The sequence below is a fragment of the Stegodyphus dumicola genome, chromosome 1 (assembly GCF_044657685.1).
Source record: "Stegodyphus dumicola isolate Sdum_Otavi_A_Nest chromosome 1, ASM4465768v1".
NCBI classification, from domain to species: Eukaryota; Metazoa; Arthropoda; class Arachnida; order Araneae; family Eresidae; genus Stegodyphus; species Stegodyphus dumicola.
Genome location: NC_140768.1, coordinates 194,868,876 through 194,940,964, shown reverse-complemented (window position 1 = coordinate 194,940,964; position 72,089 = coordinate 194,868,876). Strand labels below are relative to the sequence as shown.

Here is a 72,089-nt window from a genome sequence, read left to right as displayed (position 1 = left end):
ACATGTGTGGGGAGGGGACTGATTGGCATAAAATACAAGTTTACATAATGTACAAGTAAGCCTTATTAAAGGTGCAAACCAGATATGTAAAGCTAGTTAGTATTAAAAAAAAATTAAGGTTTCTATTATTTAATGTTATTAATAATTAAAACCCCAAAATAAAAATTTAGCAGCATGTGGCAATTCACAAAACTGTTATGAGTTTGTTACCATGTTCAATTAGTTTTAAACAATTCTACACATAATAAAATGGCCAGTGCACAACATGTGAATGTACATGGGGTTGAATAATTAGAAAATTAAAAACTTGACAAATATTAAATAGCAAGTATTGAATAGTAGAAAATATTCCTTACCGTTCAAATTTGGGATTGACTCAGTTTCACCAAAATATATTTATCTACATTAAAAATGTTTGGTAATAATCTATTGACTGAACACTTTAAAAGTCAATGAATGATTGATTGTATGGACAATATTTGGTATTGTTGGACTTGGGGGGGGAAGAAAGACAGTAATGCAAGGAGGATGAACAAAAATAGACTTACTCATTAATCACAGAATATATCAGCCTATCACGAGGACCTGAGATAAAGGTTCAAAACCCTATACTGACCTTCTACATCTGTTCCTGATCATTTTAAGGATTAGAGTTGGAATTATCTTATTATTAAAGAGAAGTTCTAAAGAAAGAGATAGTATTATATAAATAAGAAAAAAATATCATCTGACACATATAAAACACAGGCAGTTGAAAGATGTTTTAGATGATAAAAATGAACAAAAGGAATTGTGAATAGGTACTAATGACTATTGTTAAAATATATATTTTTCACTAGATGTGTTAAGTTTCTTCATTGGAATTATGTGTAAAATTTTTGTGATCCAAAATAATTTTTAGAATTGTATTATTGTCTTCATTCTGTGAAGTTATTGTAGAAGTTTTTGTCAGTTTCCTTTTTGTTTTGTATTTGAGAATCTTTTGGGTATTATATTTTTATTAGGTGGAATATCTTTATTAGCAGTTGGGAAATGTAAATGTATTTCGGGTAGAGTAGACTTTAAGGTACCCCTTGTATTTTGGCGAAGTTGTTGTTTGATTTATCGCCAAGTTGTTGTTTCATTTATGGTAGCCTGAATAGTTGAATGTTGTGGAAACCCTATTGTGACGTAATCGGGTGCATGCATGATTCTGGGAAATTTTTAATCATGGGATGTTTTGTAAGCATTTTTGTGGTGTGTGTTTAGACGGTAGAATGGCCAAATGTGGTAAGATTAATTTGAAGTTTCTGTACGATTTGGAGCAAAAGAGGAAAAGAGCTTTAATTGACTGGTGTGTAAATGAAGGTTTACTTAGTAGCCATTATAAGTGTCCTGTATGTACAGGGTGATCAGCGAATAAGCACTGATTTCAAAATTAAATATCTCTACAACAAAAATCGATAGAATTATGCGGTAAACTGTACATTTATTAGCAAAACTGTAAAAATAGTGTACAAAAGTTTAGAAAATTTAGTTACGAAAATCGTTAACAGATGGCGCTCTGCATTGAAAATTATTTCTGAAAGGAGTCAAAAAATAATTAAAAAAATAAAGCAGCCCTTGCAATCAAAATACAATTTTTTCAAAATGTTCACCATTCGAAACAATGAGGTGGCGTAAATGAACAATGAAATTTGACATCATGTCTTGCAATGTCTCGACGGAAATGGAATAACATGCAACACTAATGAACGATTCAAGCTCATCTAGAGTAGCAGGATTGTTTCGATAGACAGCGTCTTTCAATGCGCTGCACAGAAAGAAGTCACATGGACTCAGATCGAGAGAATATGGAGGCCAAGCTATTCCTGTGTCAGTAAATTGAGGATAATCTAACGCAATTACTCTATTCTCATAGTATTCATGAAGAAAGTGAAAAACTTTATTTGTTCGATGTGGTCGAGCCCCATCTTGCGGGAACCAGTCGATACCTGGTCGACACTCCAACACTAGTTGAGTGCTGATAAATTGTTCTAAAATTGTAACGTAACGTTCAGTAGTTATCGTTTCTCATATGAAAAGGGTCCGATAATGCCTCTGGTGCATACTACAGCCCATGTTATAACTTTAGGCGAATGCAGTGCTTTTCCTTCACACAAATGAGGATTTTCAGTACACCAAAAGCTCCAGTTTTGTTTATTAACGATTCCATTCAAATGAAAATGTGCTTCATCTGTGATCCAGATGCAGCTCCCATCAAATCTGTCGTTGTTGATCATTGTTAGAATCTGATTCGCAAAGTCAACCTTTTGTTGCACAGCTTTCATGGGTATGGAATGATGACTTTAGATTTTGTATGGAAACAGCCGTAGGCTATTTTTAAATATATTTTTTGTGTGCCCGTTCAAACCTGTCTCTGATGCTTTTCCTAGGATTTTGCTGAACAAATCCAGAAGCTTTGGTTGCATTTTCAGGAGTGACTATAGTTTGCTTAGGCCCAACATTTCCCTTTCAATCATCAGCCATGCTGCCAGTCCATTCGAATTTCGTGAAGAGCATGAGAATGGTTTTCGCATCGGGTCCAACTGGAACATTGAATCGGTTTTGAAATCTGCAACGTGTTGCCATAGGACTGTGTTCTAATGGGCGAAATTCCAGAACCAAAATACACATTGTTCAATGAAATACATTATTTCACTTTCTATGCTAGCCTCTTTTCACTAGCCAACAGTTGTACTGATCACTTTCGACTTCGAAACACATTTTAAAGGCTATTGTTAGGTCATTGCGATTACAGCACCATCTGTTAGCGATTTTCTTAACTAAATTTTATAAACTTTTGTACACCATTTTTACAGTTTTTCTAATAAACGTACAGTTTACCGCATAATTCTATCGATCCTTGTTGTAGAGTTATTTAATTTTGAAATCAGGGCTTATTCGCTGATCACTCTGTAGGAAGGATATGCGTCTAGTCGAACGTAAACACCGCTTAGATGGCTGTGAATGAGTTTATAGGAAGAAAGGTTCAGATGGTCACTATGTGAAGCGTTCGATCAGAAAGAGTACTTGGTTTGAAAAAAGTCATTTGAGTATGATTGATATTTTGATTTTTACGTGGCTCTGGGTGTACGAAGCGAATTCGAAAATCATGGTAAGCGAATATTTGCTTTTGGTAGTGCTTAAATGTATAACATATTTTTCCTTTTTTATGTTATTTTATTGTTTGGTTTGAAATGTATTTTATTGAGATTATGTCTTTTTTGTTTGCCTATATTGTAGAATTTGGTACTCCTTTGACTTTCTAAGTGAAAATATATCGATGTGTACATGGACAAAGTAAAGGGAGAGCGCAATGCAAGTTTGTGCAATTCTGGGATTTTTTATCAAGTGAAAATAGGTGGATGTGTACATGGATAAAGTTAAAAGAGTGCGCAATGCCATTTTTGAGCAATTCAAGGAATTATTTTTAAGTGAAAATAGGTCAACGTGTATATGGATAAAGTCAAAGGAGTGGAGTGTGCAATGCCATTTTTATGCAATTCAAGGATTTTTTTTAAAGTGAAAATAAGTCGATGTGTACATAGATACCGAGTTTCTGCAATTGTTTGTCTTGTTATTTTCGGCAAAAATCGCCGCTTCGCAAGCCAAAATTAACGAGTCAAAGAATTGCACAAAATCGGTATCCATGTACCAGCAAAAATCGCCGAGGGGCACCCTAAAATATACTTTTACCTGTATTTCTTGTGCATTTAACATATCATATATTATCTAGTTGTAGTGGTGCTGATTTTAGAATCCTGTCTAACACATCACATTGTTTGTCAGATTTTAATGAATCTACTTATTCTAAACATGTTTGATTTAGTTCATTCTTTGTGTTCCAATGAGAGGGTCTGTGATTTTTTTTTTTTTTTTTTTTGGCTCCTTAATTCAAAATTCATTTTTATCATCTATAATAAGTGGATAATTCATTATGTATTGTAGTTGTAGTATAAGTAGCAGTATTTCTAGTGTGCTTGCACATACTCTACATAACTTATAAGGTATTTCTCCCGCCTTCTTGGAGTGGTGATCTGCACACTAGGCGCATATTCCAGAGGTCCGCAGTTCGATTCCCGGCGAAGGCATTGCTAATTTTTCATTCTCTCTTGCTTCCAATGTAAAATTCTAATGTCTGTACAGTGGCGCTTGAACTAAAAGGGTGTTAGATGATTGTTCTCCACACCCAGGATTTGGCGATTAAGTCCCCTAAAAACCTCAGTCGCCCTTTAAAAGGAGGAGTATATAAAGTACAGTCAAAAGTCGTTAATTCGGACACCCATAATCTGGACCTCAAAGCTAAAAACTTTCTGCGCATGCGCCGTGTTGGCACATGCGCACAGGCATTTTACGCGTGCGCCTATGACCTTGACTACTGCGCAAGTGCAGAATACGTTTTCGCCTGCGCGCTTAATGTATAACGGACGGTATAAGCTAAGCTAAAATTATCTAATTCAGTTAATGTTGCAGATTGCGTTGTTCCTTAATCTTCGAATTGGATCCCGCTTATTATTTTTTGCAGACTGTAAGAGCAATTTTATAAAAGTAAACTTGAACTTTCGATTATGTCAAATAGAATTTCCGATGCTGGAACTTCCAAAGGATCTACAAAACGAAAGTATGTTTCGATGTCCAACAAACAAAAAGTGGAATTGCTGCAAAAAATGGATAAAGACATGAAGAAGGTGACAGAGAGGCTAGTGAAAACGAAAAAATTTTGATTGACAAGTTAGTCGGTATTCTCGGCACAGCAATTACGGGACTTGAAAAGCGGAACTTTGTAACTGAACAAGAAATTATGTCTGTTTATAGAATTAAAGAGAAAGTATTATCACATAAAACGAAGCAACTTAAACAACTTACATTGAAAGAAATGTTTAATAGAGTAAACAAATAAATATTAAGCTTTTTTTTTTTTTTTTTTTTTTTTTTTTTTTGTAAATTTTGATACCCTTTAGATCATAATTGTTCTTTATTTCATAAATTATGATTTCATTATTTTAATTTTAGAATTTCTGCATGCCATCTCACGAGATTTAAACTGATGATCTATAATCCGGAAAAATCGTTAATCCGGAATCGCCGAAGTCCCGACGAGTCCGGATTAACGACTTTTGACTGTATTTCGCCCACCTTCTCGGCATGTCTTCATGGTGTGATGTGTATCCAGAGGTCCCTGGTTTGATTCCTGGCAAAGGCATTGCATATTTTTCATCTTACCTGCTTCCAAAAAAAAAATACCTAATGCCTCTACAAACTGATGAATCAATACAGCTGCATATATATCAATGAATGCATATCAGTGCACTGTATGTGACATGTACAAGTTTTGTTACTTTCATGTATAGTGTATATTTCTGTATTATGTGTTGATGAAACAGACCACCCATTCTCAACTATATATAAACAGTGTTTCATTTGTTTTATGTTTGATTCTTAAATTCCAAATCTTACTTGTTAATTTACCTTTATTTGCTGTAATTAAGCGATGAATCATTTTATCTCTTGCAAATCTCATAATACCATGTATAGTGTTATCCAATCTCTTAACATTTTTTCCATGAAGGTAAATATATTTTAATGTTCGGTGCATTCGTTCATGTGCATGTTTGTGTTAACACCACTGTGAAGTCTATAACAGTATGCCCAGCTAGATCTATTTTGTAAATAATATGTTTCAAAGTAATTTGCAAATTCAATAATGTCCGGATCTTCTTTAAGTAATTTTATTGCTGCTTCTTTCAGTGTATGAAAAGTATGAATGTCTTGTTCTTCTAAGTGAGACCTACAGTATTTGATGGCGTATAAAATGCACTTTTTTTCCTAAATTTGGTCTCTAAAAAGTTACCTGTGTCTTATACATGAAGGACACAGTCTTATACGTGAAGGTAATTGCATTCAATAATTGTTTATTTGGCTTTTATGAAACGTGAGAACTAAAAGAAACCACGCTATTGAAACTTTTTTTCCTTGTGTGTGGCCATGTAAATAAGGGTGCGTCTTATATGCCATCAAATACAGTAATAATTTTATATGTTTTTGCCTGTTTTTCAATACCATTGATTTTTTTTTTTAAATTGTTTCTCCGGGTTTTATCAATATGCCATGCACAAAAAGGATGTTTCTGTAGTAAACCCATTTCAGACTTCCAAGCATTAAAAAAGGATTCAGCCATATCAGACATAAATATTTGTGGTTGTATTTGCCCAACTTTTTCTTTAATGCATGAAAAAAAAATTGATAGCACAGGTTGGTCACATCGATTAGAAATTAAAAATGCACACAGGAATCCTTGGTGCAAATCATTTATTGTAAGTAAAGTTATGAGTTCAAATCTGTATGCATTAACCCCATGTGTACCATCAATACATATACAAGTCAGAACTAAATTTTTTCACTTTCTCTCTTTGTGCTTCTGTCATCATTATCAAAACAAAATCATTTCCTTTTAGAAATTAATATTGTGTACAATATTCATTCATGCTATGTTGATCCCTGGGTTTTATAAAATGAAATGCATTGATGTTCAGAATTTTGAATTTCAGGTACCCGTGTATCTACACATACCCAATCATTTTCATGTTTAACAGAATTAGAAGACAAATTGAAAGATTTTTTGATGTTATGTAAATCTTGTTTTGTAAGAAAAGGAAACCTCTCAAGCCGGGCATCTCATAGAGAATTTCTAATTTCATCTAAAATATTATCCAGAGAAATTTTTGCTGCTATCTTTGATGCAATATTTTTTTTTCATCTGTTGTTAAAAATAAGTGACCTAAATCATTCCGATGCCCAGTATGTATTTTCTGATATGACACTACACATTTGTCATCTGTATGTTCTGTTACTTTTAATGCAGCTGCACAATATGTATTTATTTTATTGCTACCAAGGGTTTTTAAGTGACACAAACCTTTACTTTCTGATATAAAATTTCCTGAACAGTGGCATTACACCATGTATATTAAATATGCTTACTCCATAAGAAATTTTGACTTCGTATTATTTTCAATTTCTGCCTTCCATGCCAAAAAATCATTAAATGAATTAAATTCTAGTTCAGTATGATTCAAATCAACATCATGAACATTATTGAAATGAAATATTATTTCTCGCTTTTAAAAATTAGCATAACATACAGGACACACATAATTACCTGTTAGAAGTATGAATTTTATTTTGATGATATTTCCAATTTTTTAGGTCACTAAATTTCAGATGGCAGTCCTCACATTTGTAGCTTGGTGATTGACCACTTTTTAAAGAATCATTAATGTAGTATTATTAGAGTGTAATGTGTTGGTATGGCGTTTCAAACTGCATTTATTATGGTACGTTTTTAAGCAATCAGAACATACAAAATTACTCTCAGCCACACTAAAATTATTTGCACAATCAACCATACTATTAGAACTTAGTTTTCAGAGACTTAATTAATGTAGTATTATTGTACAGAAATTTATATGCATGGCGTTTCAAATTGTATCTATAGTTGAAAGTTTTAAACAATCACGGCAAACAAAATCACTCTCAGCTATACTAAAATCATTTGCACAATGAACCATATCACTCACAACACAATCAGAATTATCACACAGGATTACACCTTCCTGATTTTGATTCGATTCAGAATCAAAAATACCTTCTGGGGAAACAGAAGTACTTGCCCATGAAATGGGCAGTTTTTCTTGATTTTATGCGGAAGATATAATAATCGAAGCAAAATAAAAAAAGAGAACTGTATCATCAATGGGACACGTTATTAACCGGACCTCTTCTCGCTTCTCCCACTAAATGGAACCCTCTCATTGGTTATAATTAAAGTCAATCAGGCATGACCTTGAGATGAAGAGTTTGGGCTCCGGGTTACTAGAAGAAGTACTTTATGTATGTCATTGTAATCAAGATTCTTTAATATACTAAGGTTAGGACAGGAACGGAAAAAGCGTGCCATTGGTTGCTGGTAGTGACGTCACCCGGGAGACAAGACGCATCGGCCGACGCGTCTGCTACATGATTTTGGTAATGGAAAAAATGTAAACTAAAGCAAAATGATCATTTTATATGTGGTAGATACACCAGAAATACCGGGTATATACTTTCCGATTAAGTATTTTGTTAAAGAAAATGTTTATTTTATGCACAGAATTCGTACGAATGCTGAAAATAATTGTAAACATTAAATTCTTTTCGTAAAGGAAAGCATTAGAAAATGAAAAACGATATTTAAGTTAATTAAGGGAAATAAATATTGTAAAACAAGGTATTTTTCAATATTTTTTCGTAGTATTGTTTGCACTAAATAAATCTTGTTGAACAGAACACATGATGGCATAACTGCTAAGACCATGGTAAAAACATAATCAAAAAGTATTATTCTATTTATTTTCATTGCTCATGCACTTTTTTTAACACAAATGAACTTTGACATTCCATGAGAAATATATGATCGTGATTTTAAGTTTACATATCTAAAGCAAAAATATATATAAAAAGATTTGACTTAACAAATTCATATTTAAATACCATAAAATTCTACAAATTTCTTAATATCCGTCATTATACTTTTAAATAGTATACTTATCACATTCTTTTTAAAGCGAAAAGTCACTTCATACTGATTCACTTCAGATTTTAGCAGAAGTGCATATATTTTCAGTATAATCTAAAAGTACTCTTATAATCCCTTACACTCCCAAGATTTCTATATAACATTTATCCTGACGTGATTATTTGCTATAGTAAATAATCTTCGATATTGGCATCCTATTCTTCCTTCCATACATTAAAAATGGAACAATTAAAATACATTTTCTTACACATATACGCACAATAATAATAATAATAAACTTGCCCTACATCTTAGTTTCGGCCCACCAGCGGCCGAGCAGTAAAGTCGCTGAACACTGGTAGTTCGGTTCGAATCCCGCGAACGGACTGGCTGCATGGGCGTTTTCGTGGTTTTCCTCATGTGTAACGTGTATACGAGCCAGTTTCCCTGAGAAAGTCCTCCACGAAGGCATCACACCTATTGCGCAGATAGCCCTAGTGTGCTTTGCCATAATTAAATACACCACCACATCTTAATTTCAATTCAGCCTGTACACAAATTAAATATTTTTAATTACTAATGTATTTTTATCAGGTTGTTTCTTAAAATACTTTTGTTATGCTCGAAGTATGTGTTCAATATTGAATTATTTTTCTTTCTCTTATAATTAAAAACAAGTTATATGAAATCAAAATTAAAACATATGCAGCAGTTAAATAACACTGAACAGAATATCTTACTTACACTTTCGCTATTTTTTCGCTAGCATTATACACAGATTTGTTTTCCTTCAGATTCAAGCATGTGTAAGTTATATCAATTAAATTACATCACACATACCTGTATGCATCAGTTAAATAACACTGAAGGAAATATGTCACTCACTCATTCGATGTTTGCATCATAGTGTGGTCGAGAAATTGTTCTTTCCTCACGGTGAGGCATGTATCAGTTTACTTAGTTCGCAAAGCTTAACCCAGACGCTGCTTCAATACATAGAATTACGTTTGGGATGTAAAGAAAGTAACCAAAACATGTGAATGAAGTTGGATACTCGAATTTATTAACTAATCATTCAAGTACTCAGTATTGGTAAACATGACACTGAGTTTAAATATCTCACTACGATGTCTCATACACAAAATGAAGATTATGATAAAAAATTATTTAAAATGAGAAATTTTTCAATTTAAAGGTAAAATAGCAGTAAAATGAAAAATAAATGTAAAATTACATCACAGTTATGCATGAAAACTACATAAATTCATTAAAAAAATAGTTATTTTATCTGGTTGTAAAGAGTGTTTTCCGCCAAGAAACGTATTAACGTGTATAATTCTGACACAACGCTATAGCACAATTTGACACTTCCGCCTAGGTATAATAGCAAATTAACAACACAAATCATATCAAACTGTTGATGCAACGAAAGTAAACAAACGCCAAGAACTAACGCTGTCACCCACATGACGTCATGCGTATGTGGCATAACTTTCTCCCTGCACTGCGCATCGCTCTTGGGCCCCCCCCCCTGATTGCAATGAAGAGCAACTCAAATATCGCCAATTTGTCATGATTTTGGGATCTTCGAGCATTTTCTTTGTTCTTTACTGAAATTTTTTGTTCGTATGCAGACAGAAATTTTCCATAAGCTAATCACTAATTTTAATGCTTTAACGTATTAAACGCTATTTTATAAGGAGAAGCATTTACGATATACTCTGAAATATTTTTAATCACTTAATACTATAACAATAATTCGTATCACTGAAATATTTTTCAGTGTTTCCTGAATTAAGTTTTTATCAGGATCATCAAAAGTCTTTCGATATGAAGCATGGTTTATTAATCTTTGAACAAATGTAGTTTCAAAATATTAGTCGTAATTTTATTTTCTAACATCTCATAGTTAGATCTTTTATAATTTTGAACTTACGTTATCTTTTCTCAAATAAAATTCGTAAATTGTGAATGATCAGAATAGCTATTACTCTACACCGATTTCAGGAGGTTTTTATAACACAAAACAAGTATAATAATAAATGTTTAATAATTTTAATTTATCTTAATTTAATTTGATCTGTTTTTATATTGTAACAGATTTGCAACAACAAAATATCCTTGATTCAACTTACTTATGTAAACTTGTCATTGTGATATATAAATTATACTTTATAATTGAGATTTTCATCAAATTTCTATGCACCTCATACAACTAGTTAATAATAAGTAAGTGGTGTATCATGTTGTATATGGTTAAACTTTGTAAAAAATTAAATCATATTGCATGGTTTCAAATTATAAATAAACTGTTTAAATCTCCTTTAATTAGCAAATTAAAATGGTTTGGATAAATTTATGTTACTTTTGTTTTGGATAAGTAATTATCGTTTCTCTTAGAATTTTCTGTTCAATAGCTCATTTTAATAACTAAACATATGTTTGATTTGGATCCCATCAGTGGCCAAGCAGTAAAGTTACTGAATACTAATAGTTTGACCTGAGTTGGATTCCAATCGAAAGGGTTGGCTACATGAGCATTTTTGCAAATTTCCAATCTGTAACTTGGATACCACTCTAGCAAGTCCTCCACAAATTCACTCCTCCCTTTTGACAAATAGCACTCACATGCTGAAGAATTTTCTGTTGAATAGCTAGCTTCATTTATAAAGCAAACTGAACTATGTTTGATTTGAGATTAATTAAAAAATGAAAGGCAACTGAAAGCTAATTATCATTTTTTTTAATTTTTCTCTTCAAGTTAAACAGCAAAATACAACTAATAAGTTAATATAGTATAGAAACTAATACATAATGATCATACTGGGTATTTTCTGGGCACTTGATATAAGAAATACAAAAATAAACTGTTGATTGACTCTATAAAAATAAACAGATTTAAAGATTTTATTCCAGTTATTGGAAAATTAGTATATATATTGATTAAATGTGTGCAAATTAAAGATTAAAACTTTAACGTGCAACTGATTTAATAGCAGAGTAGGTAACACTGATTTCTTGAATTTATGGGTTCCTGTGCTAGGCGAGAAAATGCTGACATCCTTAGCTATTTATAATTCATTCTAAGGAAGCATTAGATCTTTGTATAGTTAATTTTCTTTTTAAAAAAATGTACATTAAGATGGTAAATAATGATTTTATGTTTCTACTGGGTTACTAGAACTTGTATTTTAAGGTTGTTTTAGTAATGAAGATCAACTCAAATATTACCAGTTTGTCCTGATATATTCTTTGTAGATGTATTCTGTTCCTTTCAAAATGTTTGTTGATCATTTACTTGTAAGATAGTTATAAAATAAAGTATTTTCTCCTGTCCTTCCACATGTCTTCATGGTGTAATTGAAAACAGACTCGATGCATATTCTAGAGTTTCAGGGTTCCTGTGAGAACATTGCACATTTTTCACACCTCCTGCTTCAAAATAATCTAATGATGTCACATAGTACTTAATTGTTCAAAAGCTAGTCAATAATTTTAATGCTTTTTGCCATTTTGTAGGGAGAAACATTTATATTATAATGTGAAATATTTTTATAATCACTTTAAATTATTGAAAAATTAGTAATTATATTTGCTATTTAATAGCTGATTTAATAACAGAATTGTTAATGCTGTGGTTTCGTTAATTTTGGTTCCATTTCCAGCTGAGGAGATGCTGATGTCCTTAATTATTTATAATTCATTCTAAAAAAGCATTAGATCTGTGTACAATCAAGTTTCTTTTTCAAAAATGTACATTAAAATGCTAAATAATGATTTAATGTGTCTGAGTTAAATTATAAAAATAATCCAATTTCTTTGTGATGATCTTGCATTTCATTATTAGCTTAAAATGTATTATGACATGGATATGTATTAGTTTACTACTCACACATTTAAAAAATAAATACCTTAAATCTTCCAAAGACTGATATAATTAAAAGTTCAAGATAGTGTGGTATCTTGATATTGTGCTTACATCAAAATTTTAACTAAGCTTTACACATTTGAGCAATATAATCACAAATTAAATAACTGACCTAAATTTCTGTAACATAACATTTAATGATTATGAAAAAGCACACAGTGACTTAACTATCTAAAGATAAAAATTACCTTTATGGCTGGTATTCTATTTAGGATCCAGAAAAACCACAAAGCCACCTTTATGGCTAGCCCATTTCTAATGATTTTAATGTGCTTTGAACTATTAATGTGTGGATGGAGAACCCCAACATACTGATTTTTTTTTTGCTCAAAAGACTTCTCCTTATCTAAGCAATTAAAATTTTTCTAAAAGACATATATTTCATACATAAAATATCAGTAAATGACACATTTAAGTTTTTTTATATATATATATATTAGATTTATTTAAAACATTTTAATGAACACTATATATTATACTTAGGTTCAAGTCATAGAATATCTAAATATTAATTCTGATTATTCATTTAGTCCCACACGTAGCTGAGTTAAGACTGCTGAATGCTGGAAGTTTGATCATAGGTGAAAGTACTGGCTGTATGGTTTTTTTCTGTGTGTAACGTAAATGTGAGCCGTTTTTCCTTAGGGGAGGCAGATAGCCCTCGTGTTCTTTGCTGTATTCAAATATCCTAATCTAAACTTTTATTCATTTTTTTCCATTTAGTGAATATGGCAGAGATAGTTATAATTCTTATGTATTACAGTGCAAGGATAAATTGTTGTTAATAAAAATAAACAAATAAATTTCATCTTTACCCTCCCCCCTGTGTGTGTGTATGCATGCATAAAATTTTGATTATTCCATCTAAATTTGTTTTTGCATTTAATTATTAAACTTGAAATGTCAATTTAATGCCGCATATGTAACTCAAGTGCATTTTTATCCAACGACAACTTTTTTTTTTTTTTTAACTGCAGTGTGTGTACAAAACTTATTTCATTTTACTTTGGATTCACTAAAATTTTTAATTCGATACTGCCATTTTACCTCTGCAAGATGATTGTTTTCAGAGATAATCAAATCTTGAGCTTATGAGAAAACAAATCACTCGTGGTAGTTCTAAATTTTTTTTAGCTTAAGGAACAATGTAATAAAAAACATGAGAATTTCTTAATCTTTTTCTTGAATCTTCATTGGGCTACATTTTGTTATTCTATTGAAGTATTTATCATCCTTGCTGCATAATACAGTCAAAAGTCGTTAATCCGGACTCGTCGGGACTTCGGCGATTCCGGATTATCGATTTTTCCGGATTATAGATCACCAGTTTAAATCCGGTAAGATGGCATGCAGAAATTATAAAATTAAAAATATGAAACCGTAATTTATGAAATAAAGAGCAATTATGATCTAAAGGGTATCAAAATTTACAAAAAGAAAAAGCTAAATATTTATTTGTTAACTTTATTAAACATTTCTTTCAATGTAAGTTGTTTAATATGCTTCGTTTCATGTGATAATACTTTCTCTTTAATGCTATTAAACAGACATAATTTCTTGTTTAATTACAAAGTTCCGCTGTTCAAGTCCTATAATTGCTGTGTCGAGAATACCGACTAATTTGTCAATCGAAATTTTTTCGTTTTCTATAACCTCTGAGTCACTTTCTTCACTATCGGAAGCGAATTATAATGACGAGGAACTTGATTTAAATCATATCAAAGACCGAGTACATCGAGATGAAATACTACATTTAGTAAAGAATTATAAGCCAAATAAAATAAAAACATCTGCCCTGAAGATAAGGATAGTGCTGACAGATCAACTTCCAATTCATTACGCGCCGTGTCGTTTCCTTTCGCACGCAGAGCAGCGTGAAATTGATAAACATATTTCGGAATGATTAGGTAATCAAAGGATATGTCTTTATCCAGTTTTTGCAGCAATTCCACTTTCTGTTTAATGGACTTCGAAACATACTTTTGCTTTGTAGATCCTTTACATATTAGTAAATATATATCGGAAATTTTATTTGACATAATCGGAAGTTCAAGCTTACTTTTATAAAATTGCTCTAACAGTCTGCAAAAAATAATAAGCAGGATCCAATTCGAAGATTAAAGAACAACGCAATCTGCAACATTAACTGAAATAGATAATTAGATAATTTTAGCTTATACCGTCCGTTATACATTAAACGCGCATGCGTAAACGTATTATACCCATGCGCACATGTATATTCGCAGCCGTAAAGGTCTTACGCGCACGCGTAAACGCCTATGCGCATGCGTGAACGCGACGCATACGAAGAAAGTTTTTAGCTTTGAGGTTCGGATTATAAATCATTCCGGATTATGGGTGTCCGAATTAACGACTTTTGACTGTAATTGCCAGTTTTCAGAAGTTATAATTCAGTGTAGTGTAATATTTAATTTATCTTTCACATTAAAACTTCAAAAATAATGAGCATCCTTTTTTATATCTTTATTTCATTTTGATTTTTATAATAATTAAGAGATAGAAGTCTTCAAAGGAATATAACTGCAATTTGTTTTAAAATTTATTAAGATCTATAAAGAAGGCAATACAAGAACATGTCATATATGCATAAGAATTTTGGTCCTTGTTCAGTAGCAAGAGGCTTAAGAAAGGAAGAGAACGTTCTGACTGGCTTCCCAATGTAATCTATATATCTTCAAGATTTTGCCATCAAGTAACTTCCTGAATTCTAAAAATTATGTCACCTGTACTTCACCAGGTGACTAGTCCTGTGTTTTAGACACCATACACTGACAATACTGAAAGAGAATTGTCATTTCATTAAGCTCCAGAGTTTGAATGCTGTTTTCAACTTTGAATTAACAATTTATTTTATTAATTTGATCTGAAGTGTATGAAATCGGGAAAATTTATCTTATATTAAAATAAAAAAAGAAAAACAATATTTTTATTTGCATGCATAAAAGACCTGGGCAGTTTGGAAACATATACTAAAGTTTTAGCATTTTCCTAAAATATGATTAAGTAAAAATAACCTCGACTACAATATCCTGATTTAATGAAAAATTTCATGAATTATGTCACACTTTGATTACTATTAATTGTTTGAAATGATATTTTTGCATCCTTAATTGACAAACTTAATGACTATAGCACAGGAAATTAAAAAAAAAAAATTACCGAATTTAATTCAATGAACTTTTCATTAAGTCACTCGTGGGCAAAATTAAGAGAATTTGCAAATTATGTTTATTTTTAAGAAAAGTTTTGAATCTAAGGTACTAATTATGCCGCCAAAGAATTATTCAAATATTCAGAGTCGAATACGTAACCGTACATGTGCGTATCTGCGGAGCTATGATCGTGAAAAGAATGTCAGCGCACGAGGGGTTATCAACAATACTGGATATTAATCTGCACTGTGATTGCACCTGTATGTATTTGTGTATATTTGATATCTCTTTTTTTAATATCTAAATTGTATTACACTTCATTTGTATTCTTATTTCATTGCCCCTTTGCTGTGTATATCAGAGACTTCGAGGATTTTTTCATCCCTCCATTTCATGTGTTCTATAACCACAAGTTGGCACCACATTACAGTAAATCACCTATCTGCATGTTGGAAAATTTTTTATCACCAGTTCGGACTAGCATCCACTTTTGCGATGGAATCAAAGAGTTAAATGCAATGGTAGCCACAGTAATTTGCTATAGAGTTTCGTCGATTACGGTGTGTATGTATAAAGCCAATGGCCTAGAAGAGTTCTCCCAGATTCGGGTAAAAGCCAGTTAGTTACATGCCTGTTTCAAAGCCACGCTCGGCGATTAACGGTAAATTGTCGCCAGATCAATCAGAAGCGCAGGTAGTTAAAGAGCTCAATGTGACACCCAGTGTCGTCAGCAATTTATGGAAACAGTTTCAGCACTTTGAAAAGTTCAACCAAGATCCACAACCAAGGTCCAAGGCCGACCAAAATCCACAACGACGATTGAAGTTCACTATTTGCCTCTTTCAGCGCTGCGACACAGAACTGCTACAGATTCACAACTCTCACCTGAGCTCTATGCTGCCGCTGAAATCCGAATTTCACGGTTTACAGTTGTCTGAAGGCTTCATGAGATAGGGCTGTATGCCAAAAGACCTGCTATTTGCGTTCCGCTCACTTCAATACACAGACTTCAGTGCGTGCTTTTTACACGAGCCGAGATATGCCTGGCCATTGATTCTTATTGTGCCTGCATCTGGAAAGAGCCTGGAAAACGATACCATCCCTCCCTCATCATGAGAAAGGATCATTACGGTGGTGGAGGTGTAATAATTGGGTAGGTATTATGCTGAACGGCCCCACACCCCCCTTCATGTGTTTGACAAAGGCTTTCTGATTTCTATGAGGTATAGAGAGGCAATCTTAGATCGTATGTTTCAGGAGCGCAGTTGGTCCGGTGTTCCTGTTAATGGATGACAAAGCTCGTCCACATAGGGCTCAGCTGGTCAACAGTAACCTGGAAAGTGAGGATATTCGCCACCTGGCTAAACAACGCAACACCTAACTGAAATATTATATCCCTATAAAGCATGTCTGGGACGCTCTTAGAAGGGCAATTTTCCCCCTTCCAAGAACCATCCTGGAGTTGAAAACTGTCTTGTTGCAGGAATGAGACCGACTGCCATAGGGGCTCTTCATCTGCGTCCTGTCTAGTATGCCGTCACGCTACACGACCTGTCTGGCTATAGAAAAGACCATACCTCATATTAGATCTTAGAGAGATGTTAATTTATTTTACCGATGTTTATTTAGAGCTTTATTGATAATCATGAGACATAAAATGACTTGGAATGTCACATTCCTTTCTCTGTTATAAATGTATATTCATAGCGTAATTTTAAAATAATTCATATTCAGCGATTTTAAGTGATTTACAATAAATTTGACAGATGAACTCCTGTGTAAATAGAAAGTTTAAGAAACATTAATGAAGTTCTCCTGTATTTATGTCTTTATTCTAAACAACGCAACACCTAACTGAAATAATATATCGTTAGTTTCGCTTTCAGTTTCAGGATAGTTCTAAAAAATTATTTCAACTTTTTAAAAAATTAACAGTATTCAGGATCTTACCTGTTTTTGAGGTGATCCTCTCTACTTCTCAAGGTTCCATATGATTTCGATCTTGTGCGAAAGTGATTTTCAGTACCGATATTAGACTTAGAAATATTTTGTTCTTTTCAGAGATGGACGCAACTAGAGAGTTTACTGCATTTTGTTTTATTCCGTCACAAATAAGGTGATGAACGATTTCATCACGTTCGAAAATTTGTGAATGATTTTATGTTATGCCCTGTTAATTATAATTAAATAAAGGGAAACTTTTTAAAAATTATTTCGTGTGATATTTGAATATGATGCAAATGTTATGCCATTTTTTAACCATATTTAAAGACAATATCCACAGCTAACTTTTAACAGTTACCGTTATTGAATCTAAGAATCTCTAGAAACTACGCATTTTCGTCTCAAAAATATAATAAATAATGTAACTGTTCAATAACAGACTGACAATACTTTTTATAAATTTTAAATAACTTTGAATAATTCGTACATTTATCAGTTAACCAGATTTTTAAATCGCTATAATTTAAACACTTTTTTTTAATATGCTTGGCACTTTTTTCATTTTTGGCATTGCGAGCTTGGTATATAACATTATTCGAATTAAGACACAATAACACGCCGAATAAATACTAATTCAGAATTCAAACAACAAAAATCAGCGTTAATTTACAAAATTTTCACAGGACTAGTTTCGATGGTTTTACCGAACCAACATCTTCAGCTGCAAAACCGCAAAATTTTGCGGTTTTGCAGCTGAAGATGTTGGTTCGGTAAAACCATCGAAACTAGTCCTGTGAAAATTTTGTAAATTAACGCTGATTTTTGTTGTTTGAATTCTGAATTATTATTCGAATTATCGAAAACAGTTTTAAAAAATTATATTTGAGAATGCAGGTCATGATATAAAGAATTATCGCATTTGGCCTTTGCCTGTTCTCATGACTAGCACGTCCAGCTGTCATGAAGACCAAACATTAGCTTAGTCTTGCTGATTTTTTATGGCAGTTTATGTAGCACCAATGTGCGTAATAAAAAAACTGCCCATTAAATTATTCATAAGTCAAATGAAACAGTTTACACCGTTCTTTTTAAGCTGTACAGATATTAAACTATGCACGATTAGCTAAAAAATTATTTTATTTTAGTAATTGAGTTTGTACATGCACTTTAACACATTGACTGCCATGTACATCATCGATGATTCATAGAGGCCTTACTTTTCGGAGCCATGCTCATCGAATGTGACTCAAATTTTGTGTTGTTTGAAGCTGTGTGAGTCATCGGTGCTTCACAAATGGATCAATTTATATGGTTAAAATTATTTCTACATTCAGAAAGTTCTTCGTATTCTTGGTTTCGGCTTCTGGAAGCTTTTTTTTCATAGATTATTATCTGATTTTAATATAGATTTTGCTGCAATAAGTAATCATTATTTATGAAGTAAAACAACGAAGTTATAATTAAATGGGATTGTGTTGTTTATTGAAAGAATACAAGACTAGCGATATTTTTAAGATGTTTACACATTCACTAAGTTATTTATTTTTGGTTATGTATTATGTTTTAATATTTATATTGTAATACAGTATTTGTCTAATTTTACCAATTTTTCCTATTGAGACATAGAACTCTTGTGTTAATTTACAATGAACTGAAATGTAATAAATTTATTGTTTAAAATATAAATAGGATTTATATTTTAAACCTGTTATTTGTTTATCTATTTATTAAATATTCATAAAAATATATTCAGATTAGGTGCTGAACTGATTTTTAGGATTAAAAAAGACACGAAACCACTAGAATTAAAAAAAATGATCCAACAGACTATTTTACCAGATTTTGCTGTGGCACTGTGTTAAATAAAGATTACACACCCACGTGTTAAATAAAGATTCTTTTCAAGTACCCTAAAAAACTTTGATTTTAGAAAACATCAATTATGTCCGTGAAGTATTTTATTTGTTATATTTATAATACCGCTGCCATAGCTTCAGCCATGGCATGCGAGTCCCCAAGAGCGAAATAATGATATATTTCATTATTTCGCTCTTTATTATCCATTAATATGGGGGTATCCCCTCAACCAGAGGTTCATTGTAGCCCAAATAAGTCTGTAGAGTTCAAAAAAAAAAAAAAAAAAAAATGTCCTTATTCTTCAGAAACACAATTTGGGTACAGTAAAATTAAGTAATCATGCTAGAAAATTAATTTCTTTAAAGTTGCACAGTAAACACCATGTGATGCGAGGTGGCCAATAGCGAGTGAAGGAGTCATAAGACCGCGAACTAAAATTTTCACTGAAAGCAAAGTCTTTGCTTTAAAACACTACACAGTACTAAATAAATTCTTGGTTAAATAAAAATAAAAGGTAAGAAATATAAGTTGCAATCAAAGTCCATAAGCTTTGTCAGAGCATAGTCCATAACGTAAACTGATCTTGAGTAATGAAGAGTAATAAGATACGTTAAATAAGTAGAAATAAAAGATATACACTGTACACTACCACCCATAATGCATTATGATGTATAGTTCGCGGTCTTTTATCTGTGGGTTCTTTAATGGCTAGGTATTGTGAGTTTTTCAAAGAAGTTGTGTGCTGTAGTTAGTATTTGCTCATGAATCGGGAGAATTTTTAAACCCTTATGGATTTGCGCGTTCCGCACAAACCAAGGTGCATTTGTTACGGAGAATCTTATTAGGTAAGACGTTTTTTTTCTAGAGTTCAATTTATCCGGCAGCTGCCCATGCAGGAACTCCATAGAGTAGAATTGGTCTGATGAGGGTGATATAAAGATTTCTCTTAGTATTCAGATTTAATTTAGATTTCCTTCCAAGCAGGGAGTAAAGAGACATAAACGCTGCATTAGCTTTATTGATGGTATACTGGATAAGGTCCTTGAAATTTAAAGCTTTGTCGACGTACACTCCTAGGTATTTATATGAGCTTGCTACTGGAACAGGTGAATTATCTATTTTAATATTGGAATTAACTGGAAATTTTTTTCTGTATCTGCGATATAAAACAACACAACATTTTTCTGCGTTAAGTTTAATTTTCCAAATTTCACAATATTTGTTGATTAGATTAGCTTGCATTTGGAGTTTGTCAAGACCATTTTGTGGATTTCTAGAGTTGGTTAAGATAACTGTATTGTCCGCATATTTATAAATACTTGAGTGTAGTGGGAAAGGCATGTCATTTATAAAAATATTAAAATATTTCGGTCCTAAAACAGACCCTTGAGGGACGCCTCGGAAAATCTCTTTCTTGATGAGAGAATTTCTCCACATCTTTACTTGAAACGTGCGACACTAGAGATAAGAGTAGGTAGGTTTAATGAAGCTATTAGGCAGAAGGAAATTTGACAATTTGTGGAGTAAGCCAAGCATGCCAGACTCGGTCAAATGCCTTCTCAAAATCGAGAAAGCATGCTGCTACTCCATTCTTTTTTCTAAATTCTTGGGCGATAAATTCTACCCGGTGGAGTATCTGATGAGTAGTACAGTGTCCCTTTCGGAAACCAAATTGGTTCCTATCAATGCCAATTTGGTAAGTCTTGTACTGATGACACGTTCAAAAACTTTGCAGAGAGCCGGTAACAGGCTGACGGGTCTATAATTTTTGGCATATTTAAGGTCTTTTCCAGGTTTCAAGATGTTAATAATTATTGAATGCTTCCACTGAGAGGGAAAATAGCAGTGACGAATGCATGCGTTGAAAATATTAGTGATAAGTACTATACATCTGTTAGGCAGTGCTTGTAGCCCTTCATTTGAGATATTATCAAAGCCTTGGCTTTACGTTGTTGATAATTTAGTGGCTTTATTATGGCTTTTAATTATGATAGCATTTTCGCCTCCTCTGTTGTGGGGGTCTATCCTCTCTGATAGCCATGAATTCTGAATCTGTCACAAGCTCGAAGATGTGTTTCATTGACTAACATGACATCAATGTCATGTTTTTGGAAGTCGGAGATCGGAGATCATCATTCGTTAAGTGATGTTCAACCCGATAGCCTTTACCACTACATGTTTATCCATACCCTAATAAGAGATGAGCTGAGGTTGTTGCTTACGGATACCGTTAGCATTGAAGAAATTAATTTTTATAAAGCTTTTGGTAGCTGAAATAAGATTAGGAATATTATGAATCGGCTTAAAATTCATAATCAATATTTGACAGATAATCAAAAACGGCCATGCCGACCTCTAATTTTTCAAATATTCCTTTAGCATTTTAAAATTTTTAGAAGAAATCTTTAATTTGTAACTTTAACCTCTCATAAAATCCTAATTGGCTAGTTTTTGATCCTTTCGGTTGGCTTTCATCTCTGGATGCTGTTGCCAGGCAGGACTACGTTTAGGGATCTCCTTCGGATTGAGGCCGGGAATTCATTTTTGTCGTAATGGAATTGATTCTTCGTCGCTTCTATTTTGGCTTTAATTTCTTCAATCTGTTTCTGTATATTAAGTGGGTGCTTAGGGCAACCTTTAAAAGAAGAAATGTGATCTGCTCCGCAGAGGACACAGACTGGAGGTTTATCTTCATCATTTTTTGTTTGGGAGCAAGTATAGGTCTCGTGAGGTTTTGTACATTTTAAACAGCATGCTTTGTATTTGCGGCGATCCCGCGTATGTCCGTACCGCTGGCACTTATGGCATTGCATGGGGCCAGGGCGAGATTTGTAAGGTTTCCACGAACACGTCGAGTCCTCTTAATTTCTTTATGTCATATATAGCTTTACCTTCTTTATTGCGGGTGCATTCAGCTAAGTATACAGGTAAATAGATAATTTTCCCCTCAATAACATGAGCGATTTGACGGTTTTTTAGGATGGGTATTTCCATTTCTTTTATTTCAGATTTGATACGTTCAATATTAGCAGTCTTTGGCAGTTTCTCGATTATAGCTTTAATCGGTTTCTCGATGTTCATTTTAAAAGTATAGTAGGGGAGTTCAAGTTTATCTAAAAATTATCAGTGAGCATTCTGTAATGTTCAGAGTCGTAAACTCTGATGGTAAGAGTTCCACCGGATAAATTTCCGCAGAATTTTTTGATTCGTAACTTTTCTTCAATAGCATCTTTTAATTTGTCCCAGTCGCCTGAAATCGGCTAGGACAGTGGGAGGGGGATATGCCCTGTCGTTTTTGTTGGGGCTATAAAATCACCTGCTCGTTAGTAGAATACATATTGTCTTCGAGATTTAATTTCTGGAATTTGTTTTTCTGTGCTGGTTCATTAATCTCTGCTTTTGAAAGAGTGCGTTTATGTGTTATGCGAGGTGTAGTAAAACCTTCTTTATCCGTTATGTTTTTCTTACGCTTAATTTTAGCGTTAGTAGATTCGGTAGATTTATTGATGAGATTCGGTAGATTGAGTTTCCATAGTAGCTGGGAGTAATTAGTGGGTTCATCCTCAGTTTGAGTTCAATAACGTACTGGCTTAGTGCTGCGATTTGATTTTTGAGATCATTAAGATAAGCTAATTATTCCTCGGACTGATTGGGAACATCTCTAAGTGAGTAATATTCTTCCTCTAGTTTTTGCATAATAAGCATAAGATTAGATGGATGTAATTCTATAGTATGATTTAAACACCATTGCTCGGTCCTTCTAAAAGCCTCCTCTCTCTCCATGATATTATGTTGATCCGTTCACCTAACCAAATGGCTAAGATTGAATGAAAAACATACTTATCAACATACTTCTGGGACTTAAATAGCCCTTCTGTGCTGTTATATTTATTTTGTGTTTCAGAAAAATCTTGTTTACAAGCAGGTTACATTATAACATAAAAATCAACTTGTGTTAAGAATCACTGAACTGTTGTCTCATCGTACGTACCAGGACCACCAGTATGCCTGATTGCGATCAATTTTCCCCCTTCAATCTTCTACGAGATTTTCCTTCTCCTGAATGAACTACTACAAGTGCCACTTCTGCATTACTAGATAGAGCCTGGTATGTCATACCAAAGGTATCATATGGCTAAAAAAATTACGTTCTGCTCAATTTATTTGCAAAATAAGATGGAAAGGTGGGAAAGAGCACATGTGGTGTAATTTTCTTTAATTACCCTAAAGAAATCACATATAGTGCAGTCAAATTGTCTTTCTACTATGACATTAATGTAAATTATTTTAAGATATGAAGTTTAACATATCGTATGTCTTTAAAAGTTCTTATGCCTTATGTAACTGCCAGCCATTTAGACATATATACTTGCACTTACAAACATGTTTTGAATAAGACAAATATTCATGTTTTTGTATTTTTAAATTTAAAATATCAGTTTTAACTCATGAAATTATAAAACCTATGAAATTAATTTTGTAACACTTGCATTCTTTGATTTTATTTCCAAATATCAGTTAATAATAATAAGTAAAATGTCTTTTCTTTCACATGTACTATTGTTCCTTATTTTGAAAAAAAAAAAAAAAAAAAAAAAGGTCTAAGCGTTTTTGGTTAAGAAAAGATATTCAAAATGTTTTGAAATTGAACTCATATAAGTATTCGAATACTTTGAAGAAAGAGTCAATAAAAAAATAAAATAAATTAATAAAATAATGGGACATTCAATACTCATAATGGTTAGATATCTTTTAGCTAAAGTTACACTTTTCACATGCATTTATCTATATTTTTTGAGTAACTGTTGTTCCATTCCTTCACAAGAATAGCTTTAAATAGAACTTTTGAAGAAATGTTACTTTACTTATTCTTTTCTCCAACTCACTCAATACATGTTCAATTTGATTTAAGTCTGAAGACTAAATGAAGGAAGAAGTTGTGATAACTTCTGGACAGTTAAAACCACATGTGAACATTTAGGGCTGCATGTTTAGAATCGTTATCCTGATAAAACATGAATGTATTTTGCATTCCAATTTTCTTGCAGATGCTTTCAAATTTTCATAATAGTTATATACTGATCTATATAATTTTCCACTATAAATGATACAAGATTCTAGTAGAATTGGTTGCCTTTGGTATCTAGAATACTTGAGAATTGTGTAGCGACTATTCATTGACTTCTAAAAGTCTAGAGCAACAAGTCCAAAGTAGGGTTTAAATATCCTTTTATTTAACTTGAGACCATTTACAGTTGGCCAATCCTGGGCTTACATGAAGTCTCCACTTGGGCTTTAACTTAAGATAGAAAAAAAGAAACTAATGCTAACTAACTCTATGGAAGTAACTTCCATACTTCCGTAGAAGAAAAAAAATTGATGTGGTCATTATTTTTCCCTGAGACTTCTTATTAAATACTGGTTCCACCTCGTTTATATAAAACGGGATTTTGAAAAATCATTTTGGTAGGGAGTTGTAGGTGGGAAACAAGAAAATACAGGAAAGCTGTTTAAAATTAAAAAAAAAAAAAAAAAAAAAAAAAAACCCTACAAAAGTAAATTTCCCATTCCAGGAGCAGCGAGAAATATACAAACCATTTTGCTTCCAACTTCGTGCTTAACAGTATGCAGAACCATATTTAGACTTAATAAGGTCCTAAGCTATTTGAGATATGGGGCCCTTTATAAGTCTGTTATACAGTACAAAATCCGTAATCTGGACTCATCGGGACTTTGGTTATTCCGGATTATAGATCATCAATTTAAATCTGGCATGATGGCATGCAGAAATTATACAATTAAAAATATGAAACCGTAATTTATGGAATAAAGAGCAATTATGATCTAATCCATATCAAAATTTACAAAAAAAAAAAAAGCTCAATATTTATTTGTTTAGTAAAAATTTCTTTCAATGTAAGTTGTTTAAGTTGCTTTGTTTTTTTGTGCTAATACTTTCTCTATAATTCTATAAACAGACATAATTTCTTGTTCAGTTACAAAGTTTCGCTGTTCAAGTCCCGTTAATTGCTGTGCCGAGAATGCCGACTAACTTGTCAATCGAAATTTTTTCGTTTTCACTAACCTCTCTGTCACATTCTTCATGTCTTTATCCATTTTTTGCAGCAATTCCACTTTTTGTTTGTTGGACATCGAAACATACTTTCGTTTTGTAGATCCTTTGGAAGTTCCAGCATCGGAAATTCTATTTGACATAATCGAAAGTTCAAGTTTACTTTTATAAAATTGCTCTTACAGTCTGCAAAAAATAATAAGCGGGATCCAATTCGAGGAACAACGCAATCATTAACTGAAATAGATAATTAGATAATTTTAGCTTACACCGTCCGTTATACATTAAACGCACAGGCGAAAATGTATTCTGCACTTGCGCACACGCATATGCGCAGTAGTCAAGGTCTTACGCGCATGCGTAAAACGCCTGTGCGCATGTACCAACGCGGCTTATGCGCAGAAAGTTTTTAGCTTTGAGGTCCGGATTATAGATCATTCCGGATTATGGGTGTCCGAATTAACGACTTTTGACTGTATACAGTTTCATTTTTTAAAAATATGTACTATACTTAAGAAAGATCTCTCAAATGATGTTGAATTTTAATGATGGCTGTTACATTTTTCAGTCAGTTGTACACTTCTATCAGAAGCAAAAATGTTTTATTCACTACATTCCACCCTTTTGTAGTTCTTTGAATACTGTATATATATTAATAAAACAATTTGAAGGACCAAAGTCCATAGCTATCCTATAACAGTTAATATGCATGTATAATATATCTTGATCATCCAAGGTGACCTTGGTGTATATTACTTTGAATAATCAGTCTATCATATAAAAAAACTGAAATTTATTAATTCTTGAAATTATTCTTAGCATAAAGAATATCAAAATTTTCTCAGTATCTTGCACAGAAGATCCCCCACTCTGTGAAATTCCTAAACAAATATGAAGTTAACTGAATAATAATACTACAAACTGAACATAAATTTCAGAAGTTTTTTCCCACCAAAATATACTGAGGAATGGGTACTTGCCATTTTATTTACCACGTTCACATTCTAGGCGCCTAAATAAATGTAATGAATTAATAGAAAAATCAAATTAAAATTCAGTTCAAATTTACATGGACTAGATTATTGAACTATTTGAAACTCAATTCTGTTGTAAAATATATTAACATTTAATTCTTATATTCTTTGGCTAATTCCATTTTTTAAATCTTTATATAAAAATTTAGAAATGACTACAGATTAAGACAACTCTGACCAAATGAAATTTAATAACATCAATAAAATGTAACAAGAAAAAGTACAATTCAAATGAAATAGAATTTAAAAATTTTGAAAATCATTAGAGATTGAGGGAATGGAATTTGCCTAATTTAAGTTTAATTAAATACATTCCATTTATTTCTGAGAAACATTTTCCTTTGTTAAGACTAAAAATTTAAAAAAGGAGAGTAGGCAGCAATGAATTATTCTTCAATATAAAAAATGTCCTAATTTCCATACTGGCTTTAGTTACCTATTAAATAAAAGTCCACAGGAGACATGCAAATAAATTTCTAAAATTACTACACTCAAAAGTCTTTAATCCGGACTCGTTGGGACTTCCGGATTCCGGATTACAGATCATCAATTTAAATCTGGTAAGATGGCATGCAGAAAACATAAAATTAAAAATTTGAAAACATAATTTATGAAATAAAGAGCAATTATGATCTAAAGGATATCAAAATACACAAAAAAACTTAATATTTATTTGTTTACTTTATTAAACATTTCTTTCAACGCGTGCATGCGTAAAGAATACATTACGCATAGTCGAAATTAGAAAATTGCAATCAGAAAACTATTTGATGTGTATCCGTAATATAATGACGAGAAATTTGATTTAAATCATATCAAAAACGGAGTACATTGAGATGAAATACTACATTTAGCAAGGAATTACAAGCCGAATAAAATAAAAACATCTGCCCTGAATATAAGGATAGTGCTGACAGATCAACTTCCAGTTCATTGCGCGCCGTGATGTTCCTCCCCCCGCAGAGCAGTGTAAAATTGATAAACAGATTTCGGAAAGGTTAGAGAAACAAAGGATATGCCTTTATACATTTTTTGCAGCAATTCCACTTTTTGTTTGATGGACATCAAAACATGCTTTCGCTTTGTAGATCCTTTGGCAGCTCCAGAATCGGAAATTCTTTTTGACATAAACTAAAGTTCAAGCTTACTTTTATAAAATTGCTCCAACAGTCCGCAAAAAATAAGCCAGATCCAATTAGAAGATTAAGGAACAACGCAATCTGCAACATTAACTGAATTAGATAATTTTAGCTTAGCTTATACCATCCGTTATACATTAAACGAGCATGCGCAGAAAGTTTGTAGCTTTGAGGTCCAGATTATAGATCATTCCGGATTATGGACGTCCAGATTAAAGACTTCTGACTGTATTCTTATAATAGAAAAAGGGTGGTCAATGTATGCTGCAGAAAAGCTTCTCAAACAGAAAGGTGATGATAAAGAAAAACTAAGTTATTTTATGAACTTGAGCATACTCTCTATAGCCACACTTGGAAATTTTCATTTTTGGGGGGTTAAAAATCTATTATCACATGTGCCACTAAAATGAAAGGTAAAGTTCAATAGGAAAATTTTTCACAGATAACAGCAAGTTTAACGAATTAATCAAATGAAAGAAACGAATTTAACAAATTAATTTTGTTTCTTACGACTTAAAATTTACACACATGCTCAGACATTCATACCCAGAATTAAAAAAAAATTTTTTTTTGTCAATAATGAAATTCTGAATTTAGTTTCAGTATTGCATGATAATCAAAACCAACACTTAAATGTCACTAACATATTTAATGAACTTTTGTCATTATGCAGAATGATACTGGCACAGCTATAACATACTAATTTTTACTTGAAAAAAATGCTCAAATTTTTTTAGTATGATTAGTCTTCATAGTAAAAAAATGCTGGATACATAGCTCAACCACTAAAAACTGCTATTGATTGGAAACTTGCCTTTACTAGAAAATCCACGAGCATAGCCTTTATACTTTAATATCATAAATTACATGAAATAAATAAAACTATTAAAAACTAAATTCCATATTTATTCAAATTGGTAGGACCATCTGCTACTACTTTTTTTTATCCTAAAAATAAATAATTATTAAATGATATGCATGGCTGGAAATTTCTGAATACAGCAAATGACATACTCTTATTTTAATGCCTTTATTTTTTAAATTGCTTCCAAATGAATTCGTTCTTAATTATATCCAAAAAATTAAAGATTAAAATTGCAATTTAAAAGGTCTACTAGACTTTTCGAGAAATGAAATACTCAGCAGAGAATGCACAGCTTATGTTAATTATAATTCTGAAGAGAAATTCTTGCAATTAGAAAAGCCACTACTTTTCAAATTGAAACCTTTTCCCGACTGCGATATTTTAAGTTTAGAAATGAAAAGGCAGATGTTATTAATGTCTGGATAAAAGGTAGAGAGTTAAAAACTGCAAGCAGAAAGTAAAATTAGCTTCTATAATTAACAAACAAGTGAATTGTTGGGCATTAAAATAACACAAACAAGAACTAATTATCATACTTATTCAAAAAAATACAAAGAGGAAATTCTATATAGACTAAATAAAAATAATATTTACAGAAAAAGTGCACAGCAAAAATGGATGAGAAAAATACACATGTATGAATAAATTTTCAAACTGATACATATTCAAAAGAACTGCATGACGAACAGCAACAACTAACTAGCTACACACAGATATGGCATTTTTCTTGAATCATCAAATTTGGCACATAATCAGATAAAATAAAAATTTTCACACATAAAAAGCAGACTTTTATCCTAGAATATAATAAAATTCAGTAATTAAGATCAGAAAATCTTTTACCAATCTGTTAGGCCAAGAACTTACCCGCATTAGTTTTAATGAATATTCTCGCATCTGAATCTGTTAAATAAACTGTGTTAATATGCAAAACAAGATATTAAATAATACAAACAAGAATTGACATATTTATTCAAAAGAGGCATAAAGAAGAACAATTTTTATGCAAACTAAGTAAAAACGGCACATTTACTTGAAATTTTCTCAAAAATTTACCAGCAAAAACTTGATGAATCTCTACATGAGCTAAAGAAAATACCACATTCAACTTGAAATGAGTTCAGTCAGAAATTTACTAGCACAATAAAAAGAGACATGGAGGGAAAAAAAAGAAAAAACAAGAATTAATTTTTATATCTACTCCCGCCCCCAAAAAAAATGCAGAATGAGCAGCAGCAACACAAAACAAAGTAGACAATTAAAAATAATTTTAATGAATCGATCATTAATAATGAAATTCTGGGCATATACCACATAATCAGAGATAAAGTACAAATTTTCATACATAAACAGCAGATTTTATCCTACAATATGATTCAGTAATTAAGAGCAGGTAATATTTTACCAATTTGCTAGGCCAAGCTCTTACCATCATTGGTTCTAATGCATTTTTCAACAAACAGCATTACACATCTGTCAAATAAACTGCACTAATCTGCAAAACAACACATTAAAATAATACAACTAATTAACATATTGGCTCAAAAAAGGCCTAACGAAGAGCAACTTCTACACAAATTCAGTAAAAATGGCACATTTACTTGAAATATCCTCAATCAAAAGTTTACTAGTAAAGCTTTTACATGTGTTAGAATTTTCGTGGTTACTTAAAAAAAATAGAAACAGTAATCTCTACACGATCTAAATGAAAATGGCGCATTTATCTAAAAACACGGTAATCGGCCAGAAATCTACCAGCACATAAAACAGAAAATGAGCATGAAAAAATATACGCATGCAAAAATTACTTTTCATATTTAATAATAAATATAAGATATAAAGCAAACACTTACCAGAGAAATAGAAACCTTGGGTATTTGACGAATAACCTGAAATTTGCCATTGCGCACATCTAAAAACAAACAACTTCAAATTAATCAAGCAAAATGTGTAAATTTGGAAAACAAGGTATTAAAAATTTACGATAGAATTTTAGCATACTTACGGATCAAAAACATACCACCTTTCCACCACAGTTCCAGAAATAAGAATGAGCCAATGACGCCAAATTACTTGGCGAGAAAGTTATTAGATCTTCATGCAACCCAGAGAATCTCGTAACTCCTCCTATTTTTTCCCCCTTTTTTCTCGTGAAGATAACCTGTCAACAACGAATTCCATCATCAATCACACTTTACCACAGCAGCGCAAACAGTAAGAGTAAATAACAGTAAATACGACGCGCCTTCAGGGAAATGACGACATGCGCAGTAATCTGCGCAGATGTTCAGGGAGGAACCGGGAGGAAACTAGCGTCTGAGGGGCGCATGTTCCTAAAACGTACTCGCTGTACCTCCTGCTGTGAGAGCTGCTTCGCTGCTATTGGTTAGAAGAATTTAGACGTAACATAGAGCTTTCGACGTCATTTGTTTTGTCACGTGGTAAAGCTTCTCGTACTCCAGCCATACTTGTTCGGATTAGAGCGGTTATGTTTTAATCCTTTAAAAAAATCAGTTAAGTCAGAGGTGATTTTATGTACAACTGAATTAATTCATATGTTAATATATATTTTCACTTTATGCAATACACACTTGAGAAATACCGGATCATTACAAAGGAAGGAAAATGGGTTATTTGCTTGAGAGGGTTATATCCATATAGCATTTTGCTAATGGAATGTTGGAAAAACAATATTTAACATAGTTTATTAATCTTTTATCGTGATACAACCACATTTTCAAGAACAAGATTACAAAGTTTACAATTATACACCTAAATTTATCTCAGTTTTCATTCTGAGATGGAATCCCAGGAAAAATATTGTTAATGATGGACTAGATCAAAGTAGTCATATAGAGAAAGCACACGTTGGATCATTGCCTTTACTGAATAACATTTGCCAGTCAATTTACAGCAAAATATATATGCCTACATTGCCTACTGTCCATTAAATTAAATATAACCTTTGAATCGCTCTTAATATTCTTGTTTTAAAAGTAACTTGTCAGTTAATTTTATCAGTAACTTTTAGATGCATTAGGTAGTAAGGAATATACTTTTTAGACACATAAACATTGCTTGGATTATCCTAAATTTTCATTTATATTTTAAAATACACAGTGTCATTTCCATTATCTATTTCTACTTAATTACCTTTTTTTTTTTTTTTTTTTTAAAGATGGGGATGATCTAGTGTGACAAATTGCATTTTGAATGTATTTTAAATTTACCATTAATATTGTAAACTACATTTTGTACCAATATTTATGTTTGCTCTCCCATTAAGGGAAACAAATATAATAATATAAGTTATTAAATTAAAATTCCTGTGTTTAATTCCATCTTTAACAACAGCCATAAAATATATGGAATTTACATTCTTACCACAGATGTGGTAAGTCATGAACTCATTGGCAACTTTGAAGAGTATTTGCAAACTTGTTGGTGAGTTAGGAGAGGGATGTTTGCATATCTTTAAATTTATTTCAACGATGCATCCACCACCACCTATTGTTTTACATTTTTCTTCTTCAATACAAGACACGCACAATTCTACGCTTTTTTTCACCGTTGTTTTCCCTATAAATCTTTTTAATAAAAAATAAAATAAAATAAAATAATAAAAAAAAAAAAAAAAAAAAAAAAAAACAGAAAATTGCAAAATTTTGGCACTAGAATCCTAAAATGAGAAAGGAAGCCTTTTATGTTGTATGCATGCAGAAAGCAACATCGTCAAAGATTTTACCAGAGACAATAGAAACTGTGGTATGTGGTCCACCTGAATGCTGAAGTACTGAAATTCCCATAGGAGGTATCATAATCTGCAACCACATTGGTGAAAATATCTGGAAAAGTGCTGTCTGGGAGAATGCTATGTGTATACTTCGGTTGCCATATAAATGATTTTTAGTGACATGTGTAGCCACATAAATTTTTCTTCGCATCATGGTTTAGACCATCAATACTTTTTCACAGCATTCTGGTGAGGTTCAGAAAATTAGGAAGTACCAAAATTCATCATTTTAGAATTATTTTGAGTAAGTTATACACTTTGTGAACTGTGATGAACAAAAATTAATAAGCTGTGCTTCCCTCAAATCAATTTCCTTTCTTCCACATAATGATTTATTTGCATATATCAGAACTTTACTATTGCAATATGTTTTTGGAATGATTATTATTTCAATCTATGAGATTTTTATTTTACCACCAAAGAAAACACACAGACATCATTGCTGGGAAATAACTACCTCTAAAAATCTGACATGTATTAATAATAAATAGATACCTTTGTCACAATTTGAATTATCATTTTTAAAGCATATATGCTTTATACTTTATATTTAATTATGTTAAAAAAAAAAAAAAAAAAGCACTATCCTACTTGATCTGGTTTTCCTACCTGAGCTGGTGAATGAACTCACTAGTTTGACTCATTGATTAAGATAACATAATCTGTATGTATGGCTGTTACAGTTATATTATTCTTCAGTTCAGAACTAAGTAAGTGCTACATAGCAAAAAGTTAAAGTAGTTTTTTTTAAAGTGACCATTGTTTCAGCTAACTTTGGTAGAAAAAATAAGCAGCCTTTAGATGCTTTGCCATGTTCAAGTAACCTAACCAAACCCTCGTTAGAACATTATAAGTGACTACAGCTATAGTTGTGCATAGAACTTTGCAAATAAAAGGATGAATAATATAAATGAATTTTTTCCAGATGAATCTTAATACATCAACACCATCAAGGATCACATCCATGGTCTGCATCAAAAAAATGCCACATTATGTCATGCATTATGCATCCCCATACAGGTCTGAAACCAAGTGTAATCGTATGGTCCATTACATTCCAGTTGCCTTCACGTTTAATGCTTGCAGTTGCTTCATGTTTAATGCTAATTTCACGTTAAATGCATTATGTCAATCATTATGCATCCCCATACAGGTCTGAAACCAAGTGTAATTGTATGGTCCATTACATTCCAGTTGCCTTCACGTTTAATGCTCATCGGTGGTCAGGGCAACCTGTATGAGTGCAATGGGCAGCAAGACATAGGAGCGTCAAAATTTTTAGAATTTTGGCAGGAACTGGAAGGCATAATTTGCAAGCAGCAGTTATTCTATTTAGGTGATAAAATATCTAGCTCTGGCTTCGCTAGCAACCAAGCAGTAAAGTAGTTGAATACTGATAATTCGACCTGGGTTTACATTCTAGCGAACAGGTTGGCTGCACGTGTGTTTTCATAGTTTTCTGCATATATGAAATATGTATAAGCTAACTTCTCTTTGAAAGTACCTCTACCCTTAGCCAAGTTACTATACTGTAATCAAATAAATTAAACACCCCCCCCCAAAAAACAGCCTCCATGTTTAATGTGCAGTTGAACAGGCACCATTGTTTAGGGCTACTGTAAATGATTTATCAGATTTAAAAATTCTAATATCGAAAATATTATGCATATTATAATGATTGAATCCAAGTAAAGAATGAGAAATTATCCAAATTTTCTTTACGTACAACAAATGTTTTGCTGTGTATGTTATGTGAGCACCAGCTACATTATGTAAAAAAATACCATGTGAACACCAGGTGCATTTTATACATAACATATTAACAGTACATTATGTACAAAAATGCACTCCTTAATGTTTGCCCAGTCGAAGACTTCAAATGTGATAGATGATGCAGTATGGAAACTCGTACAAAAAATGTGAAATCAATAGCCATTTGGAAGTGTGCTATGTGATCAATGTTCATAAAATGTATGTAGCATGCGAGGTAATTTTTTAGTTTCTAGTTCATTTCCAAAAATTGATTATTGTATGTATACCATTTATGAAAAGGCAGTGTTTTTAAAATCTGATGAATCATTTATTATTACTCTGAGGTTTTCGAAGCTCACTGCTGTCTATCTTTAGAGGTTGTCTAGAACTAGTGATCAACAAGGAATGTATGGCACATAACAGAGAACAAATCCTAAATTCCCACCATTTTTTTTTATTGATCTATTAATCCCTTGATCTATGATTTCATCAGATCTGTTATCTACTGAATATATCAGGCCTATGATTATAAAAAAACTAACGTACCACAGTCTACCCATGGCTACATCAGCTGAAAACTGGTAATAACTGAAATCTACTTTTCTCACATATTCTAGGTGCACATCCAGTATCTGTTTATCTTCATGCAATGGCTGTACGAGGTGGTATACTCCAAGTTTAACTGTTTTTTAAACCATGTACTTTAAGTCTAACTGATTTGCTTACACATGTACAGTTAAACCATGTATTAAAATTTATTTGTATAATAAATATGGCTTTATCTCCCGTCTTCAATAATGTTATGCTTTTAAGGGCCATCAGTGTTTTAAGATTACAACAGTTATTTATATTAATGTTAACCCCCTAAAATATTAAATCATTGTGGAAATCTACAAATTAGACAAACTGCAATTATCATTTTCTTCTAATATTTAATCTAAAGCAACGGTTCTCAACCTTTTGACTAACGCGTACCATCTAAACAAAAATTTAAAACCTTTAATATCACCACCACTCCTGAACAAAGCTCAAATCACATAAATTTATGAGTGTTAGAAAAAAAACTCAATCAGGATGTTGGGTTTTAATTTTTTTAATTTAATAGTTAAAAATACTTTGCTTCTTTGTATACCATGGTTGAAAACCCCTGATCTAAAGAAATGTTCCTATGTTGTTTAGATTCATCCACACTCATTCTGCAAATAAATTGAGGAAATTTTTATATTTTTGTCTATTAACAGTCAAATGGTAACTGCGTTAAGTGATAATATCAGTAGAACATATTCGCTGTACTAATGATTTTCATACTCTTTCTCAAATGTACACATAACTACTAATAATGTATTCATAGTAAATCATTAATAGAAGATTTTACTCTTTGATGAAACACATTTTACTTAACTTATCTTTTATGCACTTTTGTAACATACATGTTAAACGTCAGTTTACATATTTTCTAATTAATATTTCTTTCACTTAAATCATCATTTCCTAGAAACCAGTATTGCTGTTTGTTATTAATTTTTCATTAAAATGCTTTCAGAAGTTTTTTTTTCCTTCTCAGAATTTTACTTCATGTATTATTTCCATCATGTATTATTCAAGCATTATTTCCATTCATGTATTTCCTTCATGTATTATTCAAGCATTATTTCCATTAAGTTGGAAAATTTGGATCTAGGAAAATATACAGTTTGTCCAGTTTTGTCTGACATCATTCTAAATCTCAAAACAAATCTATAGCACATTACTTTAGAGACAATTTTGATTAAAAAATCTGTGCAAAATAACATTAACAAGAGAAGTTATCCTAGCTGTATCTAAGCAAATGTTCTGAGATACTTATTTATGTAGGTATAATATATTTATGATATATTTTATTATAAAGATTAAGAGTTTTACTAAACATACATCACTTAACCTAGCTTCATATTTAAAGATACAAAACATTTGTACACTTATCTCAGGCAGGTCATGGCTGGCTTGGTCTTTCATATATTTTCTAATCAGAAAAGCAGGTATGAGACAAATATCATTTAGTAGCTTCCATGAGAGCATCTCTCAAGCAAAATACTTGTCAAAATTAATTAATTAGCTTTTAAAGGACATTAGAAGCATGATGTTATGAAGAAGAGAAAAGTTTCACAAAGCAGAAAAAAAATCTAAATTATAAATTAGCAGGAAATCCAGCTTACGAAGGAAATCCAGTCCTACGAAGCTTTATTATAGCACTATTATATTTATTGTTTTAAACTCTAATTCATTTACTCAGAAAAACCATTCTATTAAGAAATTTTATATAACCATCATTAAGAAAAATATATTGTTTTTATATGACTACTTCATTTTAGACAACATATTACTTTATGAACCAAATAATAGATATACAAGACTTAGTTGAATATCAATTGTGTAGATCTTTTGAAATTTTAATATATAATTAGGTGCTTTATTAGTGTTGGAAACATGATTTTGTAAGTAATTATTTTCTTCTCAGAAGACATGCTGTATTTTTGTCTTAAATCTGGCTGGTATTTTCTAGGAAAGATAATCTTTTAGAAGACTTTTGCTTACATTTTTGTTTGATTTATCCCTTGGAAAATTTCATGAATATCATGATGTTGACTGAGCAATGCTACTAAGGCATTAGTTTTATATCATTATGCACAATGGCAAACGGTATGCGAGCGACTAAATGGCTAGTCAATAAGACAGTGATTATTTCTGGTGTTTTTTATTAAACACGATCTGTAAACCAACATGATGATAATGTAAGTCGAGCCTCCAGCAATGCACACTTCACATTATCAGATATACCCCATTAAATAGAGAGTTCCTGATTTCGAAGCAGAGAGCCACTGTACACATATATAGCAATCCTGTAACTGTCTAGTAGTGGGGTGGTTTTACTATACTTTACCTTGTTGTAATGATGCTATTAATTATATCTTCAAAGATATCCCTAATTAATATATATTCAAATATTAATTTGATCCAAGACACTCTGATATTTATTAGTAACAAAGTGTCATGTACATATTATGTGAATATAATTATTTTGGCTTTGTATATATTGTTAATGTTTACTTCAGGACAGTTTGGCTATGTTGTAATTGTAAGTCACTTTGTTTTTATTTGCAATCTACTGGTGGTTGGGAAAAGTATAAAAGAAAATCATCTAATATGAATGTGTTGTCAACTCCATTGATGGCTGCATGAAGTCTTCAGGCGCTATCTATCCTGCATCAATAATTTTTTATACAGAAATATGCAATAGTTTTATAAACTATGTAAAGTACTTACTCTTGAAGTCTCTTAGATAACTGTTAATCAATAATACACTAATAGCCATTAAAATTGCTATAGCATGAAAAAAAGCAAATAAAAAAAATATTTGTTGTGCATAAATAGTATGGCATGAAGACAAAATGATTAAATTTGTAAGCAGCTTGGGGGTTTACAAGGGTGCGAAATCAGTCAAAACAACTGCTCCACCTGGCAGCTAAAACGACCCTTACCCGGTTAGGCACTGAGTAGAATTTCGCTTGAATGACAGAAATCGGCATCTCATTCCATTCTGATTCAAGTCCATGCCACACTTCATCAATCATATGATCATATGATATGGTTGCTAGGCTAGTCCTCAGCAAACCACGAGCAGGTATTTTCAATGGGTGACAGATCTGGAGACCGTACAGGCCAGGGCAGCAATCAAATGCACTGCATACCGAGGAAGGTCAGAACACAATGTGCAACATGTGGTCTTGAATTATCCTGTTGGAAGATTGCATTTGGCAGGCCTCAAAGATAGGGCACAACTCCTGGATGTAAGATGTCACAAATGTACCGATCTGGCATTCAAATTACCATCGATCCGAACTAAAGATGTGTGTGCCATGTGCTCAGTGGCTGCCTATACCATCACATTAGGGTTCCTATGCTGATACTGAATGCAACCAGGCGATTTGCGGTCTCCTTGGAGCCTCTAGACACTTATACGACCATCAGAATAATGCACACAGAAACGGGATTCGTCTGAAAAGACGACATTGTACCCCTCCTATATCCAGCTTTGTTGTTGGACACACCACAGTAGCCATCTTTCTCTGTGCTGATAGTCCATGCTGATGCAAACGTTGACACACCGTACGAGCAGATACTGGGCATGCTGCAAATATGCCCGTTTTCTGACTAATGGTCTGTGATGTGGTTGTAAATTTGGAGGGCTGACCTCACAATATGCCTGTCCTTTCGGGTATTAATCATGGGACGGCAATGAGATCCTGCATGCCGTTCAGTATAATCCTCAGCATTCCATACATGCCATATTCGCTTAATAGTGGTTGGATGTCGACTAGTGCAACGGGCGATATCACAGAACGATAATCCACACACTCTATAGGCAACAATCCTGGCTCTATTGAATTCTGACCCTTGCTGGTAGGCATTTCTTCTTATTATTCAAGGCATACCATGATATTCTGAGCACATTCCAACCTTGCAAAGTGCTTTTCGAATGACAAAGCCACTACACAACTTTTTGAAATTATTAATTCACCATGCCAAACTTTGCCTAGAAATACCATAATGACTGTTTCCAAGTTTTTGAATGCTTATTTTTTTCCTGTGATTCACATAAATTAGTATGCAACTGAATACCCACATCCAAAACTGAAACAATGTTTTTTGATACATTACTTGTGACAATGACAAAGTAGTGTTCTAGTTTGCCTTTTTGTACCTTTTAAGACAGACATCATCAGAAGTTGCTCTATATTTTTAAATAATCGAAAACAATATTCTTTTTCAGAATATCGGTTATTACTGCAAATATTAACAGTCCTCCATTTTTTAATTTTAGTTCCAGAAAATATTAACATACCAATGAAATATTAAAAGATTAAACTGTTCTTCTGTCAAAAATTTTCAAAAATACAAAACCAATCTTGTTTTATTGAAAAATAAATAAAAAATATCTTCATGCCAAGCTCCAACTCCCTCAAAATTGAATCTCTAATGTTAAATCAAAATTCTCTAACATTATATCACAACCTCTGATATTTGAAAATCTAAAGTACAATAATAAATACTTTTATGCTCCGGTAACGAAATTTCTTTTGCATAATTATATATTTTGTTTGCCGAAATTTGTCTTCCTAGTAAACATATCTTATGCCGTCCAAATAAAATACTTCAAGCGTTATGTCTGAAAAGGTTTGTGTTCTATATTCTTTACCAGCTGTACCTTTTAGCGGTTTATTATTAATTCAGAATTGTATATGCATACAAAATTTATTACGTCTTATACAGCAAACTACAAATTACACTTTCACAACAGTTCAGAATCCATGCAATCGGCTTGACACGTGACCAAACAAGTGACTTTTTTACGTAGCAAGTCGGTCAGCCAATAGTGATTCAGCATTGTCACAGCAGGGGGTACGGCGAGTACGTTTTAGGAACATGCCTGAGGGGCTAGACGCTTGTCAAAAAACTCCCAACCATACACGCCTCGCTACAGCCGTCTATTTATTCCAAGGAGGTTAGAATACATGGAGATGGCGTCTCTGCTGTCGCAATACGAGGAGAGTGAAGCCGGGGGAAGCAAATAAGCCACGCCTCGTGAGGGCAAGAAAACGCTTCCCTTACTATGTGAAGTGAGGTTAAACGTCAGCTTGTTTGAAGTTTTGAGTGTGTTTTCTGATTTCTTATGTGAAGACGTGAGAGGGTTATAAGGTACTGAATGGTTACATTGAAATAATGTCTACATTTCGGATTTCATTTCAATATAAAAGAATGTTTTTTTAACATGCATAAATAAGTAGAATAATTGAAATGTGCGTTTGAAAAGCCATCAGCAAAGAGTTTTGAGTATTTTCTCGGTGTGACGTGCGCGAAGAAACATCTATAATTCTCAGATTTTTCTTCAATTAATGGTTTGAGTATTATACTCGTAATTAACTGAGTTGTAAAAGCAAAACGGTAAGTAAACAAGGGAAGGGGGAGTGGTCAGCTCATCGTGGAAAAGAAAACGCGTTATTTTAAAGGTGTGATCATATTATATTACAAGTCATATTTTATGTAATTAATTTTATTTTCTGTGCAAGTAAATATTTAATAACAGGATTTAATTTGGGGTGAAATTTGTGGGAGTTTTAAAAATAACAATGCAGAATTTAAATATTATTTTTTATCATTGTTCATGCAATTTAATATTTTTCAAAACGTAAGTAGTATTTCTAACATGGAAAATTGAGAATTATACTTGTATATATTTAGAATAACTAAAATATAATCAATTAACGATTTGAGTATTTATTTATTTATTTTCACAATACCTTTATTGCTAATGACAGCATGTAATTACATAATGCATTTCTCATTTAACTCATTTTAAGGGAATCAGTCCCTTTGTACATATATTTTTCCTCTGCATTTCAGAGTAATTCAATTTGTAAACTATGATTAGTTCATTTTATCTTTCAATTTTTGCTAGGAAGTTCAGTCTAGTTTTTACATTTATTTCATACATATATAAGTCAAATGATATTTATTTCACATATGTATTAGGAATTTTAATAGCACTTTGCGTACTTTTACATTAAGATTTCACTGTTAAAGATTGACTGGTGCTGATTTGTTCAAAAATAAAAAATTAATCATAAGCATTTTTATTTTATTCAAAAAAAAAAAAAAGTTTATTTAACATGTAGAGTTCCATAAGAAAAAATCATGTATAAAAACTATAAAATATGCAAATACAAACATTATTTTGTATTATAAAACATACAAGACATGCAAGTTATAGAATATACAAGTTATGCAATATTTCTATCATTAAATAATCAGGTTATCTCAGTTCATGAAAATTTTGTGTGCATGAAAAGTAATTTATTCAATAGTAAAATTCTAATTTACTATAAGCATTGCACAAATGATAGATATATGTAACTACTAGTTAGCTGATAACATAATATTATTTTATAAAAAATAACAGGATATAACTACATAAGTTTTCAAGGAAGAAATATCTGTGTCGTTAATGAAGCTACAATAATTTATAGAAATGATAAAGTGAATTGCATAGATATATATAAATAAAATTTTACAAAATAAAATAAATTACATACATAAATAAAATTACATAAATTACATATATAAATAAAACAAATAAAAGTATGGTATATTACATCATAACTTCAATTAATGAGCAGTTCATTCAAGACATAACAAGCTCTGTTTGTGAAACAGAATGCAGACAAATTCCATCTGAATATAAAAACTGTAAATTACTCAAAGAAAATCTCAATGCAGTTGGTAATTTGCTTACTGCCCTTTAAACAATACCAGTTTTGTGAATTTCTGTCGTATTTTCTGTTTGTGTAGAAAAAGGGTGTTCTGTTTTGCTTCATAATGAAGCCGTATATTTATGTAATGCATAGCAATGCATTTGACTAAATAGAATAGATGATTATGCTCGGGTTCAGTATCCAGAGCATGATTTTTTAAACTTTCAAAGATGTTTACATCAAGACATTTAATTAAAACATCTGTAATTATAGTTTCGACTTTAGAAGTATTAATTTCTGACAGAGGATACATATTCAAATATCTTCTGAAAAGTATCTCAGTCTCTTTACATATTTTAATGGTATCCCAAGAAGGAAATATAAGTCCTCCGCTAGATTTTATATCTATCAATTTCCAATTTTTTTCTGATGAATAAAGTGCTTCAATGCATTTAGAGCAGAAAATTGTTTGTTCTGTTTTCCGAACAATAAAACCCGCAATATATGCAATAGTTTCTTCTAAATATTCACTAGGCCGGAAATATAAAGAAAGACAGTAATCATGTTCAGCCAATATATTATCATTATGAGTTGTTTCTTCATTTTCTAATATGAAATTTCTTCGGCTACTTTTATTTATGCCTTCTGTTGGATTTTTGTGTGAAGAACATACAAGGATTTTATAGTTTTCTATTGCTGAGCAATTTCTATTTTTATTAATTTCTAGTTCTTGATGAACAAGAATTTTTTTTAAAGCAGAAATGAATTGCCTGCAAGTTGGATTATTATTGCAGCCAAATTTTGATCTTATATACCCAAACAGAAGCTCTATGTTATCTTGATTAAATTTGTACAATGGTATATACTTCAGTTCTTCTTTCTTTACTAATTTTTCGAACACTCCCTTGCTACTTTCAATACAGATTAAAAATCCTAAAAAACCTGTTTTTCTGTTGCTAAGTACTAGAGGTGTTTTCTCTCTTCCAGAAAGGTTTTCATTGTAAAACTTTGCTTCGCTGAAGAATTGTAAAATAGTGGAATAATTTTCAGTGCACATTGCTTTTTTATAGGAAGCCTGGTGAATACTTCTGGAATTTAAAATATCGAATAGCCTATTAAATAATTTGATGAATCGTATTGTGCCTGATGCATCTTGAAAGCCATGAATTTCTTTTTCTAAACAAAACTGCAGAGCATCACCTACTGAATCACTAAAAAGTTGTGCAGCTAAATTTACTTTCATTGGTTGTTTTTTCCAAAATACATGGTGCCGTTTCAATTTATTTGCCAAATGAAGGCCCTCTTCTTCTTGTAATTTATTTAAATTAACTATGTGTTCCCACTGAATTATTTTATGTTCATAGTCAATTAGAACACCTTTGTCCCCAAAAGTATTTCTTACCAATTTTAAAGCATGGCAAGGATCCAGGAAGAAATATATGGGTTGCTGTGTTGTGGGATGGAGGAAGAAAGTTTTAAAATCATCCAATTCAAAACTGCAGCCTAGATTTTTCATCATTGAGAAATTTGAAACGGCACCATCACATGTCAGACTAACAATATTAACATTTGCTTCACTTAACCATCTTAAGCAATTAAAAATAACTGATGCACGCTGCTCTCCACTTAATCCAGCTGTAAAAAAGTAGCCTACTGGAAGCTTCCAGTTACTATTAATACAATTTACCAATAGTACAAAAACTTCTTTTGCAACAGACCTTTCGTCACCATCTAAATGTGTTCCAATATCAATATATCCAACATACTGTTCACCATTCCATTCTACATGTTGTCGAATTGCCATTTCGTCAACAATTAATGAACAAAATACTGGATATTGACTTGTTGAACTTTTTGCTTTCAAAGCTGCTAAAGCTTCTTTGCAGAATCCTGGTGATGCATCTAAACTTTCATACCATTTAGAAATGGTACGTGGATGTGGTAACCCAGTGTCAAATTGCTTTCTGACGTAACAGTATGCTTTGGGTGACAAGAAATTTAAAGTTAATGCAAAAGAACGAAGTTGGGGGGAGTATTTGTTATGTTTTTTCTTAAGACATAAATTAATTTCTTTGGAAATTTCTGGAATGTTATTCAAAAGTTCATAGTACTCATCTATAATTAAATTTTTATTTTTCAATTCGAGTAGAATATTTTTATACGAAAGCAATCGCTTTTGTAAGCGTCGTTTTGTTTGTTGCAGCCCTTTAACTTGAATTTTTGCCTTCTTGAGTTGCAAAGAAGTTTTCGTCAGTTTTACTTTCAACGTTTTTTTTACAGGAGAATCTTCTGTATTACTGCATGTTTCATCAGCTATGAATTCTCTAGTTTCTGAGTTGGCAGGAGCAGGTCTCTTAAATGGAACTTTCTTAGTCTGTGGGGGAAAAAAAAAAAAAAAAAAAATTAGCGCTGAAATACTTACGTACATTAGAACATCTTATTTAACATCTTATTGATCTAAATATATACAGTGAATCGTCTCTTGAGATAATTAATAATCACAGTGGAGGTGATGTTCTACATTTATGTTCTTATATTCGCAGAAGTAATGATTGCGCTAATCGCTATGACAAAGCGCTTAAAGCTAATGCCTTAACAATTTCTGTAATTTTAATATTTTTTTATTTGTAACATACATTATTCCTTTTGCAGTATAAAGAGGGAAATCTACAAATATTAAGTATTAAAAAATATATATGTTCATTTATCAGTTACACAGTAGGACATTGATTATTTGAATGCAGTTTTAAAAAATTTTTGGCCTCTCAAAAATTAAATTATTTTTTAAAATCTTTTAATAACAGAGTTTCACACTGATTTAAAAAAAAAATCTGAATCCATGCATTCAGAGAGAAATATATTAATGAAAATTAGTTGCTACAATAAATTAAAACATTTTGCTAAATACGAAGTTTTGGATTACCAATATATATCAGCCATTGAGGGACTCGTCACCAGAAATGCTTTTCAATGTTAGAGCGGGGAACTGATTTTACATCCAAGAGAATGGAGAAGACACATCTCAATTTTGAAGGAGAACACCCCGGGGAATGAATCAAAGAGTCTTCTTTTGTAAAATTAATGAATTATGATAATTTTATTTTAAAATGAAACATAAGGGAAAAACCTTTTGCTATAAAATATATTTTAAATGCTTATTTTATCCACTAATTTAATCTCGTATTCTTTCGAAAAAAGTCTCTGAAGAGCACACTTCTAAGATAAAGAAAGAAGAGTAAACTTATTTTATAAAAAATTGAAAGGTAAAAGCAGTTTACTGGAATAGAGAACAAACATATACTATTGAAAGTGTTTGAAACTGAGGGGGGTGGGACAGTAATGGTGATGACAGATGAAGAATCAAAATTTATGTACAGAAACTGGGATATGGCATGACAATTTCAATGCAAACAAAATAATAAATCACAGCAACCTATAGATGTAAGAACTGTGTGTGTGTGATTATGGCAAAGCCTTGAGGGCTATCTGCCTAAGGAGAGGGATGTCTTCGTGGAGGACTTTCTAAGGGAAACTGGCTCGTACACACATTACACATGGGGAAAACCACGAAAACGCCCATGCAGCCAGCCCGTTTGTGGGATTCGAACCTCGGACTGAACTACCACTATTCAGCGACTTTACCGCTCGGCCGCTGGTGGGCACAGAGTCGTAGCTAGGGTTTTCAGCGCCCGAGGACAACTGAAGATTTCGCGCCCTTACTGCTTGCCAAGGATGGAAAACATTTAATTCTAAAATTTCGTAACATCAGTTTGGCGCCCCTTGGATTCTGTGCCCGGGGATAGATGTCCCCCCTTGCCCCCCTCTAGCTACGCCCCTGGGTGGGCAACAGATGTAAGAATAAATAAGCTTGTAATCTTGAATAGCTATCAAATGAATATTATATGTCGACTTTAATATTTAAAAGAAATTTTACAAACTTGTAACAGATTATTAATTCCTCCCTGCCCTCCAAATCTCGCAATGCACAAAGAAAGTAAAAATTAAAAATTCCTCAAAGGTTTTATTTCTGAATTTGCAAGCAGATGTGAGAAACCGAAGCACTAGCCTTACCAGTGGTAGACAGTTATTTAATTAGAAGAGGACTGTTCATAATATATCACTAAATCATATACAAACATTCTTTAATATTAATTTAGAATTTAAATAACAAAAATCAGTGATTTTGTTTGAATTCTAAATTAATACTTGATTGGTGTGTTTAAGTTAATTATGCTTTAATATTATTAAAAAATAAAACACATCCTTATATACCTTTTGAACTTTCTGCAAATAAGATGGAAATTCTTTAAAGATGCTCGGAACAACACCCTTTTTAAGCGTTACAAGGTGGCTAGCGTATCTTTTATTGAAATCCTCTTCTTTAAAATGTTCAGAACAGAGAAATGCATTTGCAGAAGGATTCCAATCTTTACGCCGTATTGCCTGAATCCATGCTTCTCTTAACGTTGGATCTTTAGGAATTCTGAAAAAGAAAAATCCATATGTTGAAGAAGTATAAAAATAAATGTTTTAAAACAATCTAAAATCCAATTTTTAGTATAGTACATGATAGATTAATATAGTACATGATGCAATACAGAAATGGCATATAAAATTACCAAATAATTTTAGTGCATAAATAAATTAAAATTTTTGATTAATTAATGCAAAGCATACACAGCTATTTGCTTATGAGACAGATGCCTTTGTGGAAGGCCCTTTTTATGGTATGTAATTCATATTCATGCAGTATGTGAGATGTTGAGTTTTAAATCTTGGCGTAAGTACAACAATTATCAATGAGCCAATGGTGAGCAATAGTAGCTTTAGGAGGGGTGAAATATAGCCCCACGACAAAAAATCATTCGAACAGCAATCTTTGGTGAAACATTCTAAATACAGTAAAGCAAACTATGTTGGTGAGTATCATAAATTTAATCATGATCTAAAACCTGTAAGAGGGAAAAAATTTTCAACATTCTGAAAATTAAGATAGTCAAATTCTTAAAGATTGATTCTTTTGAAATATGGATAATTTTACAAAATGTTTAATGCTAACTTCTCACATAATTCAACATAATTTAAACTTAACATCTCACATAGTATATGAATATGAATCAGTTACTCTAAGAAGGCCTACAAACTACAAACGCATCTGTCTCCTAAGCAAATAGCAGTGTATGTGCATTAATTATTCAACAATTTTTAATTAACATTTCTGTCAGGATGGATATTACTAAAGGGAACCCGAAGAGAGTGGTTCTTTTATATGGTACATAAAAATATTTATGGTACACAAGTGCAAGAACCAGTTATAATTATTGTACTATACCCTCAGTTATTTTGGTCATATGCAGACAAAGTACTGTTTCCACTTAACTATGATTTATTTATAGGTTTCAAATAATAATTTAATATTATAAAATCATACAAATTATATTTTAAAGTTCTAGGAAAACCGATTTATTATGAAATGTATGAACAAGGTTACATTCTTTTTTGTTATTTATTTCAAAAATTGGATTTTTTAAAATAAATAATTTAGAAATTATGAGCAAATTAACTATAACTCATATTTATATTTCGGTCATGTAAGGCAACTATAGCCACATATCTTCCCCGCATTAAATTACTGGATTCTGTAAAAGTACTAATATATAAAAAAAGGTAAAAGTTAGAAGCATAAATTTATTACCAAATAACATGCTTTGAATTTTGTCAGAAAAATGCATATATAAATGCTTAATCATTACTAGCGGGAAGTTATAATGCTTCCATATATGACTGTTTGCATATAGGTGCAGAGAAAAACATAACATTCATTTTACAGTATAAAGGTAATTAAAGAGCATTGCTCATATCCTGATAATCATTAGAATTGATACAATTATCAGCACTTGCAGCCGTTTCCTTGGATATGTTTTAAACATGCACAGCAAATTTTTATCTAACTTTGAGCAAAGTATAATTAAATAAATGATAGTATATATGTTAAAAGAATATTTACCTGTGAAATGTAATACCGGATCCTGCTATTCTTCTATTTGTACAGCCGAAAGCAACGCAGGAATTTAACATTCTGGCAGGAATAAAAATTGCTTCTCGGAACAATATTGCAGCCGTCTACAAGATGATAGAAAATGTAGAAATAAAATGAAATGGCGGGAAAAAGTGAAGGAAAAAGCGCGCGAAGAATCCACGGTCTTTAATTTACGAAACTGGGTGTGGCTAGGTTCTGCCTCATTGCCTGAAGAGCTCGTCAATCTTTCTAAAGCCACGACTACTAAGGGCATGCTTTCCCCCCCTCTTTGGCTTCACTTGGACTGCGCGCAGGGCATCTCCATGTATTCTAACCTCCTTGATTTATTCGGATCCATCAGCCGTTCAGAGGGCGCTGCTCAGCATACGCATGCGCTATGGATTTGCAATTCTAATCATTTGCATATCATGCGCTACTTTGCATTTCCTGAAAATTTCAGCTGACTCGCGTAAGTCCTTCATGGTGTTGCAATTTTCACAAACGTGAGTGTATCTTACAAGTTAATGATCAACAAACATTTTGAAAGGAACAGAATACATCTACAAAGACAAACTATTAGGACAAACTGGTAATATTTGAGTTGATCTTCATTACTAAAATAACCTTAAAATACAACTTCTAGTAACCCAGTAGAAATATTAAATCATTATTTACCATCTTACACCATGACATTTTTGAAAAAGAAAATTAACTATACAGAGATCTGATGCTTCCTTAGAATGAATTATAAATAGCTAAGGATTAAGACACAATAATACGCCGAATAAATACTAATTCAGAAGTCAAACAACAAAAATCAGCGGTTTTTTTTTTTTTTTTGTAGGTATTAATTTTGTAGGTATAACGCTGATTTTTGTTGTTTGACTTCTGAATTAGCTAAGGATGTCAGCATTTTCTCGCCTAGCACAGGAACCCATAAATTCAAGAAATCAGTGTTACCTACTCTGCTATTAAATCAGTTGCACATTAAAGTTTTAATCTTTAATTTTCACAGATTTAATTAATATATATACTAATTTTTCAATAACTGGAATAAAATCTTTAAATCTGTTTATTTTTGTATTTCTTATATCAAGTGCCCAGAAAATATACAGTATGATCATTATGTATTAGTTTCTATACTATATTAACTTATCAGTTGTATTTTGCTGTTTAACTTGAAGCGAAAAATTAAAATCAATGATAATTAACTTTTAGTTGCCTTTCATTTTTTAATTGATCTCAAATCAAACATAGCTCAGTTTGCTTTATAAATGAAGCTAGCTATTCAACAGAAAATTCTTCAGCAAAGCATGTGAGTGCTATTTGTCAAAAGGGAGGAGTACTTTTGTGGAGGACTTTATAGAGGAAACTGGTTGGTATCCAAGTTACACATTGGAAATTTGCAAAAATACTCATGTAGCCAACCCTTTCGATGGGAATCCAACTCAGGTCAAACTATTAGTATTCAGTAACTTTACTGCTTGGCCACTGATGGGATCCAAATCAAACATATGTTTAGTTATTAAAATGAGCTATTGAACAGAAAATTCTAAGAGAAACGATAATTACTTATCCAAAACAAAAGTAACATAAATTTATCCAAACCATTTTAATTTGCTAATTAAAGGAGATTTAAACAGTTTATTTATAATTTGAAACCATGCAATATGATTTAATTTTTTACAAAGTTTAACCATATACAACATGATACACCACTTACTTATTATTAACTAGTTGTATGAGGTGCATAGAAATTTGATGAAAATCTCAATTATAAAGTATAATTTATATATCACAATGACAAGTTTACATAAGTAAGTTGAATCAAGGATATTTTGTTGTTGCAAATCTGTTACAATATAAAAACAGATCAAATTAAATTAAGATAAATTAAAATTATTAAACATTTATTATTATACTTGTTTTGTGTTATAAAAACCTCCTGAAATCGGTGTAGAGTAATAGCTATTTTGATTATTCACAATTTACGAATTTTATTTGAGAAAAGATAACGTAAGTTCAAAATTATAAAAGAACAATTTAACTATGAGATGATAGAAAATAAAATTAGGACTAATATTTTGAAACTACATTTGTTCAAAGAATAATAAACCATGCTTCATATCGAAAGACATTTGATGATCCTGATAAAAACTTAATTCAGGAAATACTGAAAAATTATTTCAGTGATACGAATTATTTTTATAGTATTAAGTGATTAAAAAATATTTCAGAGTATACTGTAAATGCTTCTCCTTATAAAATAGCGTTTAATACGTTAAAGCATTAAAATTAGTGATTAGCTTATGGAAAATTTCTGTCTGCATATGAACAACAAAGAACAAAAATTTTCAGTAAAGAACAAAGAAAATGCGCGAAAATCCCAAAATCACGACAAATTGGCGACATTTCAGTTGCTCTTCATTACTATGACAAACATAAAGTTCTTCTTCTAGTAACCCGGAGACAAACCACTTCATCTGAACGTCATGCGTGATTGACATTCATTATAACCAATGAGAGGGTGCCATTTAGTAGGAGGAGCGAGAAGAGGTCCGGTTAATAACGTGTCCCGTTAAAAGTGGGGTACGCCGTCTTGCCAGGTGAAACTAGTCGATATTTCCGTGACGTCAAAAATTCGAAAAGTGGGGTAGGGTTTGACAATACGCATCCCGATCTGCTGCTACGGATAAACCCTTAGCAGGTAAAAAGTATCACGCCAAGGCCAACTAGATATCTACAGGCCTGCTCCAAGCTGATAATCACATGATCTGACATCATAATCCTAGGCTTTCAATTTTGTAACTTGAGCTTGCTTCGCCGTAGGACTAGTGCTAGTGAGATAATTGTTTGCATGTGTTTTTTCTTCTGAAAAATTTTGTATTTTACCGGAAAGTAAAATACGAGTATTATTTTGTATTATATTGTGAATTCGAATTTATAAGAAAAAGTGTGTTTTAGAATGCCAAGAAAGTGTAGTGGACCTAAATGCCGATCAAATTACGATAGCACTACTGAACATGTGTCCACTTTCAAATTTCCTTCGGATACTGTACTCCCTCAGAAATGGATAAAAAATATTAATCGCAAAGATTTTGTAGCTGGCAAACACAGTAGTGTATGCATTAAGCATTTCGAAGAATTTATCGTTCGAGAAGATAAAGCTGTTCGTGATGATGGGACGGTATTAGTAGTTCCTAGAACTATTCCAGCTTTAAAAAAAGATGCTTATCCAACGATTTTTCAAAACCAGCCATCTTATTTATCGAAGAAACTTCCCACAAAAAGAAAAACACCGGAAGAAAGAGAAGCAGAAATTGATATTCGTTGTGATAAACAATTTGAACAGTGGAAAAAGAATGATATTATTAGCGATTTTGAAAACCTAATAAATGGTTTTGCAAAAAAAATAGATCTTCCCTCTTCATGGATATTCCTTACCAAAGGTAAGATCTTTTGGCTATCGAAATTAGAATTTTTAAACTGTCCAAAAGTGCTTGTATCTTTAAAAATATTGGAAGATTTAAATGTAAGAATTTTTTTCAATGAAAATGAAATTCCCATTGAATAGTTCAAATGGATATTTGGAGAAGAAAAGCTATGTGATAAATGGTCTAAACTTGAGACAATGATTAGCCATTTGGATGGTTTTTCCGCTTCTGATGCTCATGATGACTGCAATTTAAATTTAGATAAAATATCCAAACTACTGTTGAAATGTGCAGAAACAGAAAATAACCCACATTCTGAGAAATTTAAGTTTTTGTATGAACAGATTCAATTAATGCAAATGAAACAGCCTTCGTATAGTGCAGAATTCCTTGCCTGGTCTTGTTATATATTTTATTGTAATCCAAACAGCTACAATATTATACGTAACAGTAAGTATTTTATATTGCCTCATCCGTCATACTTAAGGAAGTTATCTCTGAAAATTGGCCGAGCAGATTCTGGATTGCAAACAAGTCACTGGATGTATTTGAAAAAAAAATGTGAAATTTTAAATGATTCTGAAAAAATTGTCAATTTATTATTAGATGAGATATATATAAAACCACAAGTTTCGTATAAAAGTGGTCGTGTTTTAGGTTTTTCGGATAATTCACAGATGGAAGCCACAACTCTGCAAACATTTATGATAAGCTCTATATTATCAAAAAACAGATATTGTAGCAATATTTCCCGTAAAAAACTTATCATCACATCAATTATTAATGTTTACAAAACAAGTAATTGACCATGTACAGTCTTGTGGCTATCGAATTATAACTCTAATATCAGACAATAATAGAATTAACAGAAATATGTTCGAAATGCTTTGTGGTGGTGCATTAAAATCCTCATTTATAAACCCTAACATGCATAATCTTCCTATATTTATATTATTTGATACAGTTCATTTATTGAAATCTATACGAAACAACTGGTTCAATCAGAAAGATTCAAACCAAACATTTTTTATACCGTCATTTTAAAACTCAAATATTGTTTACAATTCCAGTGTTCTACATTTAAAAAAATTGTATGATATAGAAAAAAATGATAATATTAAAATGGCTCCAACTTTATCAAGAAAAGTTTTATTTCAGTCTTCTATAGAGAAGCAGAATGTACAGTCGGTCACAAAAGTATTCGAACACCGGCACCTTATCAGAAAATGACAAGATGGCGTTTTTTTTCTCTCTTTCTCTCTGTGTGTCGTGTTATTCCATCCTAGGTTTTCTTCTCCCCCCCCCCATCTTGGAAAAAACTGGAAAAAATTGGTTACGATCTCTTTTTGAATGGGGAGATGCCATTTTGAGAAAAAGCTGACGACCCTATCTTGGAGAATAAACATGACCGCTCTACACACCCTTTTACTCTCTCTCTCTCTTTGAATTGGGAAGCCATTTTGGGAAAAAGCAGACGACCCTATCTTGGAGAATGGAAATGAACGCCTCTCCCTCTCTCTTTGAAATGGGAAGCCATTTTGGGACCCTCTATTCTTGGGGAGGGAGAAAAACTGAAGTCTGCATTTCGCTGTCTCTGAATGCGGAAAGCCCTTTTGGGAAAAGCGGACCCTCTTCTTCTGATCTTGGAGAACTGGAAATGAACGCTCTACACGATCTCTCTTTGAATTCAGAAGGTGTTTTGGGACCTTCTAATGTTGGAAAACTGAAATGAACGCTCTACACCTTCTCTCTCTCTCTTTCTCTGAAATGGGTAGCCATTTGAAAACTCCCTAACTTTGGACAAAAACAGAAATGAACGCTCTACACTATCTCTCTTTGAAAATGGGGGGGGGGTGTCATTTTGAGACCTCCCTCCCCTAAACTTGGAAAAAAAAACTGAAATGAACTCTCTACACTTTCTCTCTTTGGACATGGGTAGCCCTTTGGGGACCCTCTCCTCTTGGTAGGAAAAAAAACAGAACTGAAGTGAAGGCTCTACACAATCTCTCTTGGAATGGGATGCATATTTCGGGAAACGTGGATCACCTCATGCTGGAAAACTGAAGTGAACCACCAAGATTGGACTCTATATAATATTTTTTTTTTAAATTGACATCATGACCCTCCTCCCATTTGTTATTAAAAAAAATGTTTTTTTTTGTTTTGGTTTTTATCCCATTTCCGATGTGATTTCAGAAATGCAATTCCATAACAGTTCAATTTCATTCGAGGTTAAATGATCTAAACAGTCTTTGACCCACCAATCCGTATGATTATTTTCTTCTCCTTCCTGTTGCACCAAATTTTGTAAGTCCATATAATCATTGAATACGGGAAGGGCTGGATCCTCACAAGGCTGTCTTGAAACACTTGGAGTCTCTTTGGGATGAGTGGAGGGATCTAGGATGTCTGGACCCGGCTGCGATTCTACCTCCATGATTTCTGGACCCATTGGAACTTGTTTACCCGGCTGAAATTCTACCTCCATGATTTCTGGACCCGTTGGAACTTGTGAACCCGGCTGTGATTCTGCCTCCATGATTTCTGGACCTGTTGGAACTTGTGGACCCGGCTGACATTCTACCTCTACGATGTCGGGACAGGTTGGAGGAGAAGAAGAAGAAGAAGAAGAGGATACTGGAAGAGGTTCTGTCTGTGAGGAGTCCGAAAGAGGTTGCCTGTTTGAACAAGTCGGGGAAGAAGAAGAAGAAGCTTCTGGATTCTGAAGCGGATCTTGCACGCCAGGTAGGTTCCGGTAAGTCGACCGTTTTTTAAGAGGTAATTTTTTTTCTTCCTCCTGATCTTCAATTGTGATGACTTCAATTTCATTCCGTTGCCGGGTCGATTTTGTTTCGGGAAATAACGGTTTGGTCCAGCTCCTCTTATCATCTAAGGAAGGGATGGGTAAAGGTGGCGGAGGGTTTTCTTCTTCTTTTTCTTGAAACATCATCGGCGATTGGAAAGAAATCTCCTCTTTCAATTGTTTCCAAAGCGAGTACGAGCACCGATCGACGAGAAAGAGACTCTTCTGGGTTGTGACGATGAGATATTGCGTTTTCGGGCGAACGACATAGTTTTGAAAAGGTCTTAGAATATATTTCTTATATTTCATCCTGTGGCTGACTTTAAAACTTCTTTCCTTCAGATAGGGGGACGATGATTCGTAATAGGCGAGAGGAGCGGCTGTGGTTTGAACAATATGAACTTCGTCCTCAGCCGTCGTTCTCACTCCAAACGTAAAATATCGTTTCGTGAGAAAAATATTCTTCCACCGAAAACTCGTGCGCAGATCTGTATATCGCCGGTCTGTTTGAATGGGCCGTCTCAAAGCTCGATCCATCCGATTCCAAGAGAAGGGAGATTCCTCTTTCGTTTGTTGCGATTCGAATAAATTTCTGTATATATTCTGAACGAGCAGGTTGGAGGATTTGACATCTTGGTTGAAAGAAACGATCGCTTGATGAGGTGGTAAATGCGGAATAAATGTCGCACAATGACACGCCAAAAAGATTTTCAAGTTGGAGATTTGCTTTAGCGTCTTCAAATCCTCCCCGTTCGAAATCCGTTGAGTTGGAAAAACGTCTAATAGCGACATGGCTCCCAATGGAAAAGAAATGATCTCGTCCAGTACTCTCGTCTTTTTATATATCTATATAGACACACACAGACACACATAGAGGCTCTATGACGTCCGTTTTATTTGTTTTTTTTGTTTCTCTCTTTCTCTCTTCTTGCCAAGAAATCTTATCTCCATGACCTCTTTTTCTTTTCTTAAAAAGATGAATGTGTGTGGGAATGAAGAAGTGAAAGTAATAATTTAATAAACAAAAAATTATCCAACCATGACCTTCTTTTTTTTTTCAAAGTCACCCTTTCCAATCCAAGGACGTCCAGAGATAGAGGAAGCAGGGAGAGAGGAGGAGGAGGGAAGGGAAGGTCACACTCTCTCTCTCTTTATAAATAAAAGGGGAGAGCCCCAAAGTCGTATTTTTGTCCAAGTGGATCATGAGGAGGCATCCCCAGCTCACTACGTGTATTCCTTTCAAATATAAATATGTTGATCTTTCCTTTTATATCATCCAAGGAGTCGTTTACCTGAAAGCCTCCGATTTTTCAAAATGTGCGGGTTATTATACCGTGGGGATTTATCAAAAGATGCGGGACGAATTTTTATCCGACGAAAATGTGTTGATGGCTCGTGACATTCCACCTTTGGATGCACAAATTTTGTTAATGAAACGAGCCAAATATTTTTACACGTCCCACTTTCTAACCGTCTCGCAAATGAATAGGATTATGGATCGTCTTGAGAAGACAAAAAGGATTCTCGTTCATTTTAGTGAATGGTTGCACAAATGTTTGCACGAACCTCTCTCGATCGAGAAGACTGGGAAGAATACCTATTATATTCTTCTCGAGGACTCTCCTCGTTCGTCTCATCATAAAGAGGCCACGACTTTTGAAAAAATCCTCGAGCAATTAAAAATAGAATGGTGGAACAACTACCCCATCCCTCTCCCCGAGCATCAAGAGGAGCCTGTTCAGAAGAAAAAGAAAAAACCTTTCCAAAAGCCTATCCTCATCCTCCTCGATAATGATGGGGATGAGGAGAAGCCTGTTCAGTTTCCTTTCCGTTTGTCAAAACCCGTCGAGGATGAAAAACCTCTCCCTTCCTCAAAACTCCTTGAGGAAGAGAGACCCCTCGAGAAGGAGAGATCTCTCGCATTGTCAAACCTCCTCGAAGATGAAAAACCTCTCCCTTTCTCAAGACCCATCGAAGATGAAAAACCTCTCCATTTATCAAGACCCCTCGAAAATGAGGGACCTCTCGATTTGTCAAAACCCCTCCAGGATAAGGGAACCAAAACTTCTCTCTCTTTCGAAGAGGAGGGACCTCTCAATTTGTCAAGACCCCTCAAGAATAAGGGAACCGAAAATCCTCTCCCTTTCTCAAGACTTCTCGAGGAGGAGGAGGAGGAGAGACCGCTTCATGTCTCAAGACAGGACCCCCCTCTATCTCTTGAGGATCCGAGGGAAACGATTCCTATTGAAAAACCATCTATCGACGATCCCCAGAAAAGGTCTTCGGAGGAGATTAGACTTCCATGTAGAAAACGAATCTGCCACAATCATCATCATCATCATCATCATAATAATATACCCCCTTCTCAACAACAGAATCCTACAACATTTGCAGATAAATGCATTCAAACCAATCCCTTTATAGTAATCCTTTTGATTGGAGAACCCGTGCATTAGCCTCGAAAAATAAAATGAGATTCTAGACTGTTTCTATGACCAGAATGTTAAGCCAATAGATAGGTCTAGCTCAGAATTTTTCTTTTAAAAGAAAATAAATAAATAATCCAAAGACTATTCGTAAATATAAATGGTAAAGTCTTGAGTCGGCTGGAAAAAAATTTTCAGAGCTGAGAAAAATTCTACAACTCAAAAAAAAAAAAAAAAAAAAAAAAACTTTTGGTTAATTTTTATCATGTCTTAGACATGATAAAAATTAACGACCCTCTTCCCTTTTCGTCTGGGAATGTTGTCTCACTCTTTTGAAAAACAAATCGTGATTCATTCATGGAATGATTGCTATTAGCGAAAGGATGAGTCATGGTCTATTTTTAGAAAGGGTGAGACATCCTTCAAACAAAAAGGGACAAAAAGACAAAAAGGGAGGGTCATTAATTTTTATCATGTCTAAGACATGATAAAAATTAACCAAAAGTTTTTTTTTTTTTTTTTTTCATTAGAGAATTTTATTTCAGCTCTGAGAAATTTTTTTTCTCCCAGCCGATTCGAGACTTTACCATTTTTTTTAAGAATGATTTCTCCCTGATCTATTATTTCAAAATTCCAAGTTTCGCTTCAGAACCATCTATGCTGTTGAAGAAGTAACATGATATATGTATTTTTTTTAATGAGTTCTGTCAAGATTGAATTGTGCAGGATCGACCTTGCGAATTTCTTCTCTGTGTCTTTAAATAATAATGATACCGAACTGCTTTTTGTAGAGCGCAATGGAAAAAACCTTTTGTATGGTTAGGACAATTCATGTGTTCAATCCCATTGTATTTGAGAATCTCTTGCGTCGATCCCGAAATACAATAAATGGATCTTTGCAACCATTTCTCTAAAAACCGCCGTTTCATTTCTCCTCGCACCCAAATCATGGAAAAAGGTTCCGTCAACATCGTTAACACCCATGGAAAATAACTGTACGGAATTTCTCCTTCGTACCACGACAAGCCGTGATAATAATCACTCGCCCACACAGCGGTTCGTTTTTCTTTCTCGGTGAGCATTTGCCATGGAAACGGGGATTTAAAAACAAATACCCCTCGAGAAGTACCGTCCAATGTGACGTAAGCCAATTCTTTCACAATAAAGGCTCCTTGAGAATCGTAGAAACCTTCAAAGTCGAGCACGAGTTCCATGTTTTTTCTTTCCAAGGTGACCTTTATTATTATTATGATGGATGTGTATTGAGATACGCACGATATTATTCAAAAAACAAATATATATATACGAATGTGACCTTTCCCAGAATTCATACGACCTGTCACGTGCAACCTTCTCTCTCTATATATATAAAAGAGGAGACGGCGAGAGAACGCTATCCATTTTTTCCTTCAGGACACACAGCGAGAGAGAGAGAGAGAATTTTGTTTTCTTTTTTTCCTCAATTGAAGAGGATGGACATTTTGAGTACCAAACCTCTCAAAGATTCCTACATTGTTCTGGACATGGAATACTTTCACTGTTATGATCCAAAGACGGGAGATATATGTTTCATCTTGAAAGAACTGGGCTACATCACTTGCGATTTAACCTTATGCGGATCCATGATTTTTCTCCCTCCTGTCCATTACGATGACTTATCGTCCCGCAATCAAGCTGTGGTCAACCAGACTGCAAATAACCGACACGGCCTGCAATGGACCGAGGGTCGTCTTTCCTACGAGCATCTTCCTACGATCCTGAAAATACTGACCGAAAATGTGGAGGTGATCTACGTCAATGGATACGATAAAGCCGAATTTTTCAGCAAGCTCTGCCAGCGATCCGTTTACGAGTTTTACATCCCAGGGAAAACCGAGTGGCGGAACAAGTCGAAATGCGCGCGACACCAATATTTCCAAAAGATGATTCATTGTGCCGAGAATAAGGTGAGAAATTTTCGATACCATTTGGAGGAGGGTAGTTACGTTTTCCGGAAATTACATTGTTACCCCTCCGAGAGCAAAGCTGTCGAAGAGGAGGCGGAAGAATCTCCCCAGGAGAACTCGTGCGACGATGAGGAGGAGGAGGAGGATGAACTTTTAATAATAATAATAATAAATGTCTAAGTTGGGATGCTTTAGAGACCCAAGAATATTGGTCTCAACCCTTATCTCACCTAGACCTGAAAGAGGATCCTCAAGTGTACTCTTTGTGGTCCTCTTCTAAAATTTGGTCTTGGAGAGAACCCTTGAATGTTCATGAATGAAATGGTATGTAAATCCCTAGAGAAAAAAAATAGAAAAAAAAAGTTCCTTTTTTTTGTAATATGTTGATTTCTTTCCAATCCCATTTCTTTTCCATAACTCCACCCCAATCGACGAGAAGAAGAAGAATTTTCCAAGTTACACAAGACGTAGAAATATTTCACAAGGATTTATAAATTACACGCTCCCACATGATATATGTATAGAGAGAAAAAAACCCTCTGTTCTCTAGCCAATACGTCAAGACTTCCCTAAACTAAGAGAGATCATGAGTACCGAAGAAACCTTAGCAGAGCAAGTGGAAAGACTTTCAAAGAGATTAGAAGAGTTAAGACGGGATAGATTTACAGTTCCGCCGACTAAAGAGGAAACTATCATCGATTTCAACAAACCGCTGTACTTTCAACCCCTACCCCAAAGAATGAGACGAATGGACTCGCCGTTGAACAATTCCAATGAGAAACAAAATGTCACTTATTTGAATAGCCAATTTCAACACATGAATATTTCATAAGTATTTTTTTTGTTTTTTTTTTCCCTAAAGCGTAGGGAGATCGGATCAGTAGTTTTTCCCTTTTCATCGTCGAAAAAGATTGGGAGGAAAAATCTTTCTCAGCTCTCTCAGAAAAATTTTTAAACCTTAAAAAAAAAAAAAAAAAAATTTTTGTTAATTTTTATCATGTCTTAGACATGATAAAAATTAACTCTACCCCCCTTTTGTCTGGGAATGTTGTCTCACACTTTCAAAAAATAGACCATCACTCCTCCTTTCCTAAAGAATAGAATTCCAAGAATGGGATTTGGTCTATTTTTAGAAACGGTGAGACCCTATTCCCAGACAAAAGGCGGGTAGAATTAATTTTTATCATGTCTAAAGTTCAGGGTCCATCCATCTTCTTATGTGAAACGGTGACCTTCTTATGTGAAACGGTGACAAGATCGAGATAAACAAGTCCTGTGAGTTGTTTTGTAATCTTGACGCGATCCAAGAAAGACTTTTTATTTTTTTTTTTGAAATAGGCGGGGGGTGGGGAGAGAAAATGTTCTCACGAACCTCAGATATCTTTTCATAAATATATTTTTTATCAAAGTGTTTCTTTCATTCCGATCCTTTTAAGAGGTTGGAATGACCCTGACATTTAGATGGGGTCGCGATCCCGACAGATGTCGCGCGAGTATAAAAGTGTGTATCCTCCGCGAGATTTCTTCAGAGAACAGAAGACGTGAACTGAGCTGGTAAGTCCCTTTGGTCCTATGAATATGGTTTAATCATAACTTCATTTAAAAAGACCTTTGAAACTTTGAAACTTCTTAACCCTTTGAAAAGAAAAATGTCTCTTTCAAGACGACGACTCTAAAACGTTTTATTGTTTTTTCCCCCTTTCTAGATCTTCCCTGTTATACATATATACCTTTTCGATTCTTTTTTTTGCTCCTGTTTGTGGAAGACATCACCGTATTCATCGCCATGGCGTGTTCAGAAAACTTTATCGTGCTCGATCTAGAGGGTTTCCAGTCCTACAACCACAAGAAGGGTGAATTTACCTACGTTTTAAAAGAATTGGGCTATGCGACAAAAGAATTTTTGACCGTGGGATCGTTGACGTTTGCTCCTCTTCACCCCTTCCACCAACTGAATGAAAAAAACCAAAAGACGAATGCCTGGCTGACGAGAAACCGGCACGGACTTCGTTGGAACGAGGGTCATATTCCCTACAACCATTTAGGACGCATTCTCCAATCGCTCACTCACAGCTTCTCCACGATTTATGTGGTGGGATGTCAGAAAGCTAAATTCTTTGCTAAAGCCTTGGATTATCAAAAACCCGTGACGGAAATTTATGTGCCAGATGGAATCATTTGGAAGTATCGGGAAAAATGTGCCCGACATCATCAAAGGATGAAATATTTCCATTGTGCCGAAAACAAAGTGCGCAACTATCGATGGCATATTATGGAAGGAGATTTTCATATCAATCACGTCTATCCAGACGGAACGGAGAAAGAGGAGAGGATTCAGGAGGAAGCAGACAATCCTCTGCAAGCTTTTGATAAGGCCTACGATCAGTTAGAGAAGGATCCGTCCCCAAAAGCGTACGATAACCTCATCCAGAAATGGGATAATCTGTCCTGTTTCCAAGTGATGGAACATCCGGATGAGCATACGCCTTTAAACTTGATGGGCTCTTCTTCTTTGTCCTCAACTTCCTCCAATAACTCGAGGAAGACGGAGGGTTGGGGAGACATACCTGAAAATATTCCCCATTACGATCCAGCAGCCTGTTGGGACGAACCTTCCAAAGAATCTCATGAGACCCCCAAAATATCTTCAGAGGATCCAAAGACAAAATCCACTGAGTGTTGGGACAATGAACGGACGACTCATGCTCTAAAATCTACTAAGACTATGTCCACTGAGTGTTGGGACAATGAACAGACGACTCATGCTCCAAAATCTACTGAGACTATGTCCACTGAATGTTGGGACAATGAACGGACGACCCATGCTCCAAAATCGACTGAGATTATGTCCACTGAGTGTTGGGACGATGAAACCGAAAAGACGACAGAGAATTGGGATGACCGTTCTCAAAAGTATTTGAATTGATATATACATAAACTCAGGAGAAAAAAAATAAAGAAAAGATTTTTTAGAAAAAGGTAGAGAAAGGTTCTCCGCTTTCCCTATATTTATGGAAATGGACTGAGAAGAGAGAGAGAGAGAGACGAATCAGGAGACCAAAAAAAATGGGTCTTGGAAGGAATGAGTGCAAATGCATTCGATTCCTTCCAAGACCCATTTTTTTTGGGTCCCTCTCTCATCCAATCTTGGAAAAGAACTTTGTCCTATTTTTCTAGGTCCATTCAAAAAGAAATGAATCTATCCATAAATTTTCTTAAAAGAAAAAAAAAACAAAAAGATCCTTTACCTCATGAGTCGAGAATCTTGGAAAAAGTTATCCACTCTCTCCATCCAGTCAAGCTTCTCTGTAGAAAATCTAGTAGGTGCATCTGCATTCTTGAACACACGGCAGTTATTATTGGACGCGAAACGTCGAATGCTGAAATAGTTAACAGTGAGCCCATTCTTAAAGAAACGGGGATGTTTTATTCATCCAGTCGAATGGGGAAAAATTTCTGAGAGCCGGAGAAAAATTTCTCTAACTGAAAAAAAAAAAAAAAAAAAAAAAAAAAAAAAAAAAAAAAAAAAACCCTTTTAGTCTGAAAATTGATGTCTTCAATTTTTCGAAAATTGAAGACATCAATTTTCAAATTTTCAGACTAAAAAGGGGGGTAATTTATTTTTCAGAAACTTTTCCCAGCCGACTCGATAAGAATAAAACTTTACTGTTTCTTAAGAATGTTATTTAATGGATCGATTTCAACCTATCGAGTTTCGCTTGAGTTCCGGCCGTGCTGTGGGCCCACCTGGATACAAGTTTTCCCCTTTTGGAATAGAATAAAACTTTACTGTTTTTTAAGAATGTTATTTAATGGATCGATTTCAACCTATCGAGTTTCGCTTGAGTTTTAGATGTGAATAAAACTTTACTGTTTTTTAAGAATGTTATTTAATGGATCGATTTCAACCTATCGAGTTTCGCTTGAGTTCCGGCCGTGCTGTGGGCCCACCTGGATACAAGTTTTCCCCTTTTGGAATAGAATTTCCGTCAAGGTAGGCTACTTTTCCTCTTTTTGCATTTTTCATGTCATTTCATTTGTATTACAATATACTGAATACGGGCGTTCGAACTGATTTCTAGGCTATTTCTATACAAATGGAGCTCGATCCAAGAAAGAAATGATGTCTTTTTTTTTATTTTGTGGACTGCCAATTTGTATTGGAATATACTGAAAACGGGTGTTTGAGTCGGTTTTCAGTATATTTCAATACAAAAGAGCTCGATCCAAGAAAGAAATGATGTCTTTTTTTTTATTTTGTGGACTGCCAAATTGTAATGGAATATACTGAAAACGGGTGTTTGAGTCGGTTTTCAGTATATTTCAATACAAATAGAGCTCGATCCAAGAAAAAAATGATGTCTTTTTTTTTATTTTGAGGACTGCCAATTTGTATTGGAATATACTGAAAACGGGTGTTTGAGTCGGTTTTCAGTATATTTCAATACAAATAGAGCTCGATCCAACAAAGAAATGATGTCTTGTTTTTTATTTTGAGGACTGCCAATCTGTATTGGAATATACTGAAAACGGGTGTTTGAGTCGGTTTTCAGTATATTTCAATACAAGTGGAGCTCGATCCAAGAAAAAATGATGTCTTTTTTTTTATTTTGTGGACTGCCAATTTTGTATTGGAATATACTGAAAACGGGCATTCACGTCGGTTTTCAGTATATTTCAATACAAATGGAGCTGGATCCAAGAAAAAAATGATGTCTTTTTTTTATGTTGTGGACAGCCAATTTTGTATTGGAATATACTGAAAACGGGCATTCACGTCGGTTTTCAGTATATTTCAATACAAATGGAGCTGGATCCAAGAAAAAAATGATGTCTTTTTTTTTATGTTGTGGACAGCCAATTTTGTATTGGAATATACTGAAAACGGGCGTTCACGTTGGTTTTCAGTATATTACAATACAAGTGGAGCTGGATCCAAGAAAAAAATGATGTCTTTTTTTTATGTTGTGGACAGGCAATTTTGTATTGGAATATACTGAAAACGGGCGTTCACGTTGGTTTTCAGTATATTTCAATACAAGTGGAGCTGGATCCAAGAAAAAAATGATGTCTTTTTTTTATGTTGTGGACAGCCAATTTTGTATTGGAATATACTGAAAACGGGCGTTCACGTTGGTTTTCAGTATATTACAATACAAGTGGAGCTGGATCCAAGAAAAAAATGATGTCTTTTTTTTATGTTGTGGACAGCCAATTTTGTATTGGAATATACTGAAAACGGGCGTTCACGTTGGTTTTCAGTATATTACAATACAAGTGGAGCTGGATCCAAGAAAAAAATGATGTCTTTTTTTATGTTGTGGACAGCCAATTTTGTATTGGAATATACTGAAAACGGGCGTTCACGTTGGTTTTCAGTATATTACAATACAAGTGGAGCTGGATCCAAGAAAAAAATGATGTCTTTTTTTTTATTTTTTGTGGACAGCCAATTTTGTATTGGAATATACTGAAAACGGGCGTTCACGTTGTTTTCAGTATATTTCAATACAAGTGGAGCTCGATCCAAGAAAAAAATGATGTCTTTTTTTTATGTTGTGGACAGCCAATTTTGTATTGGAATATACTGAAAACGGGCGCTCACGTTGGTTTTCAGTATATTTCAATACAAATGGAGCTCCATCCAAGAAAAAAATGATGTCTTTTTTTTTATTTTGTGGACAGCCAATTTTGTATTGGAATATACTGAAAACGGGCGTTCACGTTGGTTTTCACTATATTCCAATACAAATGGAGCTCCATCGAAGAAAATAAATGATGTCTTTTTTTATGTTGTGGACTGCCCTATTTTGTATTGGAATATACTGAAAACGGGCGTTCGAGTCGGTTTTCAGTATATTCTAATACAAATGGAGCTCTATCCAAGAAAAAAATGATGTCTTTTTTTATGTTGTGGACAATCAATTTTGTATTGGAATATACTGAAAACGGGCGTTCGAGTCCTTTTTCAGACTATTTCTATACACATTCCACTATATTAAAATGACGTCATGGTTGAGTCCAAACAGAGTCGTCCCCGGATAGAGTCGTCTCCGGACAAAGTCTTCCCCGGACAATTTTATACCGAATTTGTATAGAAATATACTTAAAATTGGCTTGGAGGGCGGGGCGGAGTCCAAACAAAGTCGTCCCCGGACCATCTTGATGACCAGACATATTGCCTTTTCAACAGCCCGTATTATTCTGAACAAAAACGTGGAATACTTTTATAGAAAAGAGAAGAATTGAAAGTGAAAGTCAAAAAGCAAAATGGGATCGGCTGGGAAAAATTTCTGAGAGCCGAGAAAAAATTCTGAGTCAGAAAAAAAAAGAAAAAATATATAATATATATATTATATAATATATATATTATATAATATATATTATATAATATATATTATAAATACCTTTTGTTAATTTTTATCATGTCTTCTAGACATGATAAAAAGTAACTCATCCCCCTTTTGTCTGGGTATGTTGTCTCACCGTTTCTAAAACTCATTCACAAACATTCATGTTTTATCATTTTTTTTTATTTTAGAATTCATCAACCTTGTTCCTCCTCCTCCCCTCTCCCTCTCTCTCTCTCTGAGGAGTCTATATAAACGGATCGCCAGCGAGCTCTTGTTCATATCAGACGAATGTTTCGCCTTGAGAACGGAAAAAAAAATACAAAAGCCATGCTGCTCAAACTGGAATATAACGATGACTATTACGTGCACGCGTATGTGGATCTAGGATTCCTGTAGTTGAATGCCAAAGATATCTTGACTCTCTTGCCTACGAACGTCTCGCATACGACGAGTGTTCTCCAAGTCTTTTTTCCTAATCGACACCATTTTCTTCGACTAGGCGATTTGGACAACTACTCCAAAGAATGGGGTCAACCGAACCAGATTGTCCTCACTTCGAATGAAGCGGCTTTCGTCGCTTGGAAATCCCTGCATAACAAGTCGCTCTTCCCTTGGATGTGTAAAATATTCATGAGACCTCTGACGAAAATTGAGGAGGACGGGGAAACGTATATCACCCTCCGAGAGACTGTGCAAGACGAACAAGAAAGGAAAAAGAGTCCTCTCTTTTTTATCACTCAATTCGGGATCCATCATCTCCCCAAAATCATCCAGAGACATCAAGCCTTCGTTGAAAAGTATCAGAAAGAGGACGATGGTGATGGTGATGATGATGATGATGATGATGATGATGCGATATGGTCTCCAGTCGCTTAAGGAAGGGGACCCGTTCTCCGCTTTCCCTATTCCATAGACTGGAGAGTTGAATCAGGAGACCAAAAAATGGGTCTTGGAAGGAATGAGTGCATTTCAAAATGCATTCGATTCCTTCCAAGACCCATTTTTTTGGGCCACTCTCTCCTCCAATATTGGGAGAGAGAGAGAGAGAGAAAAAAGAAATTTATCATCTCCTGTCCACCCAAAAAGAAACTATGTATTTTTGTTTTTCTGGATGCGGCCGAATTTGTAGATGAATCGTCAAGCAACCGGCCCTCAAGTCCATTTTCAGACTATTTCTATAATTATTCGGTCATCAAGATGGTCCGGGGACGACTTTGTTTGGACATCATCTCTATATAGATGGTGAAATTTGTATAGCCATTTCTAAAGAATCTCAGAGAAAACTAAAAGCGAGATTGCAAAAAAAGAAATAGCCTCCAGTGAACACAATTCCAACGACAGTGGATAGGAAAAGTGAAGAGTTGAAAGTGAAAGTCGAAAAACGAAATGGGATCGGCTAGGAAAAATTTCTCAGAGCTCAGAAAAAAATTCTGAGATGTAAAAAAAAAAAAAAACTTTTTGTTAATTTTTATCATGTCTTCTAGACATGATAAAAATTAACTCACCCCCCTTTTGTCTGGGAATGTTGTCTCCCACTTTCTAAAAATAGACCATGACTCATCCTTTTAAATTCCAAGAAAAGACTGGGTTCTGGTCTATTTTTAGAAACGGTGAGACAACATACCCAGACAAAAGGGGTATATACCAAGACATACCAAGACAAAAGGGGGATGATTTAATTTTTATCATGTCTAGAAGACATGATAAAAATTAACAAAAAGTATTTATAATATATATTATATAATATATATTATATAATATATATATTATATAATATATATATTATATATTTTTTCTTTTTTTTTCTGACTCAGAATTTTTTCTCGGCTCTCAGAAATTTTTCCCAGCCGATCCCATTTTGCTTTTTGACTTTCACTTTCAATTCTTCTCTTTTCTATAAAAGTATTCCACGTTTTTGTTCAGAATAATACGGGCTGTTGAAAAGGCAATATGTCTGGTCATCAAGATGGTCCGGGGACGACTTTGTTTGGACTCCGCCCCCCCTCCAAACCCATTTTAAGTATATTTCTATACAAATTCGGTATAAAATTGTCCGGGGAAGACTTAGTCCGGAGACGACTCTATCCGGGGACGACTCTGTTTGGACTCAACCATGACGTCATTTTAATATAGTGGAATGTGTATAGAAATGGTCGGAAAAAGGACTCGAACGCTCGTTTTCAGTATATTCCAATACAAAATTGATTGTCCACAACATAAAAAAAGACATTTTTTTCTTGGATAGAGCTCCATTTGTATTAGAATATACTGAAAACCGACTCGAACGCCCGTTTTCAGTATATTCCAATACAAAATAGGGCAGTCCACAACATAAAAAAAAGACATCATTTTTTTTCTTGGATGGAGCTCCATTTGTATTGGAATATACTGAAAACCAACGTGAACGCCCGCTTTCAGTATATTCCAATACAAAATTGGCTGTCCACAAAATAAAAAAAAAGACATCATTTTTTTCTTGGATGGAGCTCCATTTGTATTGAAATATACTGAAAACCAACGTGAACGCCCGTTTTCAGTATATTCCAATACAAAATTGGCTGTCCACAAAATAAAAAAAAAGACATCATTTTTTTCTTGGATCGAGCTCCACTTGTATTGAAATATACTGAAAATAACGTGAATGCCAGTTTTCAGTATATTCCAATACAAAATTGGCTGTCCACAAAAAATAAAAAAAAGACATCATTTTTTTCTTGGATCCAGCTCCATTTGTATTGGAATATACTGAAAACAACGTGAACGCCCGTTTTCAGTATATTCCAATACAAAATTGGCTGTCCACAAAAAATAAAAAAAAAGACATCATTTTTTTCTTGGATCCAGCTCCACTTGTATTGTAATATACTGAAAACCAACGTGAACGCCCGTTTTCAGTATATTCCAATACAAAATTGGCTGTCCACAACATAAAAAAAAGACATCATTTTTTTCTTGGATCCAGCTCCACTTGTATTGTAATATACTGAAAACCAACGTGAACGCCCGTTTTCAGTATATTCCAATACAAAATTGGCTGTCCACAGCATAAAAAAAAGACATCATTTTTTTCTTGGATCCAGCTCCATTTGTATTGAAATATACTGAAAACCGACGTGAATGCCCGTTTTCAGTATATTCCAATACAAAATTAGCTGTCCACAACATAAAAAAAAGACATCATTTTTTTCTTGGATCCAGCTCCATTTGTATTGAAATATACTGAAAACCGACGTGAATGCCCGTTTTCAGTATATTCCAATACAAAATTGGCAGTCCACAAAATAAAAAAAAAGACATCATTTTTTTCTTGGATCGAGCTCCACTTGTATTGAAATATACTGAAAACCAACGTGAACGCCCGTTTTCAGTATATTCCAATACAAAATTGGCTGTCCACAACATAAGAAAAGACATCATTTTTTTCTTGGATCCAGCTCCACTTGTATTGTAATATACTGAAAACCAACGTGAACGCCCGTTTTCAGTATATTCCAATACAAAATTGGCTGTCCACAGCATAAAAAAAAGACATCATTTTTTTCTTGGATCCAGCTCCATTTGTATTGAAATATACTGAAAACCGACGTGAATGCCCGTTTTCAGTATATTCCAATACAAAATTGGCTGTCCACAACATAAAAAAAAGACATCATTTTTTTCTTGGATCCAGCTCCATTTGTATTGAAATATACTGAAAACCGACGTGAATGCCCGTTTTCAGTATATTCCAATACAAAATTGGCAGTCCACAAAATAAAAAAAAAGACATCATTTTTTTCTTGGATCGAGCTCCACTTGTATTGAAATATACTGAAAACCGACTCAAACACCCGTTTTCAGTATATTCCAATACAAATTGGCAGTCCTCAAAATAAAAAAAAGACATCATTTCTTTGTTGGATCGAGCTCTATTTGTATTGAAATATACTGAAAACCGACTCAAACACCTGTTTTCAGTATATTCCAATACAAATTGGCAGTCCTCAAAATAAAAAAAAAGACATCATTTTTTTCTTGGATCGAGCTCTATTTGTATTGAAATATACTGAAAACCGACTCAAACACCCGTTTTCAGTATATTCCAATACAAATTGGCAGTCCACAAAATAAAAAAAAAGACATCATTTCTTTCTTGTATCGAGCTCTATTTGTATTGAAATATACTGAAAACCGACTCAAACACCCGTTTTCAGTATATTCCAATACAAATTGGCAGTTCACAAAATAAAAAAAAAGACATCATTTCTTTCTTGGACCGAGCTCTATTTGTATTGAAATATACTGAAAATCGACTCAAACACCCGTTTTCAGTATATTCCAATACAAATTGGCAGTCCACAAAATAAAAAAAAAGACATCATTTCTTTCTTGGATCGAGCTCCATTTGTATAGAAATAGCCTAGAAATCAGTTCGAACGCCCGTATTCAGTATATTGTAATACAAATGAAATGACATGAAAAATGCAAAAAGAGGAAAAGTAGCCTACCTTGACGGAAATTCTATTCCAAAAGGGGAAAACTTGTATCCAGGTGGGCCCACAGCACGGCCGGAACTCAAGCGAAACTCGATAGGTTGAAATCGATCCATTAAATAACATTCTTAAAAAACAGTAAAGTTTTATTCACATCTAAAACTCAAGTGAAACTCGATAGGTTGAAATCGATCCATTAAATAACTTTCTTAAAAAACAGTAAAGTTTTATTCTATTCCAAAAGGGGAAAACTTGTATCCAGGTGGGCCCACAGCACGGCCGGAACTCAAGCGAAACTCGATAGGTTGAAATCGATCCATTAAATAACATTCTTAACAAACAGTAAAGTTTTATTCACAATGAGTCGGCTGGGAAAAGTTTCTGAAAAATAAATTACCCCCCTTTTTAGTCTGAAAATTTGAAAATTGATGTCTTCAATTTTCGAAAAATTGAAGACATCAATTTTCAGACTAAAAGGGTTTTTTTTTTTTTTTTTTTTTTTTTTTTTTTCAGTTAGAGAAATTTTGCTCCGGCTCTCAGAAATTTTTCCGCACTCGACTGGATGAATAAAACATCCCCGTTTCTTTAAGAATGGGCTCACTGTTAACTATTTCAGCATTCGACGTTTCGCGTCCAATAATAACTGCCGGGTGTTCAAGAATGCAGATGCAGCTACTAGATTTTCTACAGAGAAGCTTGACTGGATGGAAAGAGTGGATAACTTTTTCCAAGATTCTCGACTTTGGACCGTCATGAGGTAAAGGATCTTTTTGTTTTTTTTTCTTTTAAGAAAATTTATGGATAGATTCATTTCTTTTTGAATGGACCTAGAAAAATAGGACAAAGTTCTTTTCCAAGATTGGATGAGAGAGGGACCCAAAAAAAATGGGTCTTGGAAGGAATCGAATGCATTTGCACTCATTCCTTCCAAGACCCATTTTTTTTGGTCTCCTGATTCGTCTCTCTCTCTCTCTCTTCTCAGTCCATTTCCATAAATATAGGGAAAGCGGAGAACCTTTCTCTACTTATTTCTAAAAAATCTTTTCTTTATTTTTTTTCTCCTGAGTTTATGTATATATCAATTCAAATACTTTTGAGAACAGTCATCCCAATTCTCTGTCGTCTTTTCGGTTTCATCGTCCCAACACTCAGTGGACATAATCTCAGTCGATTTTGGAGCATGGGTCGTCCGTTCATTGTCCCAACATTCAGTGGACATAGTCTCAGTAGATTTTGGAGCATGAGTCGTCTGTTCATTGTCCCAACACTCAGTGGACATAGTCTTAGTAGATTTTAGAGCATGAGTCGTCCGTTCATTGTCCCAACACTCAGTGGATTTTGTCTTTGGATCCTCTGAAGATATTTTGGGGGTCTCATGAGATTCTTTGGAAGGTTCGTCCCAACAGGCTGCTGGATCGTAATGGGGAATATTTTCAGGTATGTCTCCCCAACCCTCCGTCTTCCTCGAGTTATTGGAGGAAGTTGAGGACAAAGAAGAAGAGCCCATCAAGTTTAAAGGCGTATGCTCATCCGGATGTTCCATCACTTGGAAACAGGACAGATTATCCCATTTCTGGATGAGGTTATCGTACGCTTTTGGGGACGGATCCTTCTCTAACTGATCGTAGGCCTTATCAAAAGCTTGCAGAGGATTGTCTGCTTCCTCCTGAATCCTCTCCTCTTTCTCCGTTCCGTCTGGATAGACGTGATTGATATGAAAATCTCCTTCCATAATATGCCATCGATAGTTGCGCACTTTGTTTTCGGCACAATGGAAATATTTCATCCTTTGATGATGTCGGGCACATTTTTCCCGATACTTCCAAATGATTCCATCTGGCACATAAATTTCCGTCACGGGTTTTTGATAATCCAAGGCTTTAGCAAAGAATTTAGCTTTCTGACATCCCACCAAATAAATCGTGGAGAAGCTGTGAGTGAGCGATTGGAGAATGCGTCCTAAATGGTTGTAGGGAATATGACCCTCGTTCCAACGAAGTCCGTGCCGGTTTCTCGTCAGCCAGGCATTCGTCTTTTGGTTTTTTTCATTCAGTTGGTGGAAGGGGTGAGGAGGAGCAAACGTCAACGATCCCACGGTCAAAAATTCTTTTGTCGCATAGCCCAATTCTTTTAAAACGTAGGTAAATTCACCCTTCTTGTGGTTGTAGGACTGGAAACCCTCTAGATCGAGCACGATAAAGTTTTCTGAACACGCCATGGCGATGAATACGGTGATGTCTTCCACAAACAGGAGCAAAAAAAAGAATCGAAAAGGTATATATGTATAACAGGGAAGATCTAGAAAGGGGGAAAAAAACAATAAAACGTTTTAGAGTCGTCGTCTTGAAAGAGACATTTTTCTTTTCAAAGGGTTAAGAAGTTTCAAAGTTTCAAAGGTCTTTTTAAATGAAGTTATGATTAAACCATATTCATAGGACCAAAGGGACTTACCAGCTCAGTTCACGTCTTCTTCTGTTCTCTGAAGAAATCTCGCGGAGGATACACACTTTTATACTCGCGCGACATCTGTCGGGATCGCGACCCCATCTAAATGTCAGGGTCATTCCAACCTCTTAAAAGGATCGGAATGAAAGAAACACTTTGATAAAAAATATATTTATGAAAAGATATCTGAGGGTCGTGAGAACATTTTCTCTCCCCACCCCCCGCCTATTTCAAAAAAAAAAATAAAAAGTCTTTCTTGGATCGCGTCAAGATTACAAAACAACTCACAGGACTTGTTTATCTCGATCTTGTCACCGTTTCACATAAGAAGGTCACCGTTTCACATAAGAAGATGGATGGACCCTGAACTTTAGACATGATAAAAATTAATTCTACCCGCCTTTTGTCTGGGAATAGGGTCTCACCGTTTCTAAAAATAGACCAAATCCCATTCTTGGAATTCTATTCTTTAGGAAAGGAGGAGTGATGGTCTATTTTTTGAAAGTGTGAGACAACATTCCCAGACAAAAGGGGGGTAGAGTTAATTTTTATCATGTCTAAGACATGATAAAAATTAAAAAAAAGTTTTTTTTTTTTTTTTTTTTTTTTTTTTTTTTTTTTTTTTTTTTTTTAAGGTTTAAAAATTTTTCTGAGAGAGCTGAGAAAGATTTTTTCTCCCAATCGTTTTCGACGGTGAAAAGGGAAAAACTACTGATCCGATCTCCCTACGCTTTAGGGAAAAAAAAACAAAAAAAAAATACTTATGAAA

The 72,089-nt window shown here is 33.6% G+C and overlaps 1 long non-coding RNA gene across 2 annotated transcripts; it reads right to left on the bottom strand.

The window, feature by feature from the left end:
- Positions 1-15,050: 15,050 nt before the first annotated feature.
- On the bottom strand, positions 15,051-30,784 carry LOC146999431 (uncharacterized). 2 transcript variants are annotated; one of them, XR_015043186.1, is made up of 4 exons: positions 30,594-30,784; positions 30,442-30,514; positions 29,456-29,491; positions 15,051-15,301 (listed from the first exon to the last, which is right to left on the bottom strand). It is a non-coding gene; the product is annotated as an uncharacterized LOC146999431 (long non-coding RNA). The 2 variants fall into 2 exon arrangements; XR_015043188.1 differs by having other exon boundaries at positions 30,442-30,500.
- Positions 30,785-72,089: the final 41,305 nt, after the last annotated feature.